This window comes from Solanum pennellii, chromosome 12 (assembly GCF_001406875.1).
Source record: "Solanum pennellii chromosome 12, SPENNV200".
Classification (NCBI taxonomy): domain Eukaryota; kingdom Viridiplantae; phylum Streptophyta; class Magnoliopsida; order Solanales; family Solanaceae; genus Solanum; species Solanum pennellii.
In genome coordinates this window covers 71,314,028-71,386,116 of record NC_028648.1, presented here as the reverse complement: position 1 = coordinate 71,386,116, position 72,089 = coordinate 71,314,028, and the positions used below count along the sequence as shown (strand labels likewise).

General features: G+C 36.4%; 2 protein-coding genes across 2 annotated transcripts; one reads left to right on the top strand and one right to left on the bottom strand.

Moving 5' to 3' along the window:
- Positions 1-33,308: 33,308 nt before the first annotated feature.
- Positions 33,309-55,947, top strand: LOC107007204 (mediator of RNA polymerase II transcription subunit 25-like). Its single transcript, XM_015205719.2, has 15 exons — positions 33,309-33,512; positions 36,528-36,558; positions 36,820-36,883; positions 37,640-37,770; positions 39,195-39,401; positions 39,497-39,562; positions 40,785-40,995; positions 44,057-44,124; positions 44,204-45,025; positions 46,962-47,015; positions 47,241-47,269; positions 51,023-51,091; positions 51,217-51,301; positions 54,979-55,065; positions 55,175-55,947. The coding sequence occupies exons 1-15, from the start codon at positions 33,418-33,420 to the stop codon at positions 55,634-55,636; spliced, it is 2,481 nt and encodes an 826-aa protein (XP_015061205.1). The 5' UTR covers positions 33,309-33,417; the 3' UTR covers positions 55,637-55,947.
- A 4,941-nt stretch (positions 55,948-60,888) lies between these two features.
- LOC107006523 lies at positions 60,889-61,559 on the bottom strand. The gene is made up of 2 exons (XM_015205056.1): positions 61,425-61,559; positions 60,889-61,227 (listed from the first exon to the last, which is right to left on the bottom strand). The coding sequence occupies exons 1-2, from the start codon at positions 61,557-61,559 to the stop codon at positions 60,889-60,891; spliced, it is 474 nt and encodes a 157-aa protein (XP_015060542.1).
- Positions 61,560-72,089: the final 10,530 nt, after the last annotated feature.

Genomic DNA, 72,089 nt, shown 5'->3' with positions numbered 1-72,089 from the left:
AAATACTGGCGATTTATAACTATGTTGAAATAGTTTTCTATCAATGTCTCTTTGATAGAAGCTCTGGAACAAATGCCCAGTTATGCGAAGTTTATGAAGGATATGGTGACAAAGAAGAGATCAATGAGTTTTGAGGATGATGACAGAATGCAACATTGTAGGCTATTTCTACAAGGTCTCTTGTGCAGAAAAAGGAAGATTGGGGCGATTTCATGATTCCATGTACAATCGGGTTGCTACATTTTGCTAAGGCATTATGTGATCTTGGTGCAAGCATAAACCTCATGCCTCTTTCCATCTATAAGAACTTGGGCTTGGGTGACCCAAGCCTATTGCGATGCGGTTATTGATGGCAGATCGAACAGTGAAGAGGCTCATTGTTATACACCATGATGTGCTTGTAAAAGTGGAGTCATTTATATTTCCAGCCAATTTTGTGATTCTTGACTGTGAGGTAGCTTTTGAGGTTCCCATTATTCTAGGGAGGTCATTCCTTGCCACCGGGCATGCATTGGTTGATATGAAAAAGGGGCAGATGAAGTTTAGGTTGAACAATTAAAAAGCAACTATCAACATCTGTAGATCCATGAAGCAGAGTGGTGAGCTCCAAACGGTATATGTTATATCCTATAGAGTTGAGAGTATATTCGAGGTATAAATTGAAGAGCGACTGGCGTCGAGGCACTAGCGGCAGTTATCATGAATTTTGAAAGTGATGATATTGAAGTGTATGGGTCTTTAGTGGCTGCACTTGAACGAAATGAATACCAGCCAAATAGAAGATATTGGAGTTAGATATGAAGCATGGCGAGTCTCCACCCGCGAAACCATCTATTGAAGAGGTTTCCAAAATTAGAGCTTAAGGCTCTACCACCTCATCTGAGGTATGTGTTCTTCGGTAGAGATGACACTTTGCCAGTGATAATTGCAGCGGATTTGAATGGGCAACAAGTAGAATGTTTAGTGGAGGGTTTGAAGAGGTTGAAGAGAGTCATTGATTGGACTATTGCGGACATTATTGGTATTCCTCCCAATATTTGTTCACACCAAATTCAACTTATGCCCAATCATAAACTGAGTATTGAGCACCAAAGAAGGTTGAATCCACCTATGCAAGAGGTAGTGAAAAAGGATATCATTAAGTGGTTGGATGTCAGAGTCATTTATCCTATTGTAGAAAGTAATTGGGTGCGTCATATTCAATGTGTGCCTAAAAAGGGTGGGATGACAATGGTGCCTAATGTGAGGAACGAGCTTGTTCCAATACGGCCAGTGATTGGAATGAAGAGTTTGTATGGACTATAGAAGTTGAATGCATGGACTGAGAAGGACCATTTCCCCATGCCCTTTATGGTTAAGATGTTAGATAGACTCACACGATAAGGGTGGTATTGTCTTCTTGATGGTTATTTGGGTTACAATCAAATCTTCGTTTCCCCTGAGGATTAAGATAAGACCACTTTTACTTGCCCTTATGGGTCATTCACATTCAAAAGAATGTTGTTTGGGTTATGTAATGCACCGGCCACCTTCCTGCGATGTATGACATCGATATTCTCTGATATGGTAGAGGACACTATTGAGGTGTTCATGGATGATTTTTCGGTAGTTGGCAACTCTTTTGATCGATGTTTGAGTCATTTGGCTGAGGTACTAAAAAGATGTTAAGATTGTAAACTTGTGCTTAATTGGGAAAAATGTCACTTCATGGTGAAAGAAGGTATAATATTGGGCCATCGCATCTTGGATAAGGGGATAGAGGTTGATCGAGCTAAAGTCAAAGTTATATAAAGGCTTCCCCCACCTATATTTGTAAAAGGTGTGTGAATTTTTCTTGGACATGCGGGTTTTTACAGAAGGTTTATCAAGGATTTTTAAAAATTGCACATCCTTTGTGTAAACTACTCGACAAGGAATTTAAGTTCTATTTCGATGAATCCTCTCTGAACGCATTTGGAGAATTAAAGGAGAAGTTGGTGTCTGCACCTATTATTATTTCCCCATATTGGAGTAAACTATTTGAGGTGATATGTGATGCGAGTGGGGTTGCTCTTGGTGTGGTATTGGGACAAAGAAGGGATAAAATCATTCACCCCATTACTATGCAAGTAATGCATTGAGTGAAGCTCAAAAGAACTACACAGTAACCGAACAAGAGCTTTTTGCAGTGTTGTTTTCTTTCAAAAAATTTTGCTCTTATTTGCTCGCTGCAAGGGTTATAGTACATACAGACCACTCAACTTTAAGGTATTTGGTGGCGAAGAATGATGCGAAGCCAAGGTTGATTAGATGAGTGCTATTACTGCAAAAGAGTGATTTTGAGGTAAAAGATACAAAGGCTACTGAGAATCAAGTAGCCGGTCACCTTTCTAGATTAGAGGATGAAGCTATGCGTGAAGTGGGAGAAAAGGCTGAAATTGATGATGCATGCCCTGATGTACATGTATTAGCCGCTTCTCAAGATTTGATCCCATGGTTCGCAGATTTTGCAAATTATTAGGCTAGTAATATAGTTATTTCGGACTTGTCTTTCCATCAGAGGAAGAATTTCATGTATGATGTGGAAAAGTTCTTTTGGGATGATTCTTATTTATACTAGAGTTGTGTCAATGGGATGATTTGTCGTTGCGTACCAGAAGTTAAGATGTTGAGCGTTTTGGAGGCATGTCGGTCCTAGACTGTGGGAGGGCTCCATAGTGGTATCCAGACTGCGCATAAGATTTTCCAATGTGAGTACTATTGGCCAACCATTCACCAAGATGCTCATGAGTTTGCCAAATCATGTGATGGGTGCCAGCGAGATGGAGGAATTTCGAAGAGGCAAGAGCTCCCGTTAAACCCTATTATGGTGATTGAGTTATTTGATGTATGGGGCATTAACTTTATGGGCCCGTTTGTGAGTTCTCGTGGGATTAAGTATATACTTGTGGTGGTTGAGTACGTGCCTAAATGGGTGGAAGCTATAGTGCTTCATAACAATGAAGGAAAGAGTGTCACCGCATTCTTGAAAAAGAATATATCTTCCAGATTTATCACACCTTGGGCCATTATTAGTGATGGTGGCTCTCACTTTTGTAATAAGTTGTTCAAAGTCCTATTGGATAAATATGGGTTTCGCCATAGTGTGACCACTCCTTACCATCCACAGACTAGCAGGCAAGTTGAGGTGTCCAATCGAGAGATCAAGCAAATTCTGGCAAAATCAGTGAATGTTAATAGAACGGATTGGTCAATGAGGCTTGATGATGCTCTTTGGGCCTACCGGACTGCATAAAAGACTCCATTGGTATGTCTCCATACCAAATTGTATATAGGAAAGGTTGTCACTTGTTGGTCGAGTTAGACCACAAAGCAATGTGGACAATGAAGAAACTGAAGATGGATTGGAATGAAGCAACAGAACAATGACTAAATGGGTTGAAGGAGCTCGATGAGTTTTGCCTCAAAGCCTATGAAAGTTCATCCATCTATAAAGAGACGATGATGAAGTACCACGACCAAAGGATTGAAAAATGAGAATTTTCTATAGGTGATTTGGTGCTTCTATTCAATTCTAGGCTAAGCTTGTTTTCGGACAAACTCAAATCCAAGTGGCCAGGGCCATTCCTCATAACTAAAGTGTTCTCACACGGAGCGGTTGAGTTGGAAAACAAGAAGGGTGCAAAGTTCACAGTCAATGGTCAAAGGATTAAGATCTAACTAGGGCATGCAGAGAGTGTCCATGAAGTGGTTGAGGCCTATCACCTTGATGAAGTCTGAATAATCAAGAAGCTTGCATAGTGCTGCGACGTTAAATCAAGCGCTTCTTTGGAGGCAACCCAAGGTGTATCCTCTAGCCAACGATTGGTTTTTATGTTCTTTGTAGGAATAGTCATACTTTTTCCATTTCATTTTGTTTTTAGTTTTATTTCATTCTCACTTATGCACTAGTGTTGGCTAGAGATTATTATAGAGTCCGTGTCTCAAGAGTTTCTAGAAAAACACAAAAATAATAGCTAATGGGTGCTACATGTGCAGGGACCAAAATTAAAAATCTGTAGAAAATGGTCTGGTGCACAGGTCTACAGACTCCATCAACAATCCGTCGATTGGACGACGGCCTGTGGATGGTATATGTAGATCCCAGGTATGTCTTGTAATTTTTCTAAGTCTTAATGAAATCGACGGTCCCAGTTGACAGACCATCGACTGACTTACGGCCCGTCGACGGGGTTCGTAGGTCCGAATTGCCAACGACCTGACCCAACCCCACCGGTAATATAAAAGGACATAACAGTTCATTAGACTCCAAAATCTTTTCAAATTCCCCCTAAAATCGTTTTTCTTCATTAACTTCCTTCCTTTCTCATGAAACACCATACATTCACCTTCCATCTCCAAACTCCATCAGATTATCCATATTCCCTAAAACGCTCTCTTTCCAAATTCTCTTCCATCTCCGTTGTTCTTCGGTCAGTGATCAAATCGGGCGCATAGTCTTCTATAAGAGTCCCTCTCACAACCACCCCACTACGAACACATGGTATTTTGATTTCCTTGATACTATGAATTCTCGTTTATAAACTAATTTTGAATGTGGGTCTTGACTGAGGGGCTAAAGTTGACTAAAATTTCATGCTAATATGATTGTGATATGCCCCTTGGAATGATAGAAAATGGTTGTATGGTCTTGTTATCTTCTTAAAATGTAGTTATGGCTGTCGTGTCTACCATATCCGACATAGGGTTTCATACTATCATTAATTTAGAAGGCCATATACCTGAAATCCAAACTCTAGGAATGACGAAATAGTCTCTTGGTTGTTATACTGCATTGTCTAAACTTGAATGGGTCTTAAAGTGTCGTAAAAGTAGATATTAAAAGAATGGCCTGAAATCTCTCTCAGGCCAACAGCAAGAGACCCCGTTGACGGACTGTCGATGGATTAATGAGACGTTGATGGGGTCTGTCGATTGGACCACCCCAAATAAATTTAAGTCTGAGACGACAAAAGTGTACTACAGTCTGTTGATGATCGATGGGCCGTTCTGCACGTCTGTCATTTCATTCAGAGATCTTATTTTGTTTCGAGTTTTAAATCATTCTAAGTGTTTCATAACGGAAGTGGACTACGGTCCATCGACTGATCGATGGGCCATTCTGAACATCCGTTGTTTCAATCTGGGAAGTCTGAAATTAGACTAAGATAAAACAATTCTAAGTGTCAGATGATGGACCCTATCGACGGACCGTCGATAGTACCCGTTAACACGAAGTTACAAAACTAATATGTGTTTGACTTTTATTTACTTTCTTCGCTCGGTTTATTTTTGAGTGGGTATTAATGCTGAAGTGAGATTAACGATTGCTTTACCGGTACATATGGATTCTAAGATCGATATCATTTACTACAGGGGCAAGTCCAAGTTCGTGGCCCCGTCTCATCGAATGATTTCCAATTCTGACAATGAATAAGATCCTGAGTATGTTCCCCTGATTGCCATGCCCACTTCACCAGCTGCATGAGCCACTCGAAGCACCCCAGAAGGTGGTTCCCAGCGTAGTCACTGCCCCTCAGTCTGATGAGGAGCGCACACTAAGCGACAGACTGTTTGGGTCTACCTCGGGTTCTAAAGGAGAATCTGGCTCTGAATTCATTTTGAGATCACGGTCGGTCCATTATTCAGGGTCAAATGATTCCATTGCCTCTGGTATTGTATCACAAGGAGCCACTCAGTTGGAGAGACTTGCCTGCCAAGCCTCATCTGATAAGGCTACTAGCTCAGATTCTGCCCCGGCATCCCAGAAGATGTCCCCGCCACCAATTGCTGAGGAGACAAATCGGTGGTGCATAGATGGCTAGTATTAGGTCTACAGGGATGCCATGATGCTGAATGAAAAGGAGTGATGACCCGGTTGGTGACTGTCGAGCATCCAGTTCTTACGGGGAGTTTGAACACAGTCCCCGATGTGCATAGGTTGTTTACTCGACATAAGCTAGAGTGGATGGCTAGGAGTTTGGGTACGTACAGAGAGAAAAGATAGTACGAGAGTTTTACGCCTCCTATGTGGCGACTCTCTGAGGCTCTCTTGATAGGCGGGTAATACCTGTCAAATAGGACCGGCTCACCAAAGTACTAGTCTAGGGTTACTAGGTTGATATTTCTACGGCCACCATTCGCTGATTCTTGTACAGCCCCACTACTGAAACATAATGGGCTCCCGTGACTCCGGAGTTCGACTACAGGTGGGAGATGTTCAAATATGACCAGCTTCAGAGCACCACGGAGCAGAGAAAAGTTGATAAGAGATGGCTTGCTCAACATCTGTCGATCGATGGTAAGGGGGCAGACTGGGTGTTAGACCCCAAAGGGCTGATCAAGAAGGCAAACCTCACTTTCATAGCCAAGTTCTTCTGGTTGTTAGTCCGCCACCACCTATCGCCAACGAGTGGTGATAATATTCTTACATGGGATAAGGTGGTATTAGTAGCGACCTTAGTGGATGGTTTGGAGATCAACTTCGCAAAGCTGTTGATCATGGTGATACATGAGAGGGATTTCAAGGCATCTACGACTTACCCCTTCGCATGTCTTATTTTTCATTTATGCAGGGATGCTGGAGTGCCCATTTGGCACGGTGATACACTCCGCACTCTGGCTGGGACGGTTGATATAGGTCTCATCAAGGATGAGACCAATGTAGCGGCACCACGGAGAGGGTCCAGAGTTGAGTTGTAGCCGTTGAGTGAGAACTTGGCGGACACGGTGGAGTTAGAATAAGGGTCTGACCCTGCTACTTCAGATCTCGTTTATACCACCCTAGTTGAGCCCCTAGTTCCTCCCGTTCTACTCCTCCATCTGCAACACTGGTCCCTTTGGCGCAGGTCTAGAAGTTAGAAACCTAAATGGCCAACTTGATGCACCACATAGAGCCTAGGATGCAAAATTACATCGCCGAGGCTAAGGACCAGATTGACAAGAGGGTGGCCAAGTAGACCGAGCAGAAGATGTAGGCGGTTCACCAACGCCTTGACGCCTTTGAGTTACAGGTCCTTGCACGCCCAGCCCCTACTATTGACTTAACTACTCCTCAGGAGGTTGTGGCTAGTTTGGGGGCACATGTAGACATTATTCTAGAGATGTGTGTGAATGAGCTCGAGACTTCACCCTTCAAGCTAGCGAAGGACACTATGCTTGTTGCACTGCTGACAACCTCTCTTGATCCACAGCCTAATCCACGTGGTCGTGCCTAGAGGCACCATTCTAGCTGCACTACTAAGGGTTAGGATGCTCGTGTGAGGAAGAAAGAAAGGACAGACCTCGAGGCTACAAGGAGACCCTCTTTGATTGATGAGGAGACCCTCCAAATGAGGGCACAAGAGGTAGGTGCTGGGGCGTCTAGTTTCAGAAGGGAGACCAGTGAAAGGATCACCACTGATGGTGCGGATATTGTTGTTGGAACCACTAAGGGTGGCCCATCTACTGATGTTGTGGGTTACGGGGAATCGGACCCGCCCACTTGTTGATAGATCATTGACGCTATGTGCCTCAGGTTTGCTTCACTTGCCACCCTATTTTTTTTTATTATTATTATGCATTGGGGACAATTGGATGCTCTTTTTTGGGGGGTGGTGTAAATTCAAAGTGTGTGTTAGGGTGAAGTCTGAGTAGCCCAACTTGCGATCCTCTCTTCGAGGTTTTCTTGCCTGTATTTTTTTCCTCAAGAGACTAGTTACTTTTCTGTTGAACTGGCATGTCGTAACTTGTACAAAGTATAAAAGCATGAAATATGAATCATGATGTCTAAGTATGAATGATATCCCGTTCTAAGAAAGTGCTTGCATGAATAGGTGAAAATGAGTTGAATTTTTTGGCTCTAATCATAATATAGATAGGCACCCACTGCATGACCCTGAAACTAACACCTAAACTGGGAAATTTGACAATCTGGTATGGTAATGAAGTATCAAGAGAGTGTGAGGAATTTTGAGTGTTCAACTGTTGGTATCTAGCTAGAACTTGTCCGGTCGGTCCTGCAAAAGGAATCTGTGTTAGACGACTAGGAAAGGATCATAGGCCCTTGTTCGAATTAGCAAACATCTATCCTAAAATGAAGTTAACCAAATGAAAGTTTTCTCCCTTTTTTATCGTAATTTATTGAGCCTATAATAGACCTTTCTTTTCTTCACGAACTCATATTCCCTGGCTTAATGTGTTGGCCATGGTCCATCCTTGGACATGTGCACCTCGACTTAGGCTGAAAGCCTAAGTTGAGGGTGGCTAATGTAGAAACTGACCTCGTCTTGCCACTGACCCGACCTTGGGTAATGTGTACCTCACCTCATGGAGAAAAAACCATAAATTGAGGGTGGCTATTGTGAATGATGACCCAAAATTGGGTATGAAAAGAGTTTAATGTTGAAAAGAAAAGAGAAAGTGACCAGAAGATGTGACTCAGTAAAATGATCAATTGAATAGAAAAAAAGAAGTGAAAAAAATGAAGAGTCATATCCACAAAGAAAAAGGGGAAAGCAAGAAAAAGATGAAAAGAGAAGAAAGTAGGGCATAAACGACAATGAAAGAGGTAGAAATCTTAGCTGTAATGTCAATGAGGGCAAAAATTCACTAAAATGTACCCATATGTACCATACCTGACCCTAAACCTATGTTACAAGCCAAGAAAGTCCTACCGTGATCCTAGAGTCTAGTGTGGTGAACTTAATCAGTGAAAATAAGGGCAAGCCTATGGCGACGAGTAATAGCTATGTATGAACTTGTTTCTGAGCATAAGTGTTGAATAAAGATCTTTGTACCCAAAGTTAAAATCATTTACGAAAAAGAAGAATTTCTTTTGAAGTGAGGGCGTTAGTTGCAATGTTGGAAAGTTGGTACCTTGGTGAAAGGCAAAACAGTAGAGGTGTATGTGCATGGTGAGTTTGTGTCATGGTGTGATCCTCATGATTTAGCTTGTCGAACCTGAGAGCATAAGCATTCACTAAAGCAAAGAAATAGTCGGGATTGATAGCCATGTGATTCAAAAGCTTAAAAGAGTATACTTTTGTACAAATGTTGTTTTGAGTCATAGTGCATCGCTTCAGGACAAACAACAAATTTAAGTTGAGGGTGTTGATATACCGTGGTTTCAAGATGCTTTCAATGCTTTTTCCTTAAGAGTTGTGTGTGTCTAGATCTTTTTTGTAGTAGTTTTAATATGTTTTTATGTTTATTTTACAAGAAAGATATCCAGAACTAAAGCGCAGAAGGTAGCTGGAAAATAGTTCAGAGGCGACCTATGAAGGCCATCGATGGCCCATCGTTCAATCGATGGTTCATAGGTGGTGACCGTCGATTACAGTTAAAACAAATAGAGAAAATCAGGGAAATTTGACCAAGTATGGGACTACAGAGAGAATCGACGGTCCGTCAATCAAATTCTGCTGAATCGTCAATGTGATCAGAGACAATCCCGATGTTGGAGAAATTCTAAGGATGGAGCGACAGAGGGCATTGACGGGCCGTAGGTGAATCGACGGACCTTGCTGTTGGTCCGTCGATTGATTCAGAGATGATGCCATCTGAAGGACAAAAAAAATTCTAAGTTTGGACTGACGGAAGTAGTCGACGTACAACCGCGTTTTTGGACAAACTTTCCTTATTTCAATTCCTTTTAAGTAAGGACTATGTTTTCTATAAATAGGGATTAAAACCTATTTTGGGGGTTAAACATTGTTATTATTGTTCTTGTTTTTTTTGGAGATTCGGTTTTGCAAACTTTGGCAATAATTCAATTTCCAGATTTGGCTTCAAGTATTATCGTGAAATTTCAAGTTGATTTGATGGGTTTTTCTTAAATTGTAAAAGTAAGTTCACGATTTCCTTCTTAACAACCTTGAATTGTGTTCTTGCTTGCATGGGTAACTAAATTGACAACTAGGGTTGTGGTAACCATGGGTGATTAACAAAGTAGAGCTAAATAACAATTCTCAAATATTTTCTTCCATATATTGATAATTCTTAAATTTAGAAGTCTTTTTAGCGGTGGCCAATGTTAGAACTCACCTTGTTACTACTTGCCGGACCAAGGATGTAGCTAATAAGCAATGTATTATCAACATAGATTTAGTAAGATACTATCTTAGGCTAGTGTTGATTGGTGCAAAGTAATAACTAAGTCATACATCGATTATGATGCTTAATATGAAGTAAAGGTAAGGGTTAGTAGCTTATAGACACGTAGCCGAACCAAGATACGGGGTAAAATTCTCTAAATGTCGGACCAAGGATTTAGAGATACCCAACTTATCACTTTGCATGCTAAACACTAGGGAAGAATTGTTAATGCTAGGAATACAGAGTTATGAACCTACGGGGAACACACAAACCCTAGTTTTATCTCACAACTTTGATAAAAACCAAATCTTTACTTTTGCTTACTTATTTGCTTAGAAATATTAAAGAAACTTGATCCACAAACACCCCCCCCCCCCCCGTAATTACTCCCTCCGTTTCAAAAAAAGAATGACCCTATTTTGTTTTTTTGGCAATACTTTAACTTTAACTTTCCACGTGACATGTTTAACACCACTAGATAAAAGGGAATTGGTACATTTGACATAACTTTAATTTTTAACCACAAGATTAAAAAGTCTTCTTTCTTTTCTTAAAATCTGTTCCAAGTCAAACTACGTAATCCTTTTTGAAACGGAGGGAGTACTTGTTTCGAAAAGAGCTTTGCTAAATAGACATAATTATACATTGAAGTTAAGTCTAAATTATTTTCCTCGTGGGATCGACCCCAACCTACTAGTTGGGTTCTTTACTTGATACGACCGCTTGTACTTCTTTAGAGAAGTGTAATTTGAGCGTATTAATGAGCTTGGATTTTATTGGTGTTGTATTAGCTGTTTGGATATTCTGCGGCCTATACCTTCATCTTTCTTCATTTATAGGTTGTTTTGGTATTTTCATAGGATATTTCCTATGTTTAGACTTGTTATATAATTAGAGATTTGTATTGAATTGTAGTTCTTGTACTTATGACACTAAATCTTTGGGTGGTATTTCTGTTTCCGCATTTTATTCAAATGTCTTAGTATATAAGATATTCGCTTGCAATTTACTTTTCTATATTTTAAGTGGAATTGGTTAACTTGTTGGGTTGTCTTACCTATCAGTTGGGAACATAGGTGACATCACCACTTGTGATTTTGGATCGTAATAAAAAATGTATTGTATTGTTAAATTTCGTTGTTGCGTAACAATGAAAACCCCCATTTTATGGAACAATCGATTTAGTGTGTTCCCCTTGTAACTTAATTTCTTTTTTCAATCATATCCTTACTTAATATTTCATAATACTATTTTATCTTTACCCTATATTATTTATTCCCAGTAAAATCTCCTACTCAACAACTACTACGCTGTTTTTTTCCTACTAAGTTTGATCCGTGTCTTTCCTCTTTCTTCTCTTTTTTAAAAGCATATGTTCTTTCCTTTTTTGTATACTTTTCTCTCTTTCAACATATTGCTTATATTTTTTTTTTTTGCAGATTTTTACATTATACAAATACAAAATTTATAGGTACTTAATTTTTTCAAAATCGTGTTTTACATTGATTATTAGTCTATCATAATTTTTCAAGACTCAACAGTTGTCACAAAATTAGCTTGCATATTTGATCGTCATGGAGTTTGATTTTCTGTTTTTGAACCTTTTCTTATAACGTTTATCATAACTTAACTTTCTAAGGAAAATATTATTTTGAACTTCTAAGTGTATGATTATTTATAATGAAGATAATCATAATTTTCAAATACTACGAAATTGCATATATCAAATCCTTAAAGCCAAGGTTATTAATGTTAAAAGATATGATTATCATACACGAGAAATTATATTTCAATAAATACATAACTACTCTTATTTTATTTTGGCTTTGTTTGGAGGTCACCATTTTACTTTTTTCTCTATTTGTAAAATATCAACTTCTTCTTAAAGTTGTGTTACTTTATCATCTTTGTTAAGATTTATAATTAATATATTATAGTGAATTTATAATTATGTATTTAGAATGTTTTGAATTAATACATCTTCAAAAAAAATTTAGGCTTTAGATTGAGCAGTCAGGAAAGTAGAGTAGATTAGTATAATTAAGTAGAACTCAAAGCTGATGCATAATTTATATATCTTGCGTAACTTTTATGTAAATATTTTTGTATGTATAATTTAATTTGTTGGTGTATCTTCCTTAATTTTATTATAGATGGTTGATCAAAATAACCGAGTTAATATTCAAATTTTAGGAAAACTTAGCTCTTTAGGTTCATATGTTGCGCTCTTAGTAGTAACTTGATTTTGGACTTATGCATGTAAAATAAAAAAAGATCAGCGTACAATCACACATGATATGTGGCTTGAGAGAGATCAAGTTATAAATGAATTACTAAGTTATCTATTTTCAACTGAACTTTGTCGTAATATTTTAAGAATGAACCCTTCAACTTTTACTGGTCTAAGGGAGATGTTAATTATAGAAGGAGATCTTAGACCAACACTTTGAGTTACAATTGAGGAGAAAGTTGCAAAAACATTTTACTTGCTAGCACATAATGTGACAAATTATGAGCTATCTTTCATCTTTCTACGATATGGAGAGTCCATCAGTCGTCATTTTCATGTTTTCCTATGAGCTATCTTGGGGTTTTATAAAAAATTTATTGAACAACCTGATGGATCTCAATTTCATTTTGAAATTACTAGCAACCAAAGCATCTGTCCATATTTTAAGGTGAACATAATTAAAATAGTAATTTACGTTTTAGCTAATATGCCAAAATAGTTTGTATTTTAATTGATGATTGTAATATCAGGATTGTATTGGTGCAATCGATGAAACTCACATGCATATTAAAGTTTCACAAAGTGAAGCACCAAAATATCGTGGGAGAAAATATTATCCAATACAAAATATACCAGTTGCATGCACATTTGATTAGAGATTCACATATGTGTTGGATGGGTAGGAAGGTACAACTTCTGATTCAAGAATCATGAAAGAAGCATATATATATGTATATGTATATATCTGTGTGTGGTGTTTTATCTAGACATAGTTACACGTGATGAACGAATAATTAAATCTTTTATTTATTTATGTTTAGAAAAATTCTACCTTATTGATGTTCGACTCATATTGAAAAGTGGAATTATTACGGCTTATAAGGAGAGTGATATCACTTGAAAGAGTATTCAAGAAACCCACCTCGAAATCCTCGTGAATTATTTAATTTGAGACACGCTTATTTACTTATGTAACGCTATTGAATGAGCATTTGGAGTTCTTAAAAAGAGATCTCCTGTAATTTATAGCTCAACAGAGTCATGCTATGGTATTGAAACTCAAAAGTTTATCATATTTGCATGTTGTATTTTGCACAACATGTAACACCCCAAAAAAGTCGAGCTAAGACTCGTACCATCTTTGAAAATGAGCCCAAACAAATCTATCTAAGACTCGAACCATCCTTCGAAGTGAGTAGGATTTTACCTAGGAAATTAAAATTTCTTTAATGTTAAGGTCTCCATATGTAGATTTAGGTATTCAGGATCATCAACAGTAGCTTCGTTGATACCACATGGAGTTCGATTTAGCTATGGTAAACCTCCTTTCTTCCGGAGGATTTTCAGTTTTGTCAGGATGTCATGGGTCTTGTCCGGACTTTCGTCTTTGTCATTTAGAGGCTTCATAAATAGATATTAGAGTTTCATAAGTCTGTTCATTTATTTTTTAAAAATGATTTAAAGACTAAAGTTGCCTATTTAAGGAGACATGAATATATTATGTTATTCAAAGTTCTCTTTTGAGTTAAAGATTGTAAAGTTGAGTTTGTTAAATTTTATTTAGTTTTTAAGCTTTGTATGCTTGAGTTAGTCTTCCGCTCGTAGTCATCCAGGATGGGGGTTCACTTGGGAACCAACAATGGTTCTCGAGAGCCGTCCACGTCCAGGGTGTAGGCTTGGATCGTGATAAACTTGACATCAGAGCATAGAGTTTAAGTGTCCTAGGGTGTCTATGAAGCCATGCCAAGTTGGATCTTATTTATGGTTGGGAGGGCCCCACTTCTATAAATGAGGGACTACAGACATTTAAGATAAGTTTTCCATCTTTCATAATCTTACTCATGCAATAGAGCTATGTCATAAAAATTTATTCTAACTCGTGGATTCTCACATCCATTTATTTGACTACCCATCATACTAGAGGTGGTTGAACAGAAAAATCCAAGTCATTTACCGATGAATTGTTCTTAACCAAAATCTTGAGGAAGTCATGAGACTCCAGAGGGGCTTGAAGAAGCCCAAGAGTAATTCTTCAGTTTCAGAGGAATGTACCTATAATTATATGAATCGTATGTTTGAGCTAAAAGCGAGTTGTACTCTTTTCCCTAATCCTTGTTTTAGTTGAGATCCTTAGAAGATGGTATGTTTAGATCTTGGGTATATCTTCACCCGAAAAGGTAGATTTAGCTATGAGTAGGAGCAGTAGTAGTGAAAGAGCCCGGCGTTAGAGGAAAGTATGCAGAGGTTTAGTAATCTAAGTAAGGGAAATGATGTCTCAACAAGCTATGTTACTATAGTCATGCACCTAGTAAGTTATTGATGAGGAGTTTTACCTTATGGGTAGAGTATATTTTTAACTAGAAAGGAGTTTATGATGAGGTTTCATTGTGTTGGTAATAACCAGATGTAGGTGTTGAATAAGAGAGCAAAGTATTCATAAAGTGATAGATCTAAGCTAGGCTTATGATTTATTTTCCATGATGTTCTAAAGTTTATAGAACTGATCATGTAGTGAGGTATAGTACAGTAGGTGAGCAATGATATTTAGGTTTAGGAATAAACATTAAGCTTGATTTTGAGGAGTGTGTCATGATCAAAACAATTATAGCCTTGAGGTGATCATGTTAGTCTTGAGATTGGATCTAGAAAACTTGACATAGAGTAGGTGAGGAATTGAGGTGATTAGCTGTAATAAACATGAGTGGTACAAGTGACAGACCCTAACTTTAGATAAGGGCATCAAAGTGTACTAAGTCATAAGAGTAACAAGAGAGTTAAGAGGTGTACCGAGAGGGTATGTAATCAGAAGAGGTAAAGAGAAAATCATAGAAATAGGTCCAAATACCTGTTTATGAAAGTTTAGTAGCCACGAGACAAGTATTACCGAGTATTAGAGTAAGATGATTGTAGACCAATTTATAGATAATGGAATAGTTCCAAGTTTTCAAGTGTTAGCGTTAGACCTAAGTGGGAGACGATAAGATGAGAAATAAAGTCAAGTGCTTGAGAGTAAGATAGTAATGAGTTCCAAAGAGTATGAGAGATATTAGAGGTCTATTTTTAATAGAATGATGTTAGAAATAGAAGGTTGATGTTCTTATCATGATAGTGATGGTGTGATAATTCCATGGAAGGTTATAAATGATTAATAGAGGAGGATGAGGTCACTACAAAATAGTGTGAATAACATGAGAATTTTCCTAGGGATTAGTACGAAAATTCATAGGAAACTTTCCTCTAAATTTTCATACTAATTCCCATGAAAATCCCCATGTAATTCACAGTTTCCTTGTAGTGGATTTTATTACGAGAAATAGTTAAAGGAGGACCTTTAGTTGGTTCTGAAGGAGTTGGTTAGTAGGATTCCATGGTGTTATTAGAGTACTGAGCTTAATATGGTGGTAAGGAGTAATAATCTTGGGATGAGATTCCTTATAGAGGTACTGAACTCTAACTTAAGGATTTAGGTTAAGCTCGAATAGTAAGAGCATTCCATTAGAATCAGATCTTGATAAGAGTAACCCTATACCATTCCCAGTCCAGCCATCATTTGAGGACGAATGATCCCAAGGGGGAGATATTGTAACACCACAAAAAAAATTCGAATTGAAACTCAAACCGTCCTTCGTTGTGAGTAGTATTTTACCGAGGAAATTAAAATTTCTTGAGTGTTAAGGTCCCTAGATGTAGATTCAAGTATTCGGGATCATCAACAAGAGCTTCGTTGATACCACATGGAGTTTGAGTTAGCTACGGTGAGCCTCCCGCTTCTGGAGGATTTCATTTACTTTTCAGTTTTGTCGAGATGTCGTGTATCTTGTCTCGACTTCCATCTTTTTCATTTAGAGGATTTATAAATAGACAGTAGAGTTTCAGAAGTCTGTTCATTTATTTTTCAAAGATTTAAGTTGCCTATTTTAAGAGAGTTAAGTATATTATGTTATTCAGAGTTTTCTTTCGAGTTAAGGATTTGCAAAATCGAGTTTTTTTAATTTTATTCATCTTTTAAGCTTTTTATATTTGAGTTAGTCTTCCGCTTGTATTCATCCAGGATGAGAGTTCGCTTGGGATCAACAATGGTTATCAAGTGTCGATCACGTCCAAGATGTAAGCTCGGATAGTGACACAACTATTTAAGAGGAGTATATCGAAAAGATTATTTACTTGCTCAATTTGATGTAGAACTTATTAATAATAAAGATGTTCACAAAGAAGTTTCAAATCCTAAAGCGAGCAATGAAGAATTTAGAAGAGATGAGTTGATTCGAGATGGCATAGCAGCTTCCATGTGGAATAGTTATCAAGACTACTATCTAGGAGAAACATACAAATAAATTTTTGTATCACATTTATTTATTTGATGTTATTTGAAAGTTATTTTGTGAACTATTGTTTTAGTTATAAATATATGTGTAGTTCATTTGATTTTATATTATAACTCTTCATTATTATTGATGACTTTTCCTTAGTTAATTCTTATGAATATTAATTTTAATTTTGTAGTTATCAAGATTGCGAAAAAAATTGAAGTTGTTTACTTCAAGTAATACAAATATTTCAGATAATTCTCTTTGTATTTCGTCACATACTATGGACGATACACTAATTGATGCATTTTGTCATGAGCATGAACTTGAATTAGGGTTGTTGGATCTTTCACTACACACGCACTGGATAACATATTGAGGGAGTTATGATGCTAGAACGTGATTAGGTATAGATTAATTTTATTTGAATTTTAAGTATTTTGATTTTATATATGATATGAATATTTTAGTTTTGAAAATTATTTTATCATGCATTTTAACCAACGGATTATTTGAATTATTCGTTTTGTTTTGAAGATTTACAGCATACATTATCGATATAACTATTTGTATGATCTAAGTTATGAATCAAGTAATATGCATAGTTATACATCTACATTGTTGTAAGTTGATATGGACAATTGATTTAACAATTTGTGAACAAATAAAAATTACAAATAAATATATTGATTAGTTAATTACAAAGCAATATCTTCTTACTTCTTCATCATTTTCCAAAAATTCTTAATTAATGTAGTATGTGATAATTTTTAGAATTTAATATAAAAAATTAATTTTATCAACTTTTAATTAAATCAATCTAGATATAAACGTGATAATTATGTTTGATAATATAACTATAATTGATGATATAATTTTTATGTTCTTTTCATATGACATAAAAGAATATGCATAATTGATGGATAATTTTTTTATTTTATTAGTAATTACGAATAAATTTAGTATTTAAAATAATTACAGACATTTTAGTAAAATTTTAAACTATAATATTGTACATTATGAAACAATGAGTAACAATGATCCAAACAGAGTGTCAATTAATTGTTGACCAAGTAATAACATAGTCAACTACACAGGCTAGACAATATAATTACACTCAATTACATCAAATCCAATTACCAGGGTGACTTTCCAAATAGGCCTTAACATAGTATGATAATAAATTGGTTACTTTTAATTTCTTTTTTCAATTTGAATTTTTTTCATAGTTTTATTTTTTAAAATTTTATTATTTTAATTTCATTTTTATTTTTATTATTTTAAAATTTTCTAAAAGTATTTTTTTTATTTTGTATTTTGTATTATTTCATTTCCTTCTAGTAACGACCCTCAAAATGAACTAGGATAAACTAGAGCCTCACATGAGTTTTATGAGTTAATAACTATTTAATACGGTGAGAAACAACTTTTAATAGTTGGTTTGAAGAGTTTTGAGGTCAAACATCAAAGGACGACCAAAACGTCCAGAAACTAGTCTTTGTTTTGTGTCCTAGTATGTTTGTCTTGTTTTGATGTGTTGTTTGGAGTCAAAAATGATAGGATGGGACCCTAGTATCTAGATGGTCATGTTTAGGGTTAAAACGTCTGGGTACGATTCCCCAAGGACAACCCTAAGGGTCCTTAAGGAAGATCCAAACGTTTGCCAAGAAGCTGCCAAAACAACCTTATTGACGACCACAAATGACGCCCCTTAAGCCAATTGACGCCCCTCCAAAAGAGGGAGTGGCTCCACACTTAGTCATGGTAGATTAGCCCCCAAATTTAGGTGCCTCGGTCACCATTGACGGATTACCAGGAAAGTCGTCAATGGGTTGATGCTCCGTCAATGGTGGTCGTCAATGGCCACCTGCAACACTGCCAAAGTCACGGACAGCCTATGGGTTAATTGGTAAATTCACCCCATGTTCTAATTAAAGGGTGGATGGTTAATTTACTTATTTTTGGACATTTTCATTTGTTTAAAACACCTAAACCTAGAATTAGAACTCACTCTTCAAATTAAACCCTTCCTTCCCAAATAAGATTCTCTCTAGAACTCCATTGGAGAGAAAGCTCAAGATCAAGCTAGGAGATGGATTTTCAACTGATTTTTTTATGGGTCTTATCTATAAGGTATGGTAACTCTTGATATTTGGATAACCTTTCATTCAAGGAGTTCTATCAATGATTTTTCAAAGAGTTTGTATGATCAAATTTCCCAGTTTCCAATCTAAACATGGGTTCATTGTCATATGGTTTTCAAAGACATTGTAATGATGAATTAATGTTTAATAAAGGTTTTTAAAATGATTTTCAATGTAATCCTTGAAGAACTCATGATCTTCCTAGTCACTCAATTTAGCCTATAAAGTGGGTTTTGTGATCTAGATTGGATGTTAATGGAATTATGCTTAGATTGTGATGTATTGTTTAATGTTATTACTATATTTAGCTATTGATTATGAATTGTTGAGGATTGAATTATGATTGATCACGTCTTAGAGAATCGGTAAGTTGACCTAACTTCTAGTCTATAGTATTGGAATTGATGTTGTATGATTTGGTCCACTTATGGTAGCGGTGTTTACTTTTTGTCTATCTATACATGTTGTGATCATAGATTTGATGTAATTAGATGTAAAGTGAATTGTGGTTATGATGATCATGAGTATGAAGGTGTGCCATGAAGGTTATATATGTAGTCCTCAATGTTAGTATCATGATTAAGGTATATTGATAAACTGAAGTATAATGTGAATGATGTTGTTACGGTAAGGTATGGTCTACATGCTTGATTGTGATAAGTACTATTGTAGAATGACCCCTACCTATATAACCCTATATTATTGTATGATCTTATACATGTTAGGATTTGTCTATTCAATATTGAATGTGCTCTCGTCTCCTATGATAAAAAGTGGGTGTGTGGTCTATAGTCCCTAAATGCTCTATATGTGAGTTGTTCACGACTTGGAAATACTGTAAATGTGTTGTTATCCTTTGAAGGTTGGTTACTGTATGTACACACACACACCATGCATAATTATGTGTATGATATGTTTATGGTGTTAATTGAAAGGATAATTCTCATATGCACCCTTATATCTTAGTATGCATGAAAAATATATAACTAATGAAGTATGAACATGTGTTGTCTAAAGGTGTTTATGTGAAAGAATTTGTCATATATGTACACACACATGAATGTATGAATGAAGGATGTTAAGGATAATCAAGTAAATGAGAGTCTCTTGAAAGTTTTACGTAATTGTACTCTAAACTATATTATGTTATAAATGTTATGATTATGTGAAAGGACATTCTCACATGATGTTGGTTTTGATGAAAGGACATCATATAACTTATGAGTTATGTACATGTTATATAAGGGGTTAATCCCATAAGGCCTATCTTATGAACCAATGTTAAATAAAAGCTTAAATATGTTTTAAAAAGGGAGCTTGATATTAGCACCGAGTTAACATGAAAAATGAGAATGGGGGACGCACGTCTAGCAAGTCTGACTTACCACAAGAGAACCTTCACGATAGCAAGTCCGAGTTCCCAACATATATGTTGTCCCATGAGATGGGAACCTTCACATTTAGCAAGTCAAGGTTACTAATAGCAATCTCCTTGTTCCATAACTATGTGTTACCGTAGGTCTTAGCTTAGTGGATCCACTAGATAACTATTATGTATGAAGTACCTACCTTGTCAAGTAGTACCCTCTCTTTTCTCTATGGGAGTAGAACATGTGATTCCATGTATCTCACATGGTCTATGTCGGTTATGACAATGTATCCCTAAAGTAAGAAAAGAACTAAGATAAGAATAGAACTCTAGTCATGGTTAACCTTGAAGAGTTACTTACTGTAGGTAGGACTATAGACCCTACTTATGCATTGCACAAGTGGACTTTGAGGGGAGGTTATGATTAGGTTAATTTATGAAATAAAGATTATGGTTCATGTATGTTAATATAAATGCATGTTAAGGTTGACTTTACTTATGTCAAGACATGAATTAAATGGGTTTACTTAGTATATGTGGAGGTATGGGACTCCATGTGTACATTGCACGAGCTTTTGAAAGGGGTTGTGAGGGTAGTTTACCTATGAAAAGAACTAAATGGGTTATATTTATGAAGTAATGAATGAAAGAGTTCTTATGTGAACATTAATGAAGTATGTTGGTCTTATGTCTAATATTAAATGAAGATGTTATGACTCGTGGAATATGACGTGCCTAGTCTAGGGTGGTTTCCTAGGATCACTTGGTGTCAGTAATATTATGGGATGCTACTTGCACATTGCACTAATGTGACTTGGGGGTTTTCTTATGTGATGGTTCTTATGTGAAAATTATGCCCTATGACGTGCTTATGACGTTATGAATCTATGTGGTTGGATTGATGAAGCCTATATCTGAGAAGATCATCTTTGGTGACCTTAAGGTGATACATTATACTAAGTATTGCTTAAATATTCTTGAGGTAAGGAGTTAAGGTAAAAATGAAAGGTAATGTATTGGAGATATTGAATGTGTCTTAAATGTGATAAATAGCTTTATGTTTCATTACAAATGATTTCTAGGTTCATGATGATTTATGTGGTTTATGTTATGTCTATTGTGTCAATATTCATGAAATTTTTCTAAAAAGGCATGATGCATGGTTTCCAACCAAATGTCCTCTTTAAAGCATGTTTTTGTATGGTTATCATACTTAGTGCATTCTTGTACTAGCATTCTTCTACATCCTTTTACACAAAATGTAGGTGGTGGCGGCTTATGGACCTTTACTAGAATGAAAAGCTTGGATTTATATTCTCAAGTTCGGGTGTGTCCTTAAAGATTCAAGGACCTTTATGTCAAGAGTTTTCTTAAGTTCATGTACTAGATAGTAGTTGTTTTTGTATTATAAGGGTCGTGTCTCTATTGTGTTTGTCACATCCGAGAATAACCCCTAGACGTAACTAGCGGCGGCAGCCTTTTTGACGACTAAGACTAGCCTCTTAACTTACATCATTACATTCATATGTCGAATTTAGCGGAAAATTTAAAACTTTTCATTACTTTTACTTGGAGGTTTACATAGACCTCTACATACACATAGTGTATATATATATCGAGTATGCATAGATCCTTCGTATAGGAAGATTACTTAGTCTTTTACTTTTATTGCACATAGATATATAAAATATAACATAACATAGTCATAATAGTTGTCTTATCTCATAACCATATAATAAGAGTATAAGAACTTGGACATATCCCATAAATCAAAGTAATTAGACCACATATAGGCCATACAATGTTTAGTACTCAAATAAAAGGAAAGAAACATAAGAGTGGTCTTAATACTAAAACAACTTCATGGCTTGATATTGGAATTGCCCTCGGAAAGTGAGGACCTACCCTACTTGAATGATCAAGAGATCCAAGTCTTCTTCAAGTCGTCTTACAAAGAATTTCAACGACCGAAACCTAAAGAGTTGGGGAAAAAGAAGAAATGGGGTTAGTACACCACTTGTACTAAGTATGAGACCATATGCGCACATACTTTTAAAACATGATAAGTAAAGGGACATTTCAATAAGCATGCACTTTTCATTGAAAAACTTTATGCACATTCAACAAGACCATACTAACAAATAGGACATGTTTAGGTTATAGGCATGTACATCACAAGAACAACAACATCAAGTCTAGTCAAGTCAACATGTATAGCATATAGTTGAATACATAGCCAAATAACTCTATCATCAAGTCATAATGAAAAAAAGCATGAATGAGAGTACATTTCAACATAACTAAAGCAAGACAATTACCCATGAACCCCTATCAAGTCAACAAGTGCAATGACCAAGCAAAGCCCAATAACCTTACTCAATCAAGTAACTCAACAAGAATCATGACCAACATCCCACTTCACATAACATGACATTTAAGAGTATTTAGCATCATACTTTAACAATATAGTTCAACACATATTCATAAGTGACACCAATCAACATATAGTATCAACAATGTGCAAGTTCACCATATACATATCATGTACCATTATAAGCATATTCATACATAAGAACATCCTCCTAAGACTCCCCTCAAGGCTAACTAGTGAAATGTTTAGGTAGAGTCCCATACCCCTACCTAGACTAAGCTAGACCCCTTAAGTTATCTTAGTTAGAGTTCATTCGTTTAGTTCATTTTACCTTTTGGGAATATCTTGACCTAACCGACATAGACCAGATGAGCTAATGTGGAATTCGGTGTCATGGAACGCCACACCGAAATAAGACGGACTACTTGCCAAGGTAGTACCAAAATATGAACGTAGCAACTACGTGGATCCACTAGCTAGTATTCCTATAGGGGAAACATAGTTCAAGAACTAGGAGATATAGTTGGGACCCTCTTTATGCTACATGCATTGTTGTCTCTAATCTCAAGAGTACATTAGTGATCCTACCTTCCCTATGTGGAAGGGACACTCCTCACTCTAGTTTACTCGGTGTTAAGCTAGAGTCCCTTTTTGAATGTCTTTATTATTCATGATAGCTTATTGTAGGTCACAGGATCTAACCATTGTATAAGCGTCATCATCATCATAGCTCAATAAGAATTGCATGAGTGTTGTTATTTCATTACAATTCATATATTGAGGTTAGCACATTAACATTTTCATATCATGATAAGGCACATTAGTAAATCATTTACCATCCTTATAACATTTACATATTAATCCAACACCTCACAAATCATAGTCAAGACATTTCAACTCAACATCACACCAGCCTATCAATCCTAATAAAAGGCATACTCCAATACAACATCATGACTTAATCACAATTAACCATAATTTGAAGTAAAGGATAGGGATCATAAGACTTACCAAGTCTCCTTCATAATTCATCATCAAGGTCTTACCATCAACCCTTAATTCAACCAAATTAGGGTATAACATCATTATATTTCAATGATCAACATGATAACAAGGATAAAAGAATCACTACATCACAATTCAATACTAGTTCATAGCTTAAGACAAGACACTTTGGTCAATTCACAACATACTTTAAACCTAGATCACTTCTCAAGAACTAGAATATAGGACTATAATTCATCCTAATTTAGTCATAATTGATATAAAAACATCATCTAATATAAATTCAACCAATAACCAAATCAATTGAACCAATACAGTAAAATTCATATCAAGATCATAACCTAGGGTTAAGGGGTAAAGGTCATCTTCTACAAACTAGACTAAACCATCAAGATATATCATAATTAAATTAGAATACATGTTAAATTATTCAAAATATCTAAAATAAATCATAAACAAATCAATTCATAACATAATTTTCGAGATTGGATGAAACCCACTTGAAAACTTAATTATGGAAATCAATTTGATGAAACCCTTTGAGGAAAGAGGTCTCAAAGGTGAATTAGATCCCATACCTTGATAATTGATGAATATTGATGGTGAAACTTGACTTTTTGCATCCCTTAAACACTTCCCTAGCTTGGTCTTCAATGGTGTTCTTCACTAGAGAGAAAAAGAAGAGAGAAGGAAGAGAGTTTGGGGTTTGGGAATTATGAGCTTAGGTTAGTCTAACTTAGGTTAGGGTCTTTATATGGGTCATTAATTAAATTAATTAGACCTCCATAATCCCCTAACTAATTAACTAGCCCCTTAATTAATTAATTAATTAGAACCAACAAAAAATGTGCAGAAAATCTCAGCCCTCACATATGAGACCTCGACCAACGGTCCATCTGTGAGTCGACGGCTCCTCCCCCTTCCGTGCTGCACATCCATCTCTAAGTTTAGAGACTAGTCCAAATGTATTATTAGACAAAATGTCTAAGTGTTGTCAACGGATGACATCGACGCCCCGTCGATCCACACACGTTCCATCGTTCCCCTTCGTGGGTGAACATTGCCCAGGCAGCCTTGACCCCAAAATGCAAGGGTCCTGCTCAAGGGCCCTTGGTTGGTCCTTGGGGAGTCGTACCCAGATTTTTCGACCATGAATCAACTTAAACACATGTTATACACCCTTCCATCAAATTTCATGAATTTCCAACTCCTAAAAGCTAGTCAAATAGGCTAAGGCACGCTAGTACCTCCTTGAACTAGTTTCCGCACGTCATGGACGTTCTTGGATGTTTTGGTTTCTAGGCTTCTAAAATGACTTATATTCATTAATATAGATCTTAAAATAGTGTCTATACCTTATGACACTTATGTTAGGCTCTAGAACACGTCTTGGATTTTCGAAGTGTTATAGTGTTGTAGTCATGTTACAAGATGGCTATATCGAGACTTAGTACTTCCATTATATTTTAAAAAGGTTTTAAATGAGATTACTTTTTTTCTTGTGTTATTTTATAAAAAAGTTTTAAATTTTCCGCTGTTTTATGTCTATGCGATGAAATATGGCCAAGGACTTGTATAAGACCTCCGAGAGGTTGAGTACGTCGTGTTACGACTAGGGGATACGCCCTGATTGTTACACTTCTCATTATCAACCTTTATTTCATGTGATTCCATGTATTTTTTTTATTATTCATCATTCATGTCATGCTTATTTTATTTTTATTGACACAATTTTGATAGTATTCTAAATTTTAAATAAAAGTAGAATTCTTTGTTTATTGAGGTTATAGACTTAGGTTTTCCTTTTCTTTTAAATCATATTTATATATGTTATGCTCAAATTTGACATAAGACTAATTTGTTTTGAATTTAACTTATGTTTTATTTTCAGTTTCATTTGTTTAGTAATTTTGACGTGAGACTTCATATTGCCAGTCATTTATTTTTTCGTTAGACTTGATATGTTATCTTTTTTTGTCAAATATTATAATAATGTGTGACATTTTATTTATAACCTTAATTTTTTTTTGTCAAATGCATTTCATGATGATCATAGAAATATTGTACTTTTAGTTTGTATGATTAGTTCAACTGAAATATACTAATTTGAAAAACATAAATCAATTAGTTTTTTCATAATATTAGTTAAAAACATATGTTTATTAGTAATATAGTTTCAAAAATATGTATAACTCATACATATTTAGTTTAGGGAAAAAGGACGTATTTACCCATGAACTTTGATAAATGGTACGTCCATGACGTATTTACCCATGAACTTTGATAAATGGTACGTCCATGCCCTCCGTTATACTTTGGATCCATCTCAGCCCTTGTCGTCCAATTATCGGTACACTCATGCCCGTCTCACTAACGACCCCCTCATCATGTAAACGTGTCTTAATCCTAATCAACTACAAGTTTGACCATTGTTTTTAAATGATAAACTAACAACCCACCCCATAAAATTTGGTGGGTCTAAACAATGTAGCTTAGGGACCAAACAAACAAGGAAAATACCAAAAGACCCCTTGCTTAAAAGTTGTCGGAATTACTGACGGAGTCGAATGACGAACCACAAGTTGACTGACGGCCCTTACTAGTCGATCGTCATTTGTGACTGAGAGATCAAAGTCAGTTGTCGAATCGATGGAGTCGACTGACGGTCCTTAAGTCAACTGACAGTCCATACTGGTCAACGTCGTTTGAGACTGAGAAGTGAAAATTTATTGGCCCATTGACGGAGTCAACTGATGGATCGTAAGTCGACTGACAGTCCGTACTGGTCGATCATTATTCACGACTAAGAACTGGAAATTAGTTGGTCAATCGACGGAGTTGACTAACTAACTGTAAGTCGACCGACAGTCCCACTGGTCAACCGTCATTCACGATTGAGAACTCGGAGTTGAATAGACCATCGATGGAGTCGACTGATGGTGCGTAGTTAGCTCCGTCACTAGCACCTGCGACTTCTGAAATTTGCATTTGTGGTTTGTTTTGGATATGGGGTGTTACATTATCTCCCCCTTGAGACCATTAGTCCTCGAATGACGACTAAACCAGCTGAAAGTGAGGGAGAGGGTTGCAATTCATACCACTAAGCACTGAAAACTTAATTTTTGACTGAACTGTGTTCCAAGAACATGCAAGTACAAACTAAGGGAACGTGATTCGAAGACTGAATTCACGCATGAATGACTGAAAAACTAAAGTGGGACTATTACCTCAAGCAGGAGTGGTATCATAAGGAAAGAGGTGAGGATATATGGCTTTCATGGTTGCTTCTGCTTCCCAAGTAGCTCTCTCTACGGGTTGACTCCTCTACAGATGCTTGACTGAATTGACTTCTTTGTTTCTCAACCTTCTAACCTGACGGTCAAGAATCTCAAATGGTACATCCTAATAAGAAAGGCTATCTCTCACAGTCATACTATCTAATGGCACTACGAATGCTTGATCACCCACACACTTCTTCAACAGTGACATGTGAAAAACCGGATGCACTGCTGCTAGTTCTGCTGGCAACTCTAATTCATATGTCACTTTGTCAACCCTTTTCAAGATCTTGTAGGGGCCTACATATCTAGGACTGATCTTTCCTTTCTTGCCGAATCTCATCACCCCCTTCATAGGTGGCACTTTCAAGAAAACGCAATCATCACCTTGAAACTCTAGTTACCTTCTCCTTACATCTACGTAAGATTTTTGACCACTCTAGGCTGTCTTAAATCTATCTCTAATGAGTTGCACTTTCTCCATAGTAAAGTACTGAATCTGGTCCTATCAAAGATGCTTCACCTACTTCAAACCAATCAATATGATATCTACATCTACGCCCATACAAAGCCTCATAAGGGGCCATCTAAATGTTGGAATGATAGTTATTGTTGTAGGCGAACTCAATATGAGGAAGATGATCATCCCAACTATCATTGAAATCGATCACACAAGATCTCAACATATCCTCTAAGGTATGAATTGTACGATCTTCCTGTCCATCCTTTTGTGGATGAAATGTTCTGCTAAGGTTAACCTGAGTACCAAGACCCTTCTGAAATGACTTCCAGAAATGAAAGGTAAACTGATGACCTCTATCAGAGATGATAAACACAGGAACCCCATGCAACCTCACAATTTCATTGATGTAAAGCTTGGCATAGTCCTCCGTCGAATATGTAGTCTTGACCGCCAAAAAGCGAGAAAACTTAGTCATCCTGTCAACTATCACCCAAATAGAGTCATGTTGTCTGCGAGTACGAGGTAACCCTGTGCTGAAATCCATATTGATCACTTCCCACTGCCAAGTAGGAATGTCAATCTCTTGTGTCATACCCCCTGGTTTCTGGTGTTCTACCTTGACTTGCTGGCAGTTAGGGCACTTACTCACAAAATCTGCCATATCCCTCTTCATGTCATTCCACCAATAGACTTCTTGCAGATTGCGGTACATCATTAGTGGCAGCTGGATGAATAGAATATCTGCAGTTATTGGCTTCTGCAAGAATATGTTGTCTCAACTCACCCACATCAGGAACACACAATATACCCTAGTAGCGAAGTACACCATCTCCCCCTTGGGAAAAAACCTCCACTCTCTGATTATGGACTGCACCCTTAAGTTCAAGCAAGATTGGATCACTGTCTTGCTTTTCCTTAACGTCCACTACTGAAGAAGATTCTGTCCCATTCTAAACTTTTACGCCATTGTCTGATATTTAGCGAACTCCCAAGCGGACAAGCCTATGAACATCCTTTACTAGTTCCTTCCTTTATTCCTCAACATGGGCTACACTACCCATAGATAATATGCTAAGAGGATCTGCTACTACATTATCCTTACCAGGATGATAATGCACACTCATATCATAATCCTTAAGAAACTCAAGTCATCTCCTCTGACGAAGATTCAACTCTTTCTAGGTGAACACATACTGAAGGATCTTATGGTCAGTGAACACATCTACATGAACACCATACAAGTAGTGTCTCCAGATCTTGAGTGCAAACACCACTGCTGCAAGCTCGAGGTCATGAGTTGGATAGTTCTTCTTATGGATCTTAAGTTGTATAGAAGCATAAGATATAACCTTATCTCGTTGCATTGACACACAACCTAGGCCAACTCTGGATGCATCACAACAAATCACATAACCATCTGAAGCCTTCTAGTTTTCAACTCTGCAAAGCTTTTCTCATAACCATCTGACTATTGAAACTTGACCATGGTGAGGCTATGGATGCAAATCCTTCCATGAACCTTCTGTAATAACCAGCTAGACCTAAGAAACTTCTGATATCTGTAGCAGAGGTAGGTCTGGGCCATTGTTTCACTGCTTCTATCTTTTGTGAATCCACTCGGATCCCCTTGCTAGATATAAAGTGACCAAGGAAAGCAACGAACTGCAACCAGAACTCACATTTACTGAACTTAAAGAATAACTGGAGATCTTTGAGAGTCTACAGAACAACTGTCAATGACTCGCATGTTCCTCCTCATTCCTGGAGTAAATGAGGATATCATCAATAAAGACAATGACAAACAAGTCTAATTACTGTTTGAACACCCTGTTCATCAAATCCATGAAAGCTGCAGGAGCATTAGTTAGTCCAAACGACATAACTACAAATTCATAATGACCATACCAAGTTCTGAAGGTTGTTTTTGGAATGTCACTATCTTTGACATAACGAGCTGTTACATTTAATTGGATGCTAGTTATGTAATGTGGATTTGGTTCCTTGACCTTTGCCTTTTACTTGTGAAAGTATTGTTTTATTGGCTGACAAAGCTTAGGCTAGTTAGTATTTTTACAGTTGTTTTTTTATTTTGTCATAAACGATCTGGTAAATGTAATAACTGTGAGATTGTGTGACCTTTCTCTACTCTCCTATCATGTTTGGATGTTGTGGTTGTTGTTAAATACTTTTTACTTACTCTAGTTGTTGGTATTTGGTTTTGGTACATGTTCAAAATCTTCCTTCCCATACTTTGTTGTTGGTTAAAACTAAGACTTGTTTCATGTCTTATTGATTCATTGTCGTGTTTGTGATTAAATCAGCTAGTTGATTGGGTTCTATGAATATATGATAAAACTGTACATCTATTTGACTAGCCATTTTCTTCACTTCCTCAATTGTCTCTGCCATCTCCCAAGTTATTTTCTGGTGCCCTTTTATCATCTTCTTTAAACATAGAGAATTTGTCTCCAATCTAATATCTTGGAAAACTTGGTAAATATAAAATCTTAAAGCTCTCCAAATAGTAACACAAAAACCATATGAACTATGTCGCATATTCCCTTTGCTAGCTCCACCAGTATTGCATGTTAAGACATGTCCAGGATTTGAAGACTTTGGGTGCACCTGCGATGCTCTGAGCCCATATCTTGGACGTGACCGTTACTCGAGAACCATTGTTGGCCGCCAAGCAAACCCTTGGCCTAATTGACTACTTAGCGGAAGACTAACTCAAGTAGATATAGGCTTTAAAACAGAAATAAATCATTTAGTCTAAGTACACAATTTAACTATCTGGAAATACTGAATGACAACAATAATAGTTTATCAGAATATCTTTAAAGAAATTTCGAAGACTCTCAATAATATCTATCTATGAAGCATTTACTGTTTTAAGACATGTATCTCTACAAGACCCATGACAACCTTAAACAAACTAAGACTGAACTATATAAATGGAGTCCTCCGGAATCAAGGAGGTCTCACCAAAAAACTATCAAGGGTGTGAAGTAATCTTAGCAAAACGCTTGTTGATGATCCAAAAGACATGTATATACATCATAAAAGATGACGATCGAATGACATTAGTACATTAAAAGTACGAATATGTAATATGGTTGAAGCAACAATAACTAAACCTTAAAAGGCTGCAACAAAATACTCAACTAAATGTAAAGCATAAATAGAAGCTAAGATCATTTAAAGCTTCACAAAGTAAAATATGCTAACTCAGTGAACATTCTCTCTCATGATGATACATCATCACAATGAGTCTCGTGATGATATATCATCTCACCCACTCATCTAGAAATATCATATACCTTGCCAGGGTATAGAACAAACTCAACTTTACAAATTAACTTCACAAATTGAATTCTTAGCTACCATTCCCCGGTAGCAGCACCATTTTTTATAGCGCTTAAATTACCTCAAAACAATTAGAATAGTAAGCGATCGTCAGCCATAAAAATACAGAATGAAAAGTCGGTGATGAATTCCACGAGGAATGATATAAGGATAAGAATTCAACGAGGAAATTAAGTATGTCATCGTAGCACTTTAGAACGATTGGGTAGATAATTTTACCAAATTTACAAAATAGAATTGTAATAAAGTATGGCAATTAAACTAAAAACATAGGGATTTCACAAGTGAGAGACCATCTAGAGTTGTGGAGATTGGTATTGATGTTACAAGGGGGATACATGTCCTGCTCAATAGTGCTAAATAAATATGGATAGGCTAGGAAATCTTCAATGAAACTAATCTTTTTTCGATCTCATAGTACCATATCATAGAATTCCCTTTTAGTATCATCTAGGTGAATCACAAATCAACTCATTACCTTATGAAAATCGATCTTTAGAGTAGATTTGGCAACTAGAAATGCACTATAATTTCTCTTTTGATCAAACCATAGAAGTCACACCTAAATTGCATACATCAAGTTATTTACTCAGTTCAATTGATCTTCGAACATCAATTGAAGATCTCGAATAGGAATACTTTGCAACCTTAACCCATGAATTTAATCTCATACTAAATAACCTACGCATAGATGAACAATAATAAAACACAACATAGAACAAGACCCACTACATTAAATCAACACCCAACCTCATAATCACACCCCTAGAGTTGGAATTTTAGTCACACATCATAAAGAACAAAGAAATTATACTTATGATGTTACCAGCCATTAATGTGTTGAAATTAAGCAATAATATTTAACAACCACTTCAATTTCAACCCTCAATTGTTAATTACAAGAGTGTTTGGAAAACACAAAAACTACGAAAAAAAATCTTTCTTCTCAATATCAAAATTAAATATGAAATTAGCAAAAAGTTTATCTCAACATTCCACGGGCCTCTCCCAAAACTTCCTTTATTTTCTCTCTCCTTTGGGTTATTTATAGTTTCCCCAAGATTACATATGTGACTCATTTGGTGATGCTAGTAGGGCTCACTTAACTCATTTGGCAGATTGTCATTTGCTCTTTAGCTCACTCTTCTTTTATTTCAAGCTTCATATCTTTGAAACTCAATTGGTGAACTTGATCAAGTCAATTTTTCACATTCAATGGATCACCGATTACCCCCTTGTACACACTTTCAACTTTTATTTTTGCTCAAAATTATGTCACCTTTTGTGATTGACTTCTATTTCGCCCATTCAACTTCGGCGAATTGCCTTTTCATGTTTAGTCTGCCAACCTGCCTTGAATATTTACAATTGTGCACACAGTCAACTTGGGTGAGGTCAGACCAATCAGGCGATCCACCGTTTTTATTAGCCGACTACCAGTTGGAAATTTGTACTCCTTACAATGTTTTTGGCCCTATTTCCATGTATTCATCATTGCCTTGTCCTTTATCCTTCATACCTTAAAAACCTCAAAATATCATCAAGATAGGACATAAACAGGCAACGAGGACACTAATTGTTGAAATAAAAAGACCTCAAATGAGTGAAAATCTACCACTCATCATAGAGTTCAAGTGGAAATATAAACATGGAAAACAACTCGAAGATCTCGATGCATAATATATTGCAACTCAAAATCAAGAATTTAGAACTTGAAATTGATAACATAATTCATATCAAGAATTCTCAAAACTAAGGGTATTACCCTAGATTAGACTCTTATTGACTGAATTTAGATGTAGGGCATGAGGACAAACTCAGTCTATCACTATGAATAACCTTATATACTTGGAAGAACAATTTTTTTTTTAAGAAACGCGAAGAACTTGAAGAAGATGCTTGAAAACCCTACCATCATGGATGATTACTCTAAGTCTTGGGAGTGCTAATGAACCTAAAAGAGTTGATCAACAATGTTTAGCCCTTAATTAGAGGTAAAAATGTTGGGGTTTAAGCTTAGAAAGGGTGGGAAAACACTGGAATATCCCTACTAAATATTGTGGGACCGACTCTATGGGTGCCACCTACAGATCATAGAAACTTCTACTGTTCGTACTAATCAACTGTAGATCGAGTAATGAAGACTGAGATTTGGGGTCAACTTTTACAAAGTCCTTCCTACGATCCGTAGGGCCCTCTCATAGAACCCAAAGTTCCTCAATTTTTTTCTAGGACACTCCTACGGTTCCTCTCTTTGAATCGCAGACCACTCTACAAACCATCTTGCCAGTCCGCAGGTCATCATATGAGACTTGACATTTTCCGAAATTCTTCATCTACTTAAACAACTTCATTTGTGAACAAAAACCACATAGAGTCCTCTTCTATTCTTATTTTTTTTAATGTAAACTCCCAACTTCCAATTACGAATATACGTATTTGGAAGTAATTGTATAACTTTGGAAGAAACGATCACACAACGATTTGCAATGGAAGTTGCTTTTAGTACAGTGACTTACCATAATACAATATTTACCACAATTTTTTTTGGTGTGTTATTCTTAGTGAGAATTTATTTATTTCCATATATATATATATATAAATGTTAAATATTAGGGAAATAAATTAAAAAACAAACAAACCCTAGGGATAGTATTTATAAGTCAACATTTTGTGTTTTTGGCTGCTGCACAAAATTATTATTGTCAAAAGAGTAATATTTTATAAGAAAAGAATAAACAAGACAAGGTTGGACGTGGAAAGGGAAAATCAAGCAGTTGGTTAAAGCAGCGATGGTGGACAAACTGATCGTCGCCGTTGAAGGCACCGCTGTGTTGGGCCCTTACTGGAAAATCATCGTTTCCGATTACCTTGATAAAATTATCAGGTACTCATTTTCATACACTTAAATTTTCAGTTTTTGTTTTTTCTACTTGTTCCCATTTTTGTTTTAGTATTTTATCCTGAATTCAGCCATTGATTTTCGTTATTTGGATGAATTGTTATGTCGGCCGATTATCTTTCCCTAGTTTAGGATGGGGATTAAAACCTCAACCTTTACCCGAATTTAATCAAAATTATGGTCAGAAGCTATTGGAATCCAACTCCTGACCTCAGCAGACCATAGATTCAAACTCGTCTACTATGAATACATTGAGTTGTTTATTTATTCAATTTTGTAAATATCTTTTACGGAAAATGCTGCATTCCGATGCTAGTAAATCATTGAGAAAATGCTGTGCTCAGGGGAATACCATTTCTCTATGTGATAATCATGTGCACATAGCATTTGAGTTTCTCTGAACTAATATGGGAAACTTTTGAAGCCTTGATACCAAAGTTTAACTTTGAAAAATGAAAATTAGAATGAATGGCTTACAAAAAGTCTAATTCCTGAAGGGAGGCGGTTAAAGAACTCGTAGTTGTTTGCAATGATTGGAATTTCCAACCTTTGCACTTTACCCACCCTTCCCTTCTATAAGATCTTTTGTTTACATGGTTCTCTCAAACCCTAAACCTAAGTTGCTCGTAATCTCCAAAAATGTTGCCGCAACCTTGTCGGATCCTCCAAAAATGTACTACTTTTGAAGTATCCGACATCCACCTCATGACATTTTTAAGAGTCGAGGCAACAGCCTTAGTAACGTAAACCCTACTTACAATTTCTTGTTCACACAATTACTATTTCTCCATGAATTCTCTGGCAACCTTCATCATCTCGTATCTCTCTCATTTTTCATTTCTTAAGGCTCTCAATCAGTGATTCTTCTTTTCAAGTTTCAACAGCTGTGGTCTTTGTTTTTCAGAAATTTGGTTACTCTATTCTATCTCTCCTCTTTGACTACTTAGCTGATTTATATTTATTGTGTTTAATTGAATTTATAGTGGCACCATAGTCTTGCTCATCTGCTTTCTTTAAATGTGAGGTAATACTGCAGCAATAGACAATGAGGATGTTAAACAACCAAAATGTGACATCAAGAAAACAAAATATATGCATTTTACCCCTTCAAAGTCAAAATGTTGGAGAAGATAGTCAAAGTGAAACCTTTAGGCAACACAAATCCGATGTTAATTATTTAGACCGACAAATTTCCCCTCTTATTCTAGCAAAAATTAAATAGACCAAGCCCTTAGGTATACAGATAAGCATGAATAAGGGAAATATGATCATTTAATAGGAAAATGTTGCTCACCTTTTTCTCTAACTTTTTAGTCGCGTGTTGATTAAGTCTGCGGAGCTTGGAATCAACAGTGTATTTTAATCTTCTGCATGGATGGAACTATTTTTATGAAAGGATAAGTAAACAAGGTTAATGCTCTTTCAGAAGAGGCATTTCAGCAATAATAGTAGTTTAGAAATAGGCTTTTTGGAGTAAAACTGGATAAACGACTTCCAATTATATTACTTCCGTTCTTGGGTTGAAGGAAACTAAAAGAAGCCATGTTAATTGAATTATGCTGTTTAAGATATTATTGCTTTGCCAACTATTATGCATGCATTACAGTTATCTTTCTGGCATATTTTTCTCAATCCAATAAACTTATTGAGACCCTCAATTTCTTAGACTGTTAGTTGACTTGCTGGCTCACTACATTCCCTGCTTAGTAAGATATATAAAGTCTGGAGAAGTATTAAATGCAGATTTTAAATTTAAACTTAAGATTAACTATTGAGAAATCTTAAATCAATATCTATATTTGAAAATTTGGGCACAATTCGAATGAAGGATTTATTAAGATGTTTTTAATATACTGCCATGTTTAAATGGGAGTATAGTCTATCCAAGACTACCAGGGAAAATCCTCTATCCATATGGTGTGGATGCAACTCATTTTGGTTATTTACTATATATAACCCTGTCCATGACAAGGTTGATTATATGCCACTCAAGGTCATGTATATGTTTCCCCTCTAGGGGCAAGCTCAGGTTGCTAACGAGAAGAATATGTTCAAGGGAAAAAATTATTGTAGTCATGGAAAGGTACATTTGCAGGTTTCTTTTGCTAACAATTCTTGTTGACCACTGAGAGGGATAACTAGACCTGCTTTCTGACCTTCTATCGCTGGTCTACTTAATTATAGATTTCTATCGATTTTCAGTTAGGTTTCTTCATTTGAGATGCTTCTTAGTTCTTTCTTTTACTGGTATTTCTGAAAGGTGAGATCATCCAATTTTGAATTGATATCAGTTCGGTGTTCTTCTCAAATATGCTGAGCCGCACATATGCAAGCAAAAACACATGTTTTGTTGAGCAAATGACTGAGAATTCATCCTCCTTCACCTACTCAGCTCTTCCTTTTATCTTGCTTTACCATGGCTATTTATTTTTGTTTGGCTTTCTGATCTTTTAGCTGAAACAGTTGGGGAGTTTGTTTGGCTTGAATGGCTGATGCAGAAACCTCCGCCGTGTGGTTCTTCTAAAGTCTGATGTTTGTTTAGTATTTGAATCAACACATGCATAAATTTTTTCATTTGCCAGTGTGTTGTTATGGAGCTTGTTCATGGTTGTTCCATCCTTTCAATGAAATTAGATTGTCTTAAAACTTTATATGATGATTGGACGCTTTTAACTGGCCATCCATATCATTTTTCTTTGATGTCCTTATTTTCAATTTTTTTTCGTGGAAGAGTTTTTGGTTTAGATCCCTCTGATACCTCTGTATGGAACTTTAAAGCCCTAGCCGATAGCATCACTCCTGCAGCCACCAAACAAAGAAAATTAAAGTGCTTTCTGTTCCCCTAATAGTTGGTTGATATATTGTATATATGTTACCTAATTATAGCGAAGCTGTTGTTAATATATCGGTCTCCTGTTCTGTAAGTTGGTCATATTAAACCCTACAAGTAGTATTCAAGATAAAGTTCTCTGAGTAATAGCCTTTTGGTAATTTGTGCAGGTGCTTTTTTGGAGTGGACTCAACTTCACAGGTTCGCATATTCTAAATGGCTCATTTTGTAAACTGGTTATTCTTCTATATTATTTATGTGGTGGAAATGTTGTATGAGTAAATTTAATATCTCAATATTCATCATGAACAACGTAATTTATAACTCAAATAAGCATGTCCCATTACATTCCAAATTGCCGTTGAAAAAGAAAACAGTATTCCATGCTATCTAAGTTGAAGCAATTGATTGTACGTTCTTCTACTAGCTAGGCTAATTTTACCTTCCATTTTGAAATTCCAGAAATCATCTGCAGCCGATGTGGAGGTCTCCTTGGTCATGTTTAATACACATGGTCCTTATAGTGGTTTGTATTTTTCTTGTTCTTAATTTCTGGTTCTGTTAGCTGATTTAATTGCAATTTCAAGCATGAGAGCTTGTTGAGTCATGCGCTTAAAACCATTTTCTATCCCAGTCTGAAATCTCTCTCAAACAGGGGAAAAATTTCAGTAATGGTATTATGGTATGTCCAGATGAAATCTGCATCATTCCATGATTTCTGGGCTGTTTTCTAGGTGGTGTGTGTACCATCTCCATGATGTGGAAACTATCTAATAATGTGATTCTTACATGCCAAATCTATCTATTCAGCATAGAGTTTAAATAACTTAGTTGTGACACTTTTGATCCATGATTTATGAATTATTTTTGTATCTGACTTTCATGAGTCTATAAATGCGCATAGGATTGATAGATCCTCTATCAATCCTCTTGATAACGTCTTACAGTCAACTTCAATTTCTTAACTTTCAAATTGATTTATTTCAGTGATATTCTAGTGGATTTTATGATCTGTTGTAATTTCAGTGATATTACCCTCCCTACTCTCTTCCCCAAATAAGGAAAAATGAAAAATGAAAAAAGAAATTGTGGCCACAGGCCCACAGCAACATAATCTTTGAAGGGGATTATTCAATTTTGATCTTGTGTCAAAAAAGAATTCCCGTTTTTCAAGTCTGTCTCTCACTAATCTTTTTTTTTTCCAAGACACATATTTCTCTTTTTCTTTTTGCTTGACAATTTTATTTCCTGTTCTTCTTCTATACTACTATCTTTTATGCAGCTTGCCTGGTTCAGCGGAGTGGCTGGACAAAAGACATGGATACCTTTTTGCAGTGGCTTTCAGCTATACCTTTTTCAGGAGGTGGTTTCAATGACGCTGCAGTTGCAGAAGGACTTGCTGAAGCATTAGTGGTGTGTTTCATTGATTTTAAGTTGTTTAAAAAATGAACTTTGCATCTCTATTGTTGTCATGTGATAATATCAATAATCGAAATGACCTTTATGAATCACATGTGATATGTGTTAGACAGATAACGTTTTGGTTGATAACCACCAATTCTGTAGATAGCTCACTAAGTTACACTGAAAGCCCTTTTTGAAATAATACTGTACGCCACGGTCGCCACCCTCTCTAGTTGCCTTCCTAAAGTTGTCTGCCTTCCTCGCTTCTAGAGGAAGCGAGTCCATTGAGTTTTGACTCTCTCTTGGGCCTCACGTTACTCCCCTGTCCCTTTCCCCTTAATTTCCTTCATTCAAGTGAGCTCTCAGAGCTCCATCAAACATTGCCGTGCCATGTCTTTTTCAGGCATTGTCGCTGCATTACAAAGTCCATTGGTCTAGATTATTCATAGCTTGGAGAAAATGTCATGGACCTTTGATCCAGATGGTCCTCACGGTTCAACCCAAACTTACTAATGAGCCGGTTTAAATTTTGCTTCAAAATTGGTTCACTAGTCCAGGGATATTATCATCTTTTCATATGTTTCATCTTATTTTGTTTTTCACCATTTTGAGTTCTCTTTACCCAATTCGTTATCGACTTCGACACCATTTGTTCTGGCCAAGAATTTCTTCCTTCAAAATTTCTTAACTTACACTTGACTTTCCCCATCGTCTTCCTTTCCCCCCTACACTCCTTCCTTCCCTAGTCTCCACTAGCAATATACACCCCCGATTGAAATTCCAGTGTAAATCATAACACACTCACACACACACAGAAATCACTTATTCTCTCTTTTTCTTATTCCTTTCCACAAGAAGTCTGATCAATTTTTTTATCAACTTTTTACCACTTTGATTGGCATAGGGAATACAAAAATAACATATGGAAGATTGAGGTTTAAACACTTCTAATTAGTATCAAACAATCTCCATCAATAGACATTGTCTCTTCCAACATTAACCTCTTTTCACCACCCCTTGCCAGGTTTCTCTGATTTATCTCCTTGGGCTCTTCTTCGTTGTTCATTCTACTTTGAGTCTCTCAATAGGTGGTATCTTCTATGTGCATTGACTATCTTTTAAACGAACTTGAGATTGCTATCACCATGTTTCAATTAGATTTACCTAGACTTCTGTCCATGAGATTCCCGCATATCTTGCTATTTCCTCTAGCTCCCTTGTCATACTAGCCTCTTCAATGTTCTTCCTTCTCCATTCTCTTTCCTCTATGATCTTATCAAATTCACGTGCTTTCTTTATCAGTGCTGACTTTTTGTTTTCGATTCTTCTAAGGAATAACTTTATGTATTTAAGCTCTTCATCTAACTCCATGGAGAAGAGGAGCCTTTCAATTTATTAACATATATATGTAACTAGACTGATGCTTCCTTCAGATGTTTTCTGTACCAAATGGTAACCAAAGTCAACAAAAAATGGAAGGGAAAAAACATTGCATACTTATTTCTGGAAGCAACCCCTATCCGTTGCCTACACCAGTTTATCGACCACAGATGCAGAAACTGGAGCAGAACGAAAATATTGAAGCACAAACAGATAGTCGACTAGCTGATGCTGAGACAGTTGCAAAGGCATTCCCTCAGGTACTGATCTAAGGCCTTTTACTTTTTAAAACCCTGGCGTTCCCCTCACGTATTCTGCTTCATTCTTTGCTAACAAGTTTCTCTTTCCGTTGCAGTGTTCTATTTCCCTGTCAGTTCTATGCCCAAAAAAGCTTCCAAAACTAAGAGCAATATATGATGTGGTAACTGTGGCCAACTTCATTGATTTCTTTCCTTTTTGGTTATTATCAAAGACTGTTTGTATTGTGTTGAAACTTGACTCTTCTTTGTTCCTGATACCTACAATATTTACTGTCTTCAATTTCTCCTAGTTGCTGATTGACTTCTTGCATGCTTTGTCTGACCTCGACAGAAACAATATTATTACACTCTCTTGAACCAGAAAGTTACTGACTTTGTGACTCATTTATCATGATTCTATGCTTAGGATTGGGGCAAGTTACATGTGTTAGAATTAGAACAGGAATGAGAATAACATATAGAATCCTACTTGGTTAACGATTGCAATGTAGTGTCTATAAATAGGGCTCAATGTAATAATGTAGATACACAATTCAATTATATTTTTCTCCTTTATTTTTCACATGGTATTGGAGCCAGGTCAATCCCCGTTTGGGCTTTGAGTCCATGCTCCATTAGGGTCTTGGCGTGAAGGGGGAGAGTTAGAGTGGGTTGGAGTCCCACATTGGTTAGGGAATGGACTAGTAATCTGCTTATATGGATTTGGGCAATCCTCCCCTCATGACTAACTTTTGAGGTTGCATTAGGCCCAGGTGCCATATATTTACAACATGATTCTAAATGATTTGTGTACGACATATTATATATTCTTGGAGTGTCATTAATGGAGTAATCTTTGGAGCACTTCTCACTCCTTCAATACTTACGTCATGGAGGCTATCTCACTAGTTAAAAAATATGAATTTATGATGGAACCACATGACATTATCACTTAGTTTTAAGTAGAGGAAGGTGATGCAAGTGGACTTTATAGTTCCATTTGTTTCAAACTCTATGCTTGTTTATCAGTAGTAAGAATATCCATGAGCTCCACAGTGACATTCATTAACTTTTCTTTTTTTTTCATTTTAGGAGTCCGAGTTTGAGAGTATGCAACATCCTATAGTGGTGCAGAATCATTTAGCCTTCATAAGTGCTTAGATATGATCAACCTTATAAGCCATTGTGGATAAAGTATTTATCGTTTAACATTGTCTTGGAATCCTCCATGATACTTATCTTCATTCTATCATTTCATGATTCTTGGCAGTAGGTCTGTCTTCCATGAAAGCAAGAGGAACTTATAATCTCTCTCACTCTGCTCACACTGTTATCCTGATGTTCTTTTATCTTTTAGATTTTTTTTGTAAAAATGGAACTAAGTGTGAATTTTGTCGGATACAGGGAAAACACAATCCACGAGCAGCTGACCCGCCCATTGATACGGCCAAGAATCCAAACTTTCTTGTTCTGATATCCGAAAACTTCATCGAGGCTCGTGCTGCTTTCAGTCGCTCTGGAATGACCAATTTGGCGTCAAATCACAGCCCTGTCAAGATGGATGTGTCTTCTGTTCTTCCAGTTTCTGGCACACAATCAATTTCTAATTCAGCAGGTTTGTTCATTTTTTTTAGAAACTTATTTTCCACCTTTATCATATACTGACTCTGTAGGAGCGTTTGCTCAGCCTGATAATACTTTATTCATTTGTGTGCTCTTTCTTTGCACTTCCGTTTTTGGCAGTGTAATTTTGTGAATAGAAATATAGGAATACACACCAAAAGATAAAGTTAATGAGAAATAGAACACGAGTAAAAGAAACCGAAGGTGTTTTGATGATTTAGCAACTCCTTGCACTTCCTAAAGGTTCAATGTTTAGTTGCTTTAAGTAGTTGGAGCAGTCTATACCCTGTTATCTCCCTGAGTCTCTTTTGGATTTTGTTATCTTCCCATCCCTAGCATAGGACTTTTGAATAGAGCTAACAATATCTCTTTTGTAATCAGCACATACACAGTGCTTTAGTACTAATTCTTACTTCATTAAAAAAATATAGAACATGAGAGGAAGTGTGTATAGGAATGTGTGACGTCAGTGAGGATATTTATACCTTTTTAAACTGGTCAGGCATACCGAGATTGTACATATATAACTAACTCGAGACTCGAGGGCCTGGAAAGGCTGGTAAGTATGAATGCGAGCTAATAATTAGACTTTACAAATTTTGTGACCATATCTGCTAAAAGTATCTTTTGAATGTGACAACCAATCTCTTAGTGCTTGGTCATCTTACGGAAAACGAGATTTGAGGCGATACAGAGTGCAGCATGATTCTCACAAACAATATCCATTTGAGTAGCTTCCCCAAACTCCATCTTTTAGTAATTGTTTGATCCATGTAAGTTCATAAGTCACAATTGTCATCAGAAAAAAGAGCAAAATCTGATTCGATTTATCGTAATCAATTAGTTTACATGTTGGTTAATCGTATTCTGATAGGAAATATGATATATTCAAATAAATAATTTTACAGCAAATGATTATTCATCTACTGTATTTTCATGCAAAACATTGTACTACCATAATATAATAAGGCAAGTAAGCAGAAAATTTTTAAAAAAGTAAAATGGGTTGCCCCTGTTTGATTAGCCAGTTTCCAAGAGGGAGGTCTTATGGCAATCTCAGACATAATCAACTTAGGTCACTAAAGCTAGGTGAGATGAAAAAAGCACTCACTTCAGTAGAAGAAGCGAGGCGAGCCTGAAGCATCGGTTATGAAAAACGAGATTAGGTGTATTTTTCTATTCCCGTTCTTGTTGTGGCTTTATCTCGCTTCTCACTTTCCAGAACACTGCTGTTGTGAAATGACAATACTTGATCTGGGACTAATCTACCCAAAACATGGAAAATACCAGAATTTACCTAGGTATGGAAGTTCTGAAAGAGATGTTGTTCCAAGCTGTTAATGCCCTCTTGATCAATGCAAGTGATAATCATTTCATCCACATGAACAAAGTGATTAGCTTTGGTTCGAACATAAATTTAAGGCCTAGTATCGATAAAATACAAAGTTATCAGCTTCGCTCGGAATCATGCTAATCGCTTGCATAAGTTTGTTGAACTTGCCAGTACATACAAGGAAAAAGATTTAGACAATATAAAGATAGTTGTAATCAACATGCAAGTCCCGTATAGCCCGTTTAGCTTCACTTGATGTGAGTGCTTCACTTCTCTCGTTTTTTTTAATAACTGTGGTGTCTGAGCTAGTTTGCGTGCACCTTGACTAATTCCATGGGATAACTGCCACCTTCCACCACCATCAGGTACCAATCCACCAAGGCTAAGACAAATGGGGTGAAATAATCCTAGTGTTCTTATTTCTTCTGGATCTTTGAATGCGAGACCTCATGGTTCTCAACCCACTTCATTGACCACTAGTGTTTTGGTCTCGCTTTTTTGGCGTCTTGCTTTCAGAAACACCGCATGAGATGGACTCAGACAGGCTAGGTGACCTCAGGGATAAAAGAAGGAAGTCTGGGAGTCACCAGTAATTGAAGCTGTTTTCTTGAAGGTGGTGTTCTGGTGGCCAGAATGACCTGATGAACATCACAGAAGAAAGTGCATCATTGGAGGATGGCCAAAAAACCTCACGGGCACCGACATATGGCTTGATCTCGCTGGAATTGTCTGGTCTGTCTAGTCTGTCACCTGCACGAGTAATGCTCTTGCCGGTTGGGTTTGCTGGGACTAGGTAATCATACGCCGATGGACTAGTGGTGGTGTTGGTATTGCACTGTGCACAACACCGATGAAAAATAGTTTTGAAGAAGACAACTTTGCTGTCACCAGAAATAACTGCAGGATGACGGTTTCTCTCTCGCGGAAGTCGTTGTATGTTGCACAGTAAATTTTTCACGCTAATACCAAAGAACACGGGAAAAACTTGTGTGACTTTAGTTTCTCACACTTCTATTCCTTTATAAACAGACTTTACAATGAGGATATTTGTACTTGTCCAGTGTGGAACACTTTACAATACTGTGAAAGTATACCTAAACACTAACAAAGTCCAAATGTGCAATAAAGGAAAACTAAGAATAATAGCCCCCTCTTTATTTTGAAGTCGGCAGGGTCAAGCTGTTGAATAGACAAAACATTTAACCCATAGAAAAATAAGTAAAACCAATATTTGAACTTTATTCATCCTGATATATGTTGGGGAATGATTTCATTCCACTGTGCAATTCGTTCTGTGTAATCTTTTTCATGTGTAATTTGTTTCAATTTTTGGAGTTCAAGCACGATCAGTTGGATAGACAACTAATTGCTGAACTGTTCAACTCCTAATTCAGCTGTAGTGTCTACTGTCTATTGCTAAAAATTTCAATTTATCCCTCCCCTAGTCTTCCCTAATTTGGTTGAGGTGAATGTGGCCACATGGTGATGATACTTTTGGCATCTTTTACATGTATCCATCTTTTTATCATATCTGAGGATTAATTATGTTACATAATGTTGAGAACTCTCTAAAATTACAGTTTTAGTTGATAAAAAAGTTACTGGATAAATGTTTATAAGTGTATTACTGTAGTCTAATATATAGTATGCTGGGATATATAAATTACTCTGCAATTGTACTGTTGGAGGGCTACTAATTCTCTTTTTATTTACCTCTCAGCAAATGTATCTGTTATCAGTCGACCACCAATTTCCGCTGGAAATATTCCTCCTGCAACTGTAAAAATTGTAAGATTCAACAACTTGTACACCTGCTCGCTACACAGATATTTCATAGATGCTATGATATTATAATATTTGTTTTCAGGAGCCCAACACTGTGACCCCCATGACTGGACCTGGATTTTCACATATTCCGTCTGTTCGTCCTGCTCTTCAACCGGTTCCAAGTTTGCAAGCTTCTTCTCCTCTTTCTGTTTCTCAGGAGATGGCATCACATACTGAGAATGTTCAGGAGATGAAACCCATAGTCAGTGGTATGACTCAGTCCTTACGTCCGGTTGCTGCTGCAGCAGCAAATGTCAAAATCTTGAACGGTGTTGCTCAGGCACACCAAGTTCTAGGCGGGGGGACTTCTATAGGACTGCAATCTATGGGTGGCACCCCTATGCTTTCAAGTATGATATCTAGTGGAATGGCATCTTCCGTCCCTGCTTCTCAAGCTGTATTATCATCTGGGCAATCAGGTGTGACAACAATGACTGGGGCTGTTCCACTAGCAGGAAGTGCACAGAATACACAAAACTCAGCTCCTTCTTCATTCACTTCAACTGCTCCCAGTATGTCTGGGAATTCAAACATTAGTATTTCACAGCCTTTGAATAATAACCAAGGAGGTGTTGGTATGACTGGTCAAACAGTTCCTGGAATGAGCCAAGGTAATATACCAGGCACACAAATGATGCCAAGTGGGACAGGGATGAACCAGAATATGCTGACTGGGCTGGGTGCAACTGGTTTGCCTTCCGGAACTGGCACAATGATGCCTACTCCAGGGATGTCTCAACAAGGACAACCAGGCATGCAACCAGTTGGTGTGAACAGCACATCAGCGAACATGCCTCTATCTCAACAGCAAACATCTGGTGCATTGCCATCAGCTCAATCAAAATATGTCAAAGTTTGGGAGGTAAGACCGATTAATCAGTAGAAAGGCTGAAACTGGACTGCGGACTTTGTTCCTAACTTCCTATAGAAACTAACTCATGCTTTTAAATTTTCATCGCCTGAACAACAGATAAAATATGAATTTTACATATATGTTCTTTTAGAATGTCATAGGTTATATTTTCTTGATGTTCTCTGCTGGAACTTCTTATTTTGCTTTAAATCAATCAGTCTCTAATTCTGAAATGATTTGGCCATACAATATCTGTTGAGATTTCTATATCTGATACTTACGGAAATGGGATTTTTTTTGTTTTTCACCATTAAGAGGCCACTATAACATGTGATTTTCTTGACGAACTTTCTGTCTATCTCATTTCTGTTATGTGGTGTAACAATGTAGTCATTTCAATATAATAATTATGAGTCACAGTGCCAAAGATTATTTTGTAGTAACTTTTAGGTGTTTATTGCATATATATGGTGATTATGATTTAAGGGGGAATTTAAGACGCGCCCGATAGGACCTAGTGGGTTGCCATGACTGCGATATTTGCACCATTTCTCTGGGCACCAGCTATAATGTCTCTCAGCCAGTTTCATCCTTCCATTTTGTGTTGGATTCACAATTGTTAATGTCTAAATTGATATTTTTGGGGTGTTTGAACTTTGATATCCAGTTGCCTATACTATTTGATTATTAAGATGCAGTTATAATTAAGAGGGGTATTTGAGTAATTTCCTGATAATTCTGTAAATTGGCAAAGAAATCTTTGAAGTGGATTTGGAATGAATATATGCTCTACTATAAATGGATTTTCTGGAAAATCAGCTATCTCCAATCTTAGTTGTCTTTTCACACCTAGCGGCTACCTCGTGTTTAGTTGCTGGGTTCCTTCTTTCTGATTCATTTCAGATGTCAGTCTCAGAAAATGAACCTAATGTGCCAGATGTAAATACTACAGAGATAATGAAGGAACAATATTAAGAGGTAAGATGGAGTTTGATTTTGTGGGTGGACTGGTGGGTAAGTATGAGGATGATTTAAATTTGTATATTTTATGCTGGTGCTTCCAAATTACATTTTTTAGGAACTGAAACAACAGTGTTTCCATGCAAATTGTAGTCTGTTAAAACTCTTTTAAAACAGTGTGGCAGTCGAAGTGAAGTCCTATACTGCCATCTTGTGATGCTAAGGGCTAGACCAAAATTGTTAGCTAAAACTAACCATGTGGTTTTGCATGTAGCAATTGTTCTACCAGATAAGCAATGTAGTTTTTGCTTTTGTTGAATTTAGTGATATGCATATAGTTGAGAGGGGTAATAATTTTGAATTCAGCTGGCTCTTTCGCTTTTTTTCCTCTAATGCTTTATTAACTCTGGTATAGTTATCTTGGTGAGGTAAAAGATAGCTCAGGCCTTTAATGCTTCGAAGTCTTTTTCTGTGAGAACTATTTTGAGTGCACTGTTTTGAGTTTTCCTAAGGCACCTTACAGTTTGATTTGCTTGAACCATAACATAATATTAGTGAATTGCTAATGGTTGCTCTGATGTTTGGGGCTGAGGATAGAACTTATTCTGATGCATAACCAATTACTTTAACTTTTGAAAGAAACAATTGTTTTAGACTTTGCGCAGAACCAGCAAAATCATACTTGAGGTTGTAAGAACACCATTTTGAACTTATAGTTTTTACTGAGGATATATCTATACCCTTGAATAGTGTGATAATATGCAAGTTATATACTACAATGAGAAACTGGGTTGGTATTTATTCAATTTTTTGAACTGCTGTTCTTTTCAAGAAACTCTGATTATTTTGCTATAATTTTTCGTCATCCTGATCGAATTCATGTTTTCCCATATCTTGTTTTCTTTTAGAAACTACCTACAAGAAGCTACATTTCTGTATGATGTTAATGAAGTACTCCTGATAATTTGTAATGAAAATGTTGCAGGGAAACTTATCTGGTCAGAGACAGGGGCAGCCTGTATTTATTACCAGATTGGAGGTATGCTTATAACTTGTCTTATTGGAACTTCTAGTGATTACAAGTTCTTTTGTGTTTTTTGATCTTTTTCTAATGGTTATCATTAAGTGGTAGTGTCTTAAAGAAGGCAATCCAGCTTTTGTGCTGAGACATGAAGTATTGCCTACTTATCTCTTCATGTTGTAAAATGGTTTGCTGGATCTCTACTAACTGTACAAAATCTTGTGATCCAATTTCTTGTGGCAGGGGTATAGGAGTGCCTCAGCTTCTGAATCGTAAGTTTTCATTTTTATAAATGCTTGATTTAGTGATTTCACAATGTCACTTACAATAAACAATCCTACTATGTTGTTTATTGTGTTTGAGTTATCGCACTGTTTTGTTGTTGTTTTGCTTCCTTCTGGTAGACTCGCACTGTTTCCTTGTTACTCGCTATATTTTCTTCACTGTCTCCTTCTTTGTACTTGGATTTTCTGCACTTGACCCGGGGTTTTTTCGGAAACATCCTCTCTAGCTCCTCGAGGTAGTGGTACAGTTTGCATACATTCTACCTTCCCCTGACCCCACTTGTGGGATATCAATGGGTCTGCTGTTATTGTTGCAACGGTCCCATTCCTTGTTGGATTGTGAAGGGACTATATTTTTGTCTTCCATAAGTTGTACGGATATTTGGGAGTTGTATTTTATAGTGTAAGTTTAGCTATGCTACTGTCTTTCCCATCTTCGAATTGCAAGATCTTTTATTTTACACCTAAAGAACTCTGTTGTCATGATGCACTGATCTCTCAAATTTAGCAAGATCAGTAAATGGTAGAGACACCAAGGAATTCCTGATTTAGTCTTAGAAACTTGTTTTTTGAGGGATTCATCTTTTATAAAATTCTTTTTTTCTACAACTGAGACATTATTCTATAACCCATTTCCCTTTACAATTTTTTCTCAATCTGGGAAATGAAGGAAATAGAATACCTTTTATATAAAATTTCTATGTCCCTCTTTTTCTTTGATCTTCTTCCACAATTCTCTTCAAGTTCTCCACATAATATCTCATAATTTAGGTTTTATAACTCTATTTCTAAATATTTTAATTATTTTAGGCGAATTCCCACGCCCGTATTTTCACAGGGATCCATATTCCCGAATCGTAAAAATTAGGTCATGAAGGATTGACCTTTAGATCTGCACTTCTATCACACTCGAGTCCGAGCAACTTAGACACAATCCAAATCCCTATAAATGCGAGATGCAAGATACTATTTTATCCATAAAAATTAGATCACGAAGGATCCGACCTTAAGATCCACACCTATATCACACTCTAGTCCGAGCAACTTAGACACAATCCATATCCCTATAAATGCGAGACACAAGATACTATTTTATACAGAGTGTGTGTAACACCCTCCTCAAGCAGGTGCATATAAATTATTTACACCGAGCTTGTTACAGATGTAACTAATACGAGGGCCAGGGACTTGGTGAAAATATATGCAAGCTGATCATTTTACTATAAAGACTTAGTAACAGTATCTCTTGAGAGGTTTTTTCTCCAATGAAGTTACAATCTATCTCAATATGTTTATTCCTCTCATGAGACACCAATTTGATGCACCACTTGGTTATGCCACTCAATAAACTGAGTTGCTCTACCAACTGAGCTATAGCCCTTAGTGCTTGTGATACATATTTTATCATGTAGGTAAATTCTTGTCAAGAGAAATATTCCATGATGTAACGTCAAGAATCTTTGATCTCTTTGAGTGGTATTCCTTATATTAGTATTGGTTACAAGTAATATGATATTTATAATCCATCGACAGGATGGGTTTCATTTGGTTCTCTTTGGGATGATAAATGACCTACTTAACTCAGTGGTTAGAGTACTGCTTTCATACGGTGGGAGTCATTGGTTCAAATCCAATAGTATGTAAAACTTATTAGATACCAGAGTCAATGGTATCTAATAAGGTTTACAACCCACCTTTAGTGATATTTTTTTTTTGATTTTGTATCTTTTCTATTTCATTTTTTAATTTGAATTTTTGCATCAGAATTGGATTCTGTTTGATTGTATTCACCCGACAGAATCTAAATAGGATTAGAAAGAGAACTTCTTTTTATTATTCGAACGTACCAACTAGTTATGAAATCGGATTGCTAGCCTACTTCTTCAAATTCAATCCTTCAACACCCACTTGCTCCAAACTAGCTCACATGTTGTCATAGATATTGCTTGATATTATGTTCTGGACTAGATTGAGAAACGACACTCTATTTCTTGCTTTAACAACGCACTAAAAATTGCCGGCTTCTAAAATACAATTACCAAACATAGAATGTCTATCAGAAGGTGACCCTACCAATCAACATTGGTGTATCCAATGATCTGCTTATGGATTTGAGCCTCGAGTGTCAATGGGTCGTAGCATAAGCTTAACATTCAGTTCCATAGGAGTGCCTTTGGGTTTACAGCCCATCTTATCTCTTCAAGAATCTCAGAAGCATATTTTTGTTAAGAAATAGGAACAAAATACCCTTTCAGGAAGACCCAATTGATTGGGCTTGGGACTTCCATGTTGGAGGTTTCAGCTTCGAAACCCCTTGCTAGCAAAAAAAGATGTTTGCCTTCTTGGTCGAGCTCGTCGCACCGGGCTTGCCTAATGCAGGTAAACTCTCCTGCGTGGTTCGCAAGCTATTGCATAGAAGTGAGGGATTTTACCCAGTGCGCATCCAAAGGGTAGCGGTTGCGGGTTTCTCATCATTAAAAAAGGAAAACAATACCTAATCTAGGCTGACAGACCTCAATACCTAGAAAGTAACTTCAATCTACCCAAATTATTTTTCTGAAAGTGCCAAAAGATATGTTGTTTAGACTAGTGATACCATCACAATCATTGTCAATAATAACTATATTGTCACCATAAACCACTAAATAAATACACAAACTTGAAGTTGAATGTTGATAAAACACAACTATCAGCTTCACTACCAGTCATGCTGAATTCCTAAATAACTATGTTGCACTTACTAAATCAGGCTTGAGGAGATTGTTTCAAACCATAGAGTGACCAGTACGATCGACATACACTACCACTAGACATCCCCTCAGCAACAAAACTTAGTGGTTGCTGTATATAAACTTCATCATCAATGTCGTCATAGAGAAAAACATTCTTAATGTTTCAATTCATAAATTGGACAATGGCGAACAACAATCATGGATAGAAAGAGGTGGACATATGCTATTTTAGCCACATGAGGGAAAGTACCACCACAATTAAGCCACATATCTGATGATATCCTTTGGCAAGAAGGCGGGACTTAGCTGATCAATTTGGCCGTCTGGACCAACTTTGACTACATAAACCCAACGATAGCCAACAATAGATTTCCTGAAGGATGAAGGGCAAGTTCCCAAATACCACTTGCGTGTAAAGTGGACATCTCCTCAATCATTATGTGCAACCATACTGGATGAGAAATTGCTTCCCTTGGTAGACTTAAGAATGGAAGTAGCAGACAAATAGAGTTCTTTTCAGATGTACTCTAGCGTTGGATAGGCAGGTGAGATCTAGCCAATCTTGAAGTGTTTGAAAAATAGGATTAAGCGATGACAAACTTTTGGGGTGTCCTGGCAGCATTAGTTGGATGCTTGTGATTCCTTTGATGAAAGTTGTACTTCTACGGATTGCATTATATTGAATTGATGTGTGGAAGGAATCTAATTCTCTAGGGTAACTAATAAATTTGTGGAAGGAATCTAACTCATATTTTAGTTTTCAGCTATAATTGTTTAGTCGATGTAGAAGTTCTTAAACCAAATGTGATTCTTCTTTCGATTTGTGGAAGCTACATAGGAATGATATACAGGATGCTCTTATGTATTTGAAGCAAATGATGTCATTTCTGGAAAATTATCTTTTTGTTTTTCTGTTATGCATCTTTAGTCTTCTTTTCACTTCCATAATGCAGTGTTTTTTTAACTGTATTAACACTTGGAATTGATTTGTCCTTTGTGTTTTTGTCAGGCTTGCTGCAAATTGGCCTCCAACAATGCAAATTGTTCGCCTTATTTCCCAGGATCACATGAATAACAAGTAATTCATTTTAGATCAATTAATGTTTTGCTTGGTGGATCTTTTTCATGTTAGAAACATTTTCTTATTATTCGTCCACAGTGCAATTACTGCTTTCTGAAAATTACATCTTTGTTTTGGATCAGACAATATGTTGGGAAGGCAGATTTTCTAGTTTTTCGGGCAATGAACCAGCATGGGTTCCTTAGTCAGCTGCAAGAAAAGAAGCTTGTAAGTGTTGTTACTTTTAAATATTGAGTTTTAGCAGCTAGAGACTAACCCCTTTTCATTGTAGTTCTTTATAGGTTGCCTGCATCTTTGTTGCATCCATTTGAACTGCCCTATTCTCGTTTATGGTAGTGTTCTTTAATTAAAAGACCGATTTTCTGCAGCTAGAGCAAAACTAGATTTACATTGTAGCTCTTTTATTGGTTTACTGCATTGATCTTGCAGCAATGTCAACTGCACACATGCAAGTCGCCTAGTTTATTATTCTTGATTATGGTGTCTTTGAAACCATTAAAATTGTGGATTTTGGACCTAAGTCATTCCGAAAAGTCAAGTCATGAGGTGAAGCTTGTCCAAGACCATTGCTAAAAACATAATTACGTAAATAAAAGATTTGCTTTCTCTACAAATGCTATGAAGGGAGGACTAGCAGTTCCCAGATGATTAAGATGAGTGTCTTAGCCTTTTGTTTTTTTGGTGTAAGCAAGATTTAGTGGGGGAAGTAGATAGTTTAGCGGAGTTTATAGGCCAACTGTGAATTTTTGAAATTTTTTGGATTTGAGAATGATGCACGCCTTGGGGGTTAGTAAATCCCTCCTCATCAATTCCTTGATGAGCTCTTTTGTGTGAATACAAAGTTACCTATTTCAAAAAAATAACAAATTTAAGCTTTTTAATGAGATGGTCACACTCTTTGACATGGTATCATATTTAAACCTTTAAGGAAGATATGAAAGTGTAATAAGGAGGTCTTTAGTGGATTGTAAGATGAGAATAATAAATTCTCACCAGAAGGACATATAGTCACAGGTTGGATCTCCCCTCTAGCAGTGCAGACGAAAATGTAGAAAAAACAACATTTATGAATGGCTCGAAGAAGATTGTTAATCTTGAAGAGATGTTTTTAGAGACAAAAGTCAAGGTGCTTGTGACTGAAACTTGGATAGAAACATAATTTTCTCATGAGGCAGCAAAGTATCATAGAATGTTGTGAGAAAACAAGAGTTTTAGAGGGAACTCAACTTCATTTTCCTCACAAGCTATTGAGGTTTAAATAGCTAAGTTTACATGTCCAAAAAAGGAAAGGAAATCAATATAAATCAATATCCAATTATAATAGGAATAAATCAAGCTACTTACTATATATACACGATATAGAATATTCCCAGGATTCTGACACTCCTCAAGTTGGTGCATGCAAATTATATGTACCAAGCTGCTTAGATATATAACTTGTTCTAGGATTGGCTAGGGACTTGGTGAGTATATATGAAGCTGATCACTTATAGCACGAACCTTCTGAGAGTAAGTACCTTTTCTCTAACAAAATGAGAATCAATCTGTATGTGTTTGGTCCTCTTGTGAAACACTAGATTCAATACAATGTGAACTGCAACTACATTATTGCACACAAATTCCATCCCTTTTGTATTTCCGAATTTCAACTCCTTCAGTAGTTGCTTGATCCATATAAGTTAATTTGTTGCCACTGCGATAGCCCGATATTATTTTTGTACGCTAGATATACTAACCACATTTTTTTAATTACTTTCCCAAGACACCAAATGTCCACAACTAGAACACAATATCCAGAAGTAGATAGTCTGTCAGAGGGTAAAGAGAGATGCCATCTATTTAATCACATACATTAACAACCATGTAAGGAGACACCATGCCATTCTCTTGACCAATGAAGGAGAGATCAAGTTCTCAAGTTGAAAGTTGCAGTTTTCAGTCTTATGAAGTAACAATATGATTTATGGAATCGCTATTTGAGGTAAATGTAGCTGTTTTCACTAATTGCTGTTTCAGATATTGAAATAGGGTACCTTGTGGTTTTAAATCACGTGGAAGTTGGCATTTGTCTGTGAATTATGTTTAGGCCTGTCATCGACTGGAGTAGATGAAACACATTTTTTTTTTCCTTTCATGTGGGTTTAAAAATGAGGCTTATTCTAGTGCATCAGTGTTGAACTCAGTGTTTTGGGAAGCGAGAAGCGGAAAAAAGCGACGAGGGCTTGCTTCATAGAAGCGAGAAGCGTGAAGCAAAGCGCGCGCTTTTTTTAAAAAAAAGCGACATTTAGTATAAAAATAAAAAAATATTAAATAACTAAATAGAGGTAATATATTCTTAGATTGAAAGAAATTACATAACATTGAAAGAAATTACATAGGCAAAAATACTCATAAGTCATAACACATAAAGCAAAAAATCAAAAACATAATTAAATCACAAAGAGTCAAACTCCTATTCTTCAATAAGACTGCTAGACTGATCACAAAATTAAAAAAAAAAAGAAAAAAAAGCAAAAGAATTGAAAAAAAAAAAACAGAGGAGGCAGCAGTCAGTAATTAGAAACAGAGCAGGCAGCAGAGATGAAGAAAAGAAGAGAAGAAGAAGAAAAAACTAGAGTAGTCGAAACTCAGAGAGATGAAGAGATGAAGCACAGGCTAAGATTGTATATTTCAGGAGAAAAGAAACTCATAGAGATGAACTAATAAACATTAGCTAAAAAAGAGATGAACAAAAAGATACCTGCAGTCGCGGTCGAGGTTGAAGAGAGAGGCAGCCTCAGTCGAGATTGTTAGGAGAGAAAGAAGGGAAAGAAGTATTGTGAAAGAAGAGTCGCGAGGAGAGAAAGAGGGGAAAGAGTCGTGAAAGAAGAGTCGTGAGGAGAGAGAAGGTTATATTTCAGATTATTTTTTTAAAAAAAACCTAATTTTTTTTAAAAAAAACCCTAATTGTCGCTTTTTTTTTTATAAAAAGCGCGCTTTATTGCGCTTTTGCCTTAGGGTCGCTTCTCGCTTCTTCATCTGAAGCGAGAGCTTTTTTCAGATCGCCTCGCCTCAAGATAAAAAAGCGCACAAGGGTCGCCTCGCTTTGAAGCGCGCTTTTCACAACACTGGTTGAACTGTTTGAGTTTTGACACATCAGGTAGCTGCAGATTAGAGTTTCACGTGGGTGTTTTGCATTGTCTACAGAATTTGCGAGTCTACTGCAAACGTTAGTTGAACTCAAGTGACTACACAAGTTAACTACTTTTTCCATTCCTGTTTGGTTGATGGGTGAATTTGTTTACTGAACATGTGATAACCTTGCTGAAGATCTTACCAAGTACAGCAGTCTTGTTTTTGCATCATTGTGAGAAATGATGATTCAGATGACATTCCTATGGCCACTTAATCTCTTTTTTATTTGGGGAAAAAAATATGGCATTTGTATATGTTGGTTATTCCGCATCTTTAAGCAAAACATAAAGATTTAACTGCTTAAAACATCTATCTCTGCAACTTCAAATTTATTAAAGATCCACTATGAGAACTGAATTTATTTTACAATTGAAATCTGCATCAGAACTAACATGCATCTCAACAATTTTTTGGTGAAATTGTTTTGTTATTCTAAAGAAGACGTAGCTACACGGGTGGCTTGCATGTTCTTTTCTAACCCGTCTGTTGACAATAATGCATTGAGCAATCTCACTCCCCATTTTCCTCTTCTTGATTTATTTATTTACTTTCTCTGTGTATATCTGGAGAGAGGCAGGCTATATTTAGTAATAGAGCTCTTAGATTTACATCAATCTTGTTCTGTTATTTGTTAATTGTTCCAGAAACAGCTTTCTCTTTCTTTAACTGGTTCGATGAACTAAGCTTGTGGTTTTCCATAAATTGTCCAGTGTGCGGTAATACAACTTCCATCGCAGACACTGCTTCTGTCTGTTTCTGATAAAGCCTGCCGCTTGATTGGAATGCTTTTTCCTGGGGTAAGAAATGTTATGTACTCTTAGCATTATTTCATTGATGATCAATTTGACAATTTTTTTAGGAATGGTTTCACTGTGCTTCGGTGTAATGCTATTTTTGTGTCTTCAGGATATGGTGGTGTTTAAGCCACAGATACCAAGTCAGCAGCAACAACAGCAGCAACAGCAGCAGCTGCAAGCACAACATCCACAGTTGCAGCAGCAGCAGCAACAGCAGCAGCAGCATCTTACGCAGCTACAACAGCAACCCCTTCAACAGCTGCAACAACAGCAACAGCAGCAACCTCTCATGCAACTGCAGCAACAACAGCAGATTCCGTTGCAACAATCACAGGTTCCCCAAATGCAGCAACAACAGATTCACCAAATGCAGCAGCAGCAGCAGATCCCGCAAATGCAGCAGCAGCAGCAGATTCCGCAAATGCAGCAGCAACAGCAGCAGCAACCAATGGTTGGAACAGGGATGAACCAAACCTACATGCAAGGTCCTGCAAGGTCACAGCTAATGTCTCAGAGTCAAGGTTCATCACAAGGACTGCCAACCATACCAGGAGGCGGGTTTATGAATTGAAAATGTCATAGAACTAGACAGCCATTGTACAAATGTGAGACCAGGCAGTTGATTCCAAAAGTGTAGCCATGCATTTGGTGCATATCTTAACAATTGAATTTCGAAGTACTCAAATTCGTTATAGGCTCTAGCATAGAAATTACTTGTGCCCTTCAAATCAGGTTGGGGCGGCTGTAAAGGCAAGATAAAAGGGGAAGAGGGAGGAATTTTCTGGGCGTGAGCGTGGGCGTGAGAACATATGACTGCATATTTGGTCACCAACCTATTTTCTATTGATCTAATATCAGTATTGTGTTTGGTTTTTTGTTCAACTATAGTTATTCACGTCATAGGTTCAACACTTCACTAGATTTCACCATCATATATGACTTACTAAAATGTGTTTCCCTTACATTATGCTTGCTAGGACTGAGTAACTTTTGCTGTGTAGGCACGCCTTGTACCATTCTTTTCTTTCTTCGTTTGCTAGCGCAAATTTCCCTAAACTCGACTATTGTTCTCAAATTCATTTTAGATTTTAACTCAAGATAACTCTATAACTCAATGCAAAGATCTCAGAAACTCTTCAATTCAGCCCAATTAAAGAAAGACATTCAAATTCAAGAATACATAACAAGAATATCAACTTTCAAAAACTTTTAGAATGAATTTCATTGAATTAAACATGTTTGGCGCGTGGGTGAACGAACCCAATGCTTTGAAAGACTCACTTATCTTGTAGGATCAATTCTTTGGCGAAATCTACAATTCAGTCGTTCTTGGCGAATCTTGTTTTTCCTATTCTCATCTTTCTTGTGGTCTTTCTCGAAAAGCCTAACTCTATTTTTCAAATGCATAAACTGAACCAACTCAGTTTTGACCCCAAATAATTTACTAAAAATGGATTTAATTGATTGGGTACGGAAAATACCAAACTACCCTTCTAAAATCCGAATTGGTCAATTCATTAATCGAACAACCTAACTTCCAATTGGCATAACTTACTAATACGAACTCGGAATCGCACAAACTCAGCATTGTTTGAAAGATCGTTCCAAGAGATTTCCTTTAATATCTAAAAGTACCTCTAAATCATCCTGAGCTTTAAGTTATGGCCGTTTGAAGTTGATCAAATATATTTTTTTTCCTAACTTAACCAAATTTCCAGATTTTAAGAATTATCAAAAATGACTATTTCCAGTTCTTAGCTTCTTCCTAGCTATTTCAAATTGCGAGATGTTACAATATCTCCCCCTTGGGAACATTTGTCCTCGAATGAGATTACCCTTACCAGGCTAAGGGTGTAACATGAAAGTATAAGTGCAAGTATCCATAAGCAAATGCAATACAACATGCTAACTCAAAATTTAAAGAGTACTAAGTAGAAAATTAGTACATTGATATGGAATTTCTCCAGATTCGAAAAGATGTGTATATCTCTTCTTCATATCATCCTTAGCTTTTCAAGTAGCTTCCGTTGAACTGATTTCTCCAAAGAACTTTGACTGATGCTACCTCCTTTGTCCTCAACTTGCGAACTTGATGATCTAGAATCTGAACCGAAATCACCTCATAAGACAAACTGTCAGTGATCCCAATATGTTATGTTGGTATGATCAATGAATGATCGCCCATGCACTTCTTCAACATAGAGACGTGGAAAATCGGATGAACTGCGACTAACTCTTGTGGTAGCTCCAACTCATAAGCTACTTTTCGAATCCTCTTGGCTATTCGATAAGGTCCAATAAATCGAGGACTATTCATCCCCTTCTTACTAAATCTCATAACACCTTTTATAGGTGAAACTTTAAGATATACCCAATCATTTATTTTAAACTCCAACTCTCTTCTCCTAACATCAGTGTAGGATTTTTGATGACTCTGTACCGTTTTCCTCTTGAATCACTTTCATCTTCTCCATTGCTTGATACACTAAATCTGGTCCTATCAACCCACCTTCACCAACTTCAAACCATCCAATAGGAGATCTGCATTTTCTCCCATAAAGAGCTTCATAAGGACCCATTTAGATGCTATAGTGGTAACTATTGTTGAAAGCAAAGAGAGGTAGGTGATCATTACAATTACCTTTGAAATCTATCATGCATGCCCTCAACATATCCTCTAGAGTCTGAATGGTGAGCTCTGCTTGCCCATCAGTCTGAGGAGGAAAAGCAGTACTCAAGTTCACCATTAAGCCCAAGCCTTTCTGAAAAGACTTGCAAAACTGTGCAGTAAATTGCGCACCTCTGTCTGAAATAATGGAGACCGGAACCCCATGAAGTCTTACCACTTCTTGAATATATAGGTTAGCATAATATTCTATTGAATGGGTAGTCTTCACGGGCAAAAAGTGGGTTGATTTCGTCATTCTATCGACAATCACCCAAATGGAATCATGTTACCTGCGAACCTTGGTAAGCCCGTGATGAAATCCATATTAATCTTCTCCCACTTCCATTATGAAAGTTCTATATTTTGAGCCAAAACAACCGGGCCTTTGGTGCTCTACTTTAACTTGTTTGAAATTCGGACACCTAGCAACTAACTCTGCGATGCCCTTCTTCATACTACTCCACCAATAAACCTCTCTCAAATCACGATACAAATTTGTGGAACCGAGATGAATGGAATATCTGGAGCTATGAGCTTCCTCCATGATCCTATCTTGAAGTCCATCCACCATTAGTACACACAATCTTCCTTGATATGTCAACACACCATCCCCCCCTTATTCAAAAGCTAATACTTTTAGCTTATGAACATTTGCCTTCAAGTCAAGCAAAATGAGATCTTGGTCTTTCCTCTCTTTTACTTCTGACACTAATGATGATTCAACCCCATTCATCACGACCACTCCTCCTTCTTCAAAATCCATTAGTCAGACTCCCAAGCATGCCAGTCTATGTACATCTTTCGCTAACTCTCTTTTTTCTTCCTCAACATGGGTTGTACTACCCATAGACAACCTGCTTAAAGCATCAACAACAATATTAGCCTTACCTGGGTGGTAAAGAAAACTCGTGTCATAATCCTTGAGTAATTCTAATCACCTCCTTTATCTAAGAGTAATCTCTTTTTGAGTGAACACATATTGAAGACTCTTATGATCAGTAAATACATACACATGAATACCATACAAATAATGATGTCATATCTTCACAACAAATACTATGGAAGCCAACTCTAAGTTATGGGTTGGGTAATTCTTCTCATTTACCTTCAACTATATTGAGGCATAAGTTATGAATTTTCCATTATGCATTAGCACGCAACCCAAACCAACTCCAGATGCATCATAATATACCACAAAACCTTGAGTACCTTCCGATAGGGTCAAAACTGGGCAGTAGTCAACCTCCTTTTCAATTCCTGAAAGCTTTTCTCATAAGCTTTAGACCATTGAAACTTCACTATTTTCTGAGTCAACTTGGTCAAAGAAGATGAAATAGACGAAAACCTCCCTCTACAAACCTTCTATAATATCTAGTCAAGCCCAAGAAACTCCTAATATAAGTTAAAGATGTGGTCTTAGGCCAACTATGCACTGCCTCTATCTATTGGGTATCAACTGTAATTCAATCACCGAAAACTATGTTGTCCAGGCACGCCACAGACTCAAGCCAAAACTCACATTTATAGACTTAGCATATAACTCCTTATCTTTCAAAGACAAGAGAGCTATTTTGAGATGGCTAGCATGATCTTCTTCATTCCTTGAATACATTAGTATGTCATCAATGAAGAGGATAACAAACATATATAAATAATGTTTGAAAACTCTATGCATAAGGTCCATGAATGTTGCAGGCGTGTTGATCAAACCAAAAGACATGACCAGAAACTCATAATGATCATAACGGGTTCTGAAAGCTGTGTTTGAAATATCACATTCCCTTACTCTTAACTTATGGTAGCCAAATCTGAGATCTATCTTAGAGAAATAGGTGGCACCCTTAACTTGATCAAAAATATTATCAATCCTAGGTAGACGATATTTGTTTTTTATGGTAACCTTGTTAAACTAACGGTAATCAATACACATCCTAAGTGAACCATCTTTCTTTCTCACAAATAAAACCGGAGTGTCCAAGATGAGAAACTTGGTCAAATTAATCCCTTATCTAGGAGATATTTCAAATCTTCTACTGCCATTAGAGGAATCGAGATAGGATGAGTATCTGAAATGATGTCCATGCCAAAGTCTATTTCTCTCGCAGGAGGGACTCCAGATAGATCATCAGAAAAGACTTTTGGAAACACTCTTACTATAGGAGTTGACTAAATGGGACGTATATCAACACTAAAGTCATTAATTCAGATTAAGTGATAGATACAACCCTTTGAAACTAACTTTCTCTCCTGAAGGTATGAAATGAAACGATCCTTAGGCACTGCCGAACTACTACCTCACTCTATGACTAGCTCATTAGGAATCTAGAACTTCACAACTCGAGTTCTACAATCTATTGATGTATAACAGTCATGAAACCAGTCCTACCTAGAATGACATCAAAATCCACCATGTCTAACTCAAGTTAATCAACCATGGTGTTCTTGTGATTGATTGAAATGGGACAATCATACTAGACTCTTTCTGATAGATTAGACTCCCCAACAGGTGTTAGAAACACAAAAGGGTTCACAAAGTTTCTCAAGAAGAACATCAAACTGATTTAACATAAAGGGTTACAAAAGATAAACTTTATCGTGGGTCTAGCAAAGTATAAATATCAAAAGCAAAGACTTTGATCATACCAGTGACAACATCTGGAGATTTCTCTTGCTCATGGAAACTAGTAATCGCATAGAGGTGGTTTACTCCTCCACCAATTTCGAAAATAGCTCCTTTAGGTGCATCCCTGTCCGGTGGAGTAACGAACGAAAATTGGGCTCTATTTCCTTGATTTCCACTACCTTGACGGTTCTTTGGGCAATCTTTCATGAAGTGAACCTCTTGTCCGCACTTGAAGCAACCTGTCTAACCATCACGACACTTACCTGGGTGGATTCTACCACCTTAGAAAATGCAGGAGCCCAGTTGCCTCCTTCGGCCATACTACCTTGAGATTGTGCAGGTCTAGTTTGAAGTTCTACGAATTTTAGGCATCATACTCCCCTTTGTTCCTGGGTGCAGGTGCACTAGCAGATGATGGAGCAAGCCCCTTTTGCTTCTGTTGAATGGACGTATGATTTACATTACCTTTCTGCTGCCTGGACTCATTCGCTGTCTTACCTTTTTATTTCTGCACTCCTCCCTATACCTCAACTTATCTTTCTTCAACCAGCTGCACATAAACCATCAACCGCAAAATATCCATGTTGCCTATCAACGTCACAACCTTACCTTTCTTACTCGACAAACGAGATAGCCCAGAAACGAACAAGCTTATTCTACTCCTCATGTCCACAACCATCTCCGAAGTGTATTCGGATAGTTGGGTGAACTTCAACCCATATTCATGCACACTTAGAGAATTTCGCTTAAGTATGACGAACTCACGTACCTTCACCTCTTTCATTTCTCGGGGAAAGAAACGCCTCAAGAAAGCTTTCTCAAAACACGCCCAACTCGCAAGTGGTGAATCCTCGGCTCTATCCCTTTTCAACTAATCGAACCAAGTCCTAGAAATAATCTTTAGTTGATATGCAGCTAGCTCAACTCTCTTAGTATCAACAACATGCATCACATCATGTACCTTCTTCGATTTCTCAATGAAGTTCTCTGGATCCGCAATAGTGCTTGAACCGATGAAATTCAGAGGCTTCATCCTCAATCCTGTCTAGCTTCTCTCGGCTGCCTAACCTGGTTAGTCACAGCTTTTCTCAACATCCAGATAGCCTTATGTAACTCAAGATTAGTAACTTCCCTTTGAGGTTGCACTTCAGGTGCATTAGGTACCCCCTCTTCTGGTGGTTCAAGCCAGATGACCTTAGACATCTCTTCGTGGAGGCATGGTTATCTGAAACATGCGCAAGCTCAAATTAGAAGAAACTTTTTTCAGATCAAACTCTAATTCACAGAGTATGAAAGAAGTGAGAATATTTTCTTAGTGTCGCAGCCTCGTAATTGTAGATATGGTGCGCTTCACACCTGCAACCAACACTCCATTGACATGACCGACACTCAAAAATCATTGCTGGCCTCAAGTGAACCATTGTCCTGGCTTACTTACTCAGAGAAAGACTCTATATATATTTATAATGATCAATAACACTATACTCGCTTGAATAATAAAATACTAAGAACGCTTAAAAATTCAAACATTCAACTTGGCCAAAATGGCAACTCAAGTCTTCACATATGAAATGATAGTGTAGAGACTATTGAACTACTAACTATCTATAAAGCCTCTAAAACAAATAGGGATATTGGAACAGGACCCCCAATCATCCTAACAAATAAAAATTATAAAGTAATGAAAAAAGAGACCTTCAGAAGCAATGAGGCTCACCAATTGACTTTGAGTGCTGAACCTAATCAACAAGGCGCTGGATGTTAATCTTGGTTACCTATGTCTGCATCATAATACGATGTAGGCCAACTGACATCAATACATTGAATGTATGAGTATGTGAGTTGGAATTCTAAACGATACATAAGCTTGAAAAGGATTCCAAAAGAAACACTTACATTGGCTCTTCTCAACTCATGAATAACTTAACTCAAAATATAGCCTTGAAACACATGCTATATATGATGATATTTATAAAACAATAAAAGCAACTTAGTTTGTTAAAGACAATGCAATAAAAAACTCAACTTTACTCATAAAATAAAGTAATATAGTTTCTATGGGATATTTTCTAACAGAATACCATCACTATGAGCCTAAGGGGTGATACAACTTATTGCCCACACTGCCAGAATTGTCTTATACTTTTCCGTCATATAGAACACTTAACTTAGTGGATGCACTAGCTTATGTTAAAAGCATCTTAAGAAGTCATCTAAAAAGTATGATCCTTAACTACCCATGATGGCTACATGGTTTATCGAGACTTGAGTTGCTATGAACTCGCATCCCCATATCGATGTTCAATACTACTTCCAATATATACATAGCTCATGTATTTGTAAAAATAAAACTATTTCTTTGATTTGAGATAATTACTAAAAACTTAGCTTAAAATCTCTCTTGGAATCAGTATTCCCTTTCTTTCTCAAATGTGAAAACATTTTAAACTTCTTGGGTATACTTAGTTTCCATATACTTCTTTGGAGAAATGAACTTCAAAACTTTCTAGAACTTAAGTCTTAAAACAAAGTAACAACGTTTGTAAAAGATTTTTGAAAACTTTATTAACTTTTCTTGACTTGCTTCTTAACTTCTAAACTTTACTCTTAACTCTCCTTGAATTGATTTATGAATTCAAGGATTATGATTTGTGATAGGAAATATGTCATGATGTTTAGGAGTGTTTTAAGATAGCTAAACATGGGAAAGTCACGAAATCACTATCTTAGAAAAAGTCTGCAATGCGGATATATTTATAAATAAATGGTCGCAAAACTAAATTTAGAGATAGAGGAGCCCGCGTAGAAGCCGTGACGGGGAGCTAATTTTTTCTCACTGGACCTCGTACATGTTCCTTGTCCAACTTTTTTCTTCTTCGTTTTCCAGCCCAAATTTGCCTAAACTCGACTATTATTCTCAAATTCACTTTACAACCGATACCCAGCAAATTTACTCAAGAACCTAACTCAAAACAACTCTAAAACTCAACGCAAAAATCTCAGTTACTCTTCAATTCAGCTCAATTCAAGAACATCATTCAAATTCAAGAATACATAACAAGAACATCAACTTTCAAACTATTTAAGGACAAAGTTCGATGAATTAAACATTTTTGGCACGTGGTCGAACGAACCCAATGCTACGAAAGACTCACATACCTTGTAGGATCAATTCCTTGGCGAAATCCACAACCAAGTTCGATCATTCTTGGCGAATCTTGTTTTTCCTCTTCTCATTTTTCATGTGTTCTTTCTCTATAAACCCTTACTCTATTTTCAAAAGCATAAACTAACCTAACTCAGTTTTGACCCCAATTAATTACTAAAAACGAATTTAATGAATTAGGTTAAAAAAAGACAAAACTACCCATCTAAAATCAGGATTGGTCAATTCCTTAATCAAATAGCCCAACTTCCAAAGGGAATAACTTACTCATACAAACTCGAAATTGCACAAACGTAGTGGAATTAGAAATATTGTTTCTAACATATTTCATTCCGTATCTAGAAGTACCTCTAAATAATCCTGAGCTAGAAGTTATGGACATTTGAAGTTGACCAAAAACTCATTTTTTCCAACTTACAAATTTCCAGATTTTCATTATTTTCAAAAATTACTACTTTTAGTTCTTAGATTCTTCCTAGCTATTTCAAATTGCGAGATGTTACAGGACTATTCGGCACAATAAGTCGGGATCTCCTTTTGTCCAATTCCATCGCTTTTCTACTTTAGCTTTCAGCATCTTTAAGTTCTGTAACTTTGTGCGATCTACCTCTGCAGAGCAGAACCATTGCGACTCCCTAATTATCCTTTCAATATCCCATTTGATTTTATCCTTCAAGGCTTTGCACTCTGGAAAATTAGCCTAAATCTCTGCCATTCGGCGACTCGACCAATGGGTTAGGCAATCCATAAGCCTTCTTTTCTTTATTTTTTCAGTTGCCTTGTTCCTTTTTGCTCATTAGTGTACATGTTTGTTCCTCAATCCAAATACCTGAAACTTAAGGATTTATATTATTTATTGGCACAAAATATGAATTTGAGGACACTACATCTATTAAAATAAAAACCTAAATGAGTCCAAATCATGGACTCATCAGGGATCATGTGATAGCTTACATGGTCTTATGTCGATTAGGATATATCCCAACTATAACAAGATGAATGAGGAACTAATACATTATTGAAGAAGTATCTCGAAGTGTTCAAAGTAACGAAAAACTAAGACATGCTTAAATAAGCATCTCATAGTGTTCAAAGATAACGAGATGAGTATGAACTAAGACATGCTTAAAGAAGTATCTCATAGTGTTCATGTGCAATCAATGAACTTAGACATGCTTATGGAAGCATCTCATTGTGTTCATGGACATCAAAGGATTGACTGATGAACTAAGGTTAATACACAAGTTTAGTATATGAGTTCAAGTATTTTAAAAGATGATGTTAGCTTGCATCAAAAGATGATGAGTATGGATGACAGCCTAACTTGGTTTGATTAGTATGATTCAGATTTATAGGGTCTTACTCATGCATTGCACAAGCATGCCTTGAGGTTACTTATGAAGTGTTTCCCTTTATTTTTTGTTGGTCTAGATGCATGGATTAGGCCGATGAATATTTTGTTGTCTCTTATGATTATAACTTATGGTTTCTAACTACCTCTATGATGATGTTTAAACTTGGCATATAACATGCTTTGAAATAAAATGTCCCTTTTAGCATATTTTAATGTTTTTATGCATTGCTATCATACTTAGTGCATTTTTGTACTAACGCTTATTGTTTCTACATTTCCCCCCAAGTATAGGGTCTGGTTCTCGAGGTGATCATTCTAGTGGCTAAATCTTGGAATTTTGTATCCTCCTAGATTGTTAATGAATCCTCAAGGTTTGACGATGACTTTTTCATATGTTATAGCCCATTTCATGCATCTCCTTTCTCTAGATATATTATATGGGCTAGGCCATACAAGTATTGTAATAGATGTCTATATTGAGACAAGTCTAGACTTTTTATTTTTTGTGCAATTTTTTTTAAGACTTGAAATGTGTTTTACTCTTTATTGTTCTAGTACTTTATGTTATGATATGATAAGTGGATTATATGGGACCTTTTGGTGTTCTATGTTCCTTGTTATATCTAGGGGGTACTCCTGGGTCATGAAAACCTTTGTAATCAAAGCAAAAGATTTAGAATGATTCTAGGATGACGTCTCAAAATCCACATCAAGTAGAGTCTTGTTCGTAATATGAAGCGCGCCACATTTATGAATGAGATGCTACAACATGTTTTGGAAATTTCACTTCTTCATTACTCTTAAGTCATGGTGTAGATTTAAATCTAAAATCTCTCTCTCTTAATCCTTCTTTTGTGTCTTCAAAATATGAATACATAAAGGGATAATTCTAGAAGTATGGAGGATGACAATATGAACCAATGAGCTCATCCTCTAGCTCCCTAATCTCTCATAGATCCTTTGGTTGAGAATGTGACCCATGCAGAGTTTAGGACAACTATCAAAATGTTGGCTCAAGACATGACGACTCAAGACAATAGAGAGGTTGTAGCTCTGGTGAATCCTAATGTCGATTCGGCTGCTTCTAAGGTGAGGGGTTCTGCACGAATGAACTCTCCAGATTCCATGGCTCTAAGGTGGAAGAGGAACCTCAAAGGTTCACCAACGAGGTCAATAAAGTATTGAGTATTATAGGGGTGTCTTCGAAAGAAAATGTGGATTTAGTCTCCTACCAACTAAAAGATGTGGCTCAAGTTTGGTATGATCAATGGAAGGGTGAGAGACTTGTACAAGTGGACCCAGTAGAATGGGAATTATTTAAATTGGCATTTCTTGATAGCTTCTTGTCCCTCGAGTTGAGAGAAGAAAAGGTACAAGAGTTCATCAAACTTCATCAAGGAATTATTAGTGTCAAGGAGTACGCTCTAAAGTTCACCTTACTCTCAAAATATGCTCCAATTATAGTGGTGGACTCAAGGGCTGAGATGAGTAGGTTTATGTTGGATGTGTAAGACTTGGTTTAAAAAGAGTGTCGTACGACAATGCTCCTCCATGATATGGATATCTAACGTTTTATGGTGTACGCCCAACAAATTCAGGAATCAAAACTTAATAAAAAGTCTAGAGAGGTAAAAAGGGCTAGGACCGGTGATGGGAATTTTTCTAATGCTAGACTTGATGGACATGGTCAACCTAGAACTCAACAAAGGCTTTCAGATAAAGTGGACCCCAATGCTTATAGTTATGACCAAGATAGGGTATCTAACCCTATTCCAAAAGGAGAGGGTAATAGTGAATGTTTGTTGCTTAAGCCCACTTACACGAAGTGTGAAAGATAGCACTATGGTAGGTGCCTAGCCGCATGGACGGCTGGTTTGGTTGTGCAAAAAAATGGTCACAAGATGAGAGATTTCCCTATGCTTAAGGAAAAGGGGGAGATGCCAATCAAGCTTCTCTTAGAGGTTCGAATTCCAATGCTCCAAAACAACACCGATTCTATGCACTCCCTTCTAAAGATGACCAAGAGAGCTCTCCGTATATAGCCACCAGTATAACGATAGTTCGTTATAGATGTAAATGTTTTATTAGATCTTGATGTTACTTGTTAGACTTTGATGTGATTCTCGGTATGAATTAGTTGTCTTCCTAGTATGTTGCTATTGATTGAAGAACTCGTATAGTCAACCTTTAGTTCCCAATTGAGCCTATCCAAGTTACAGTGAGCAAAACAGATTATTTGTATTGACATACTTTAAGGGTCAGTTATTTCTCAAAGATTGATTTTTGTTCGGGTTATCACGTGATCAAGGTGAAAAAGGGATGATATTCCAAAGACGGCTTCTATAACCCAGTATGATTGTAATGAGTCTTTGGTTATGTCATTTGAGATGGACTTGAAAGAAGTGGTACTTAACGAATTAGTAGACGCTTACTCCCAAGGGGGAAATGGTGTGCTTAGACTACAAGGTTGTTGATGTCCCGATATCCTCATATTTTTCCTTCTACTCCTACTCTATCTTAAGACAGAGTTCCTCTTAGTTTGTTTTATATTTTGGATTCATGAGTGTTTTATGTGTTCCATGATCTCCTTACGTTATGCATGTTCATGAAAGCTTATGTTTTTAAAGAACATGAATTATATGAGTGTTGTCCCTCATATTGTTATGCATTAAGTATAAGTTGTCTATATGCTTTATGAGACGAATTTTTAAACATGCCTTAGTTATGGTTTTTTAGAGTAAATTGCATATTGACCCCTTCAGATTGTGCTGAGCATGCTTGTAGCTTGGAGAAGGTAGTTCATCTTATGAACATGAGAAATGGTGAGTTTACATGCATTATGGGTTGTTAGATGTAGTTCATACTTCCTTGTGATGCATTGAGGAGCATTATTTTGATGTTGCATGTATGATAGGCTACTAGTCTTGAGACTTTACTTATGCAATGTGTCTAAATTGTCATTCGAGGACGAATTTTTCCAAGGGGAGATATTGTAACGTTCCAGAAATTAATAGGCTAAACTAGAGCTTAACATGAGGGTTAGAGACGTAAATCTAGCTCCCTGTATTTAAAAATAGAGGATTTCATATTAGAACATCAAGGTACGACCCTTCAAGGACCAACCATGGTCCTTGAGAAGGACCACAAAACTGCTAGAAATTAGTCAACCATGGCAGGATCCACGACAATGGGTGTGTCACACGCTCCGTAGGTGGTGTCTGTAGGTCCTAGCCTGAAATCAGGTCCTCTGAACCCAACACAGTACACCAGCATGGGTTGTGGTTCGAACCACAGTCTGTCAATGAGGTCTAGTGGATGGGGCTTGGGAACTGTTTTTAGTGGGTTAGTTTAGAGGTACTTAGGGGGGTTTTGGTTTTAATTAATATTGAGTGGTGTAATTTTATACTAATTAGATCACATGTATAAGGATTCAACCCTTAAATTAAGTCATCCAACTCATTATTTCTTAAACTCAAATCAATTCCCAGAACTTCCTCCTATCCAAAAATGCTCTCTCTAGAAACTCAAAGAAGAAGAAGAAGGAAGTTACAGATAGGGTTCAAGGACAAGGTTCTTCACATCAAAATCATTGGGATTAATTGATAAGATATAGTAGATCTTCATCCATGGATATAATTAATTAATGGATCCCCTTTTAAATCTCAATTTTAAAGATAGAAATCTCCAAAAGCTAAGGTGTGATTTTAAGGTCATGGTTCCTTTAAAAGAAATCCAATGCTCTAATTACTTCATATTATGTATGAATTGATTATTTATTAAGTTTTTTATGTTGAAATCTCCAAGAAGCCATGAAATTCTCATATTTCCTCAATTATGATATTATGATGTGGGTTTGTTGATGAAAGAATAATGTTATGGGATTATGCATGTAGTGATTGGGTTAATGTGTAAATTAATATAATTACTTGAATTATGATGATATTCATGTATAATTCTTGAATTCTAGATGTGTTGATTGAAATTAAGTTTTAACCTCAAGGAGGTAAAGTATGATATTATGCTTGACTATGAAATTTGAGTAAATTCTGTAATGATGCTTTGAGAGTGAAGTATTAATGATTAGGTTGTTGTAGTGGGCTGATTGAAATTAAAGTTACGAGTTATTCTCATGAACTCATAATTAAATTAAAGTGAAAGTTTTATCACATAATGAATGTTCTAAGGTTGAAAGGTTTTTCTCACCTAATTGAATCTAAGAGTAGAAGTGATTATGGAGTGTGATAGTTGCTCATGCATGGTAGCTAATATAATGAATTAACATGTATTTGAATGTCTAGGATATCTGTGCTGCATGAGACTTGAGTTAAGTAACACTAAATAACTATATTGTGGTATTTATGCCTAGTACTGAGACATGGAGGCTCACACATAGTTGAGTCCGGGCTTCCGAAATGGGAACTATAACCTAGTAGAGTCCGGGTATCCCAAAGTATATCTCATGAGATGGGAGCCTTCACCAAGTGGAGTTCGGGTTCCTAGTGGCAATCTTTGTATCCCATAACTACATGCCCCGTAGGATGTTTAGCTAGTGGATATAACTATCCCATAACTATGTGCCCCGTAAGATGTTTAGCTAGTGGATCCAACTAAACTAACAAATTGGTTCTACGTTAGTCAAGTAGACCAACCCTTTTCGGTGTGGATAACATCAAAGGGGATCATGTGATAACTCACATGGTCTTATGTTGGTTAAGGATATATCCCAACTATAACAAGATGAATGATGACTTAAGACATTCTTAAAGAAGTATCTCAAAGTTTTGAAAGTAATGATGAATTAAGACATGCTTAAAGAAGCATTTCATAGTATTCAAAGATAATGAGATGAGTAATGAACTAAGACATTCTTAAAGAAGTATCTATGAGTGTACATATGCAATAAATGAACTAAGACATGCTTATGGAAACATCTCATAGTGTTCATGGACCTCAAGGGCTTGACTAATGAACTAAGGATAATACATGAAGTTTGGCATACGAGTTCAAGTATTTTAAAAGATGATGTCAGCTTGCATCAAAAGATGGTGAGTATGAATGAGGGCCTAAATTGTTTTGCTTAGTATCAGTGGGGTTTTACCCATTCATTGCATACGCATGATTTGAGGTTACTTATGAAGTTTTTATCTTTATTTTATGTTGATCTAGATGCATGGATCATAACGATGACTATATAGTTATCTCTTATGATTATGACTTATGGTTTCCAACTACCTCTATGATGATGTTTAAACTTGGCATATATCATGTTTTGAAAATAAGTATCCCGTTTAGCATGTTTTAAATGATCTTTTATTTATGGCTATCATACTTAGTGCATTTTGTACTAACGCCTATTTTTCTTAATTTTCCCCAAGTGTAGGGTCTGGTTCTTGAGGTGGTCATTCTAGTGGATAAAGCTTGGACTTGTATATCTTCCTAGCTTTGTTGGTCAGTCCTCATTGTTCGAGAAAAACTTTTTCATATGTTGTAGTTCATTTCATATATCACCTTTCTATGTACATTTTATATGGACTAGGTCTTATATCATTTAGGTATTGTAATAGATCGTTATACTGAGACAAGTCAAGACTTCCGCTTTTTTGTACAAAATTTTTTTAAGACTTGAAATGTCTTTTACTTTTTATTGTTCTAGTACTTTATGTTATGATATGATAAGTGGATTACATGGGGGTTTCTATGTGCCTTGTTACATCTAGGCGGTACCACTGGGTCGTGACACCTCCAATTCATAAATCTGGCACGCTTCACACTCATGAATAAGTATCTACTCAACGCGGCTTGTCAGACATCCTAAAATCTTACTAAAACATGATGCTTCGAATTACAAGTTTGTCACGACCCAAAGTACCCTCTAGGCATTACAAGAAGAATAGAACCCTAAGAGGCCCTAAACATGCCATTTTACATAAGCATGACGGCAAAAAATACAACACGAGAGAGAGAAGGCAATACAAGTTTTATATCATAAAAGAAATCTGAACATAAGTGCAGAAATCCAAACTTAGTCAGACATAGACTTTCTAAATATCATAAGAATGGTTGGTACATAACTCATACGCCGTGTACAAGTCTAAAACAAAAGACAGTAACATAAATAAAGCAACAATGACACTTTCCTCGAAGCATGAGTATTCACCAATCCACGGTACTAACAAAGTAATCCAAGTTAACCACCAATGGGAGGAGGAGCATTGGATCCTATATTATGAGACAATATAGGCACAAATATGTATTAATACGATGAATATACTAAGTATGGGTAAATTCATAAAATTTAGGCATGATAGCATGATGAAGTTAAACTTGATATGCAAGACCAAGTAAAATAAAATAAAATAAAATTGAAAGAAATAATAAATCATATATGAGGTTAGTGCATAAATCAAACTATTTGAGAGACTTCCGTAAAACCTTTGAAGAAAACATAGCTCATTTGTGGGATATTTACCATTAACCGACAATAAGACCATTTGAGTTATAACATGAAATCTGGCATGACCCTTACACCAACAAGAAGAATCTACTTGCCAAGGTAAAATTATGTCACATTCATTCTTTACTAAAGTGTATCCACTAGCTTAGGTAAACTAAGACAATTCTACGTGGGCACGTAGCTTGGGACAAGAGAACTGTTGTTAAAGACCAAACCTCTACTAGCAGTAGGGTCTTCATTTTAAAGTACTCTCGGTACTAAGTAATATCAATGGAATAGACATAACCATATTCATATCAAAATACTTTAAAAGGCAACAATTAGGATTAAATCCAATCATAAGTCATAATAGAGTAGCTCCTTACAAATTAAAATTTCGTAAAATTTTCATAGTAAATACTTAGATTTCTAAGCATCTAAATCATTGTTTTATTCAATTATGAGAAAATCCTTCACAAACCATTGACAATTTATAAGCATCCTTTAGTCATAAATCATTATTTTCATAAAACATGCATAAATCCTTAATTAAATTCATTATCATAGTTCATAATTTCATAAGCATTATTCATAATTCAAGTTCAGGCATAGGCATGGGTCCCTATGAAATCAATTGAAATTCATGTAATTAAATCAAATTATGCATAATATGATTGAATGTAAACAATTGAATCATGATAAATAGGACCCATGGAAAATTGCATGAAACCCTAATAGAATTGGATTAAATTAAATTAGGAGATTGAGATTCTTTTAGGA

Coding starts and splice junctions, on each gene's coding strand:
- LOC107007204 (XM_015205719.2), top strand. CDS start 33,418: ATGGTGGACAAACTGATCGTCGCCGTTGAAGGCACCGCTGTGTTGGGC. Junction 33,513..36,527: donor TACCTTGATAAAATTATCAG/GTACTCATTTTC, acceptor TAATTTGTGCAG/GTGCTTTTTTGGAGTGGACT. Junction 45,026..46,961: donor AATATGTCAAAGTTTGGGAG/GTAAGACCGATT, acceptor AAAATGTTGCAG/GGAAACTTATCTGGTCAGAG.
- LOC107006523 (XM_015205056.1), bottom strand. CDS start 61,559: ATGTCTAAGGTCATCTGGCTTGAACCACCAGAAGAGGGGGTACCTAAT. Junction 61,228..61,424: donor GAAAAGCTGTGACTAACCAG/GTTAGGCAGCCG, acceptor TGGTTCGATTAG/TTGAAAAGGGATAGAGCCGA.